General features: G+C 38.7%; 1 protein-coding gene and 1 long non-coding RNA gene across 3 annotated transcripts; both read left to right on the top strand.

The window, feature by feature from the left end:
- The first annotated feature begins 9304 nt into the window (after positions 1 to 9304).
- LOC143850538 (uncharacterized) lies at positions 9305 to 15323 on the top strand. The gene is made up of 4 exons (XR_013236006.1): positions 9305 to 9454; positions 10664 to 10710; positions 11362 to 11431; positions 15050 to 15323. It is a non-coding gene; the product is annotated as an uncharacterized LOC143850538 (long non-coding RNA).
- Positions 15324 to 21483: 6160 nt separating this feature from the next.
- LOC143851395 (uncharacterized) lies at positions 21484 to 27072 on the top strand. Of its 2 annotated transcripts, XM_077360811.1 has the most exons (4): positions 21484 to 21860; positions 24280 to 24455; positions 25569 to 25854; positions 26233 to 27072. In XM_077360811.1, exons 3-4 carry the CDS (start codon positions 25790 to 25792, stop codon positions 26837 to 26839), a joined length of 672 nt encoding a protein of 223 aa, XP_077216926.1. In that variant the 5' UTR covers positions 21484 to 21860; positions 24280 to 24455; positions 25569 to 25789; the 3' UTR covers positions 26840 to 27072. The 2 variants fall into 2 exon arrangements, with proteins under 2 accessions (XP_077216926.1, XP_077216925.1); XM_077360810.1 differs by lacking the exon at positions 24280 to 24455 and having other exon boundaries at positions 21486 to 21860.
- The last annotated feature ends 45017 nt before the right edge of the window (positions 27073 to 72089 follow it).

The raw sequence follows: 72089 nt of genomic DNA on the forward strand, positions 1-72089 counted from the left end.
GTGAATCACAAGAATACTGATAATGCTAGAATCAAATCTCTATTTCAACAAAAATTTCAAGTACATTGATGACGCTCTCTTTTCTTTTCTTTTTTTTGACGCACCTCAATGGGTCCTACATTGGACTTGACAAAGACAACACATTGACTTTGAATGAACAAGACTGACAAACATGACTCTTTCTTCTTCTTTTTTTTATCGATACAGTGAGACTTACCAACTTTGAGAGAGAAAAGTTGGTGTACACTAAATGAAAGACAAACCTAACAAAACAGGACACTTCTTCGTCAGTAATGCACTGGCACTGAAAGTTTATGGGTAGCACCCCTTCCTCTATGACATATGACTGGAGAGTCCAATCCTGGTAAAGGTTCTGTTGACCTGGCTGGGTGAAATGAAAGGAAACTGGTTCAACAAATAGGTGAAGTCAGTTAGGTCATGACTCCTGTCACGGGAATGACAAACACTAACTTTAGTGTGAGGCAATCTCATTGAATGTTATACACAAGTTGAAACAAGAGATAATACAAACACGTCTCTCCCTTGGGTAAGAACCAACAGCGAAACAATTGTAAGAAGGGTTATGGTAAGATAAACACATGACTCATCAATAACCCTAAACGATAGCAATCACACTGAGAATGCGTTGGGTAAAATTCGACAGCATGACATCTATATAAGGAGATCCCCACAAGTCATCATAAGGGTATATGGATAAACTTGGTAGTATAGGACTCCCAGCAAGGATACTTGCACTCAAATGATGGTGGCAAGATAGGCTCACAATCGATAGAAGAAATATGGTCATCGAAGAGATGTGATCAAATGAAGGACTGACCATGAATGACGACATTTAGAGATGGGTTGAATTTGCAACCAAAAGATCAAAGGATAGATCGTGACCATAAGAATGATGATTAGAAGCCATCGATCTGATCATATTCCAAAAAATGAATGGATAAGGATAATTGATTAGATTAGGAAGGAAAACTTAATCTAATAAGTAAACCCTAATCTAATAATGTAAATCCACAATGAAAAACATGAATCAATTTTATGAACAATAGATCACGGGATAGATTATTGATAAAGAGCCAATAATCTAATGATTATCCACATAATGGATAAATAGAAAGAATTGATTAGATTAAGAAGGAAAACCTAACTAAGAAATAGGCCCTAATCTAACTATATGGAATATGGATCAATGATACAAGGTATGAATCAGATCTATGATCAAAAGATCAGAAAAAAGACCATGGTCATAACGATGACAAGTAGAAGTCACCGACCAAATCTAAATCTCAAAGAATATGACTGATTGGATTAGATAGGAAACATTACAAAGGAATAAGCCCTAATCTAATAATCAATAAATAGGTGTATATACATATATACACCCTAACCAGGGGCACCAGCCCTAATTCTAATCTAGTGGAGTCGAGAGAGTCTCGACTCATGACAGACATGTGAGTGTACTAGGACCGCGATGTAGCCACATAAGGTGAGCTACAATAATCTATGGATATGACATGGCTCCTAAATCTAGGCTCCAACATGTGTAAGCAACACATGTTCGTCTTTATATGAATGCAATATATATATATATATATATATATATATATATATATAATATATAAGCACATGCAAATCCTAATTGGGTTTTACTAAGTCAGCAGATATATTCATATACATAATATATGTAAAATGAAAGTAGAGCTCCGGACTCAATATATCGGGCACTATGCATATGATCCATACTTTAAGTATATAACACAAGTACACCGAGTGTTATATACAGTATGCTTCATTGCTCAGCGGCTGCTGTAAACACAAGTACACCGAGTGTTTACGACTGCAGCACTGGCGCATAGCTTGGAAATAAATACAACAGCACCAACAGGGTAATGACATCCCATTTGGCACCCATTGTATCTATCCCGTGGAGCCAATAATAGTGTGTGAATCCCTTGTTTTAAACACCTATTTGGTGCCCCTGGATTCTACGCGATTAAATTCCCATTTATAATGATTTTAACCCAAATTTCTTCAAAATTAATAAAAAATGGCATTTTAACAGAGTTAGGCAATATCTCGAAAGAAATCCCCAGCAGAGTCGCCAGCCTGTGGACCCCGATCCGAGAGAGGCGAGGCGGGGGACGGGCCCCACACCAGTCTCAGGATCATCCACGTGAATGGAGAGCTCTACCAAGGAACTCTCGAAAAAAGAATGCCTCTCACAGCATGAGTGGCGATAAAAGGTGAGATACCTCTCGATTCGGGGACTAGCCCAGATTCGAGGCGTACCTTAAACAAAGAAGAGTCGCCATCCAAGGAAGTGGGCTAAGGATCCCATACTATGCTCTGTTGCAACGGATAACCAGAGATATAAAAGAAGGTTCGTGCCTGGTTACGAATTCGGAAGGTCTAAAGAGCACCTCATCCGCCCAAGTGCAAGCACCTGGTCTCTTATGCCATTTATTATTGATTTTGAAGAGTTTTTGGCGAAAGTCATATGAAATAGGAACGAATATCTCCGAGAAGACGTCTATCTGATCATGCATGTCTCGGAGATGAAAAAATAAGCACACATAAAAGAAATGAAAGAAGTGTCGCCTAATAATAACTAGGTTATGAGTGTCATACCTAATTGGTATCTGAGTTCTGGTGTGCAAAACACATGCATACTACAGCTAAAGGTATAAGATCTGTACATGAAAGTAAGAAAACACAGCTAAACACACAACACAATTCAATTCTAAACACAACTGGATAAAATGAATCCTAAAACTCTAATGCATTGACTCGGACCAAGATGGCCGTCCATCCCAGCTGCTCTACGTATCCCGGCCTCGGGAAGAATCGGAGTCAACGTAGTTCGACGACCTATTCTAAACTACGATGCCTAACCATCTAGAACCGCTATCTTAGACTCGATCCACTAGACTCGACTGATTTTTAAAGCTTTTTGTACAATTGCTTAAATTCATGTGAATTGTAATTTTTAGGACTCTCTATATGCCCTAACTAATGCAAGTTGATTAGCCTTAAGCTAATGCAGGTGGGCCCTATATCCTATGTGTAACTAGGCTGTGCATCCTAAGGAAAATCAAGGGCTGACTATATGCTTTCTAGTCTAGCCATCAGTTCGACTAAATGTCTAACTGACCAACTCGAGGCCTCCTAACTCTAGGGATACCCACACGACACGCCACACCATATCAATACAAACAAGACAGACTCCTAACTCTAAAACAACCAAACGGCTAGGACAGACTCCTAACTCTAGGGGAAGATCTTTTTGAAAAAATGTTTTGAATAATTTTGTATTTTTGGGAAGGTTTGAAATGTTTATTTTTTAAAAGGTTTGGCTGGACTTGGGATGTGGATCCCAAGCTGCACTACGTACCCTATTGAAAGGGATCAAGCCAATGTAGTTCGAAAACAGACTTTCCTACTACTCTCCTAATGACTCGAGAGTTTTAAGATTTTTGGTTTTTGAAATGTTTTTTTTATTTTTGACATAAGAGGATAGAATCCTATCATCATAAGGGTAGGATAGACTCCTAATATCCCGCAAAGGTTGGACAGCATCCTATGCTTTGCGGGGGAAAAGAACAGAATAACAACTCTGCAAGGGTTGGACAGCATCCTATACCTTGCAGGAGCAGATAGAAAAACACATGATTTGATAAGAGGTTGGATAGAATCCTAACCCCTATGATGATAGGACTTACTCCTGAAACTGAAGGACTGACTCTCTAGCTAAGGACAGACTCCTATGCTAAAGACTGACTCTGAAATTAGGAATTCTAAGAAGGATGTGCTAATGAGACAAGGCATGTCTCTTAAAAGAGATGGAGGACAACTATGACCAATGAGACAAAGCCTGTCTCCAAAGGGTTTGAATTTTACCACATGAGACATAGCCTGTCTCCCTGAGGATAAGCTTTTCTACGAGACAAAGCATGTCTCTCTAAAAGAATGTGACTTTGCTTACCTGAGACATAGCTTGTCTCCCTAAATTGGGACTCTAGATGACAATGTTTAAGGGTATCCCAAAAGACTGGGCAAGTCTTAAAAACAAATGAGGGGAGGGCTACTCGGACTAAGAGAGTCCCCTAAGGATGGGCTTGGGCTAGCGCCTTCATCGCCCTTACTATTATTATGGTTACCAAGTACCCTAAAGCTTACATATATCACAAGGAAATATAGACAAGCATATGGAATATGAAATTTTGGTTTAATTCATACCAACCCAACCTAGATTTCTAATGCAATTTCCTATTTATGATTCCACAATAGTACTTAAATATTTATCACATATATAACTGATTCAAAAAGAATATCTTGATTTGAATTAAAAGAAATTATTCAAAGGATATGATCTGGAAACTACTGTTCTTATCATGATGCTTAGGTGTATCCAATATAAAGACCCAAATCTGCTATGAAAACATTCTTAAAAATAAAATAAAATAAAAAATTGAATAACCATCCATTATAATTGTGTGTCAAAACTAATGAACAACCATCCATTATAATTACACAATAATATCAAAACTAATGGCCTTTATTATTCCCTATTGTCAAACAAAACAGGTGGTTGAGATTGAATTTATGTGTTTGACTCAAATCACTCACATTACCACTGAACTTTAACAACACATGATTTAGAATAAAAATGAATTTTCCACTAATAGACTACCATCACCTGTAACCATATCCATTCATCCTATCATCTTTATCATGGCCTGATCCAACAAAGCCCACTCTCAAAGAGGCGACACCAAACTATCATTGCATTTTAAACTATCCTAAGTAAAGGAGTAAGCATGATGAACAAAATAAACCTATTCATGCGATATAGGCCAATAGCAATAATATCCCCACGTTCAGATATAAACACTCATCATGGTAATTCTTGAAAAGATAATAACTCTACAGAACATAGCAATTTTGCAAATTGATACAATTCTACGGAACTTGAAATGATGCATCATGGCAATTCTACTGATCAAAACAATTCTAAGAACCATGTAAATTGTGGATCATGGTTGAGATAATGTCAGTATACTAATTTCAAGAATAGTCATTTCTTTGGCAATTTAAAGATTTATTCTAAATTTAAATTCCAACAAAAGATAAGCTACTATTATGAAAGATCCAAATCAGCAGCTTGACACAAAAGTATATCACAGCTTAAACATAAGCTGCATTTGTATAAGAAATTTCTACCACAAAATTCGATCCAAGCCTAAATTAGAGAATTCCTGGCTAAAAAGATGAAAGATCTAAATCGAGTACTTTGATCAAAATTATAAATAGCAAAACTAATTAAGCTGTGCATACCAGAAATCCGGTTCAAAGACTTTGATTAAGAGGCAAAACAAGTCACAATTTGTGATACAGCCAAATCGAGATCTTTACACGATTTTAGCCCCTTTTATAGTGCGATTTGAACTTAAATTAAGTCCCTGAACTCCCAGTCAACGACTAACAATGAAATGAAGCTTGATTTTTTTATCAAAACTCACAGATCTGGCGATTTCTTCAAAAATTGATGGACAATTGAAATACGCATCAAAACATTCAATCAAGCTCTTGTAATAATGCAATTTCCATTCAGGTTATAATCTATAAAGGTGATGAGAAAATTACTTGAAATGAAACAACGATTGCAACCTCACTTTCTTCTTTATTAAATCGGACACAGAAAATGTGATTTCTCGATGGCTATTTGAGATCGATCAATTAAATGCCGGTGCCTGCGAAATACTTGGGATCAAATTGTAGAACTCCAGCAAGATGGCCCGAGAAAATGGAAGATCCGGCGGGAATCTTCTTCGATCTTCTTCCTTCTCTCATGAATTCTCTCTCTCTCTATCTCTGTTCACAACTTCTTAGATCAAATTAGATCGGATCTAATAAGTGAGGCTGAAGGGATAAATGAAAGATTGTGATGAAAATGATGCTGGATCTATGATTTCAACCGGATTTGATGAAGATCCGCCGGATTCCATGGAGATTTGCTGGAGAAAAAGGGGTTTGGTCAAAAGCAATGGGTTAGGGTTTGAGTTCACAAGGCTAAGAACATGGTAGAGATGAAGGGATTTGAGATGATAAAAGATGATTGAGGCAAAGAACAAGATGTCTAAATGAAAGACGATCCGGCCGGAGCTCCGGTAAGCTCGGCGGAGAAGATGATGCTAGATCAGAAAGGGGAAAAAAGGTTAAGGCTTGAAGGAGATTTTTCTTCTTTCCTCTCTCTTGCTCTCTCTCAACTCCCTCTAAAAGATTTCATGAAAAAAAAAGAAAAAGAAGAAGCCCTTTCCCCTTTCTAAATCCTTGCTCGGTTGAGCATTTTATAGGTGAAGAGTGTGCTGATTTTAGCACACCCCGATTTTGGTAATGGCACCCCCCTCATTGCACCCCCCTTCTCTCTCTACTCTCGTTTTCACTCACACCCCCTATGTTTTCTAAAAGATCCCCTACCAACAGACCTCGATGGTATATAGATGAGGGTGTGTTAATTTTGACACCCCCTTGCCTTAGTAAATGCACACCCCCCCCCCCCCACTTGATTTGTAATTATACCCACCTTAGTGACTTGCACATGGGATTGATATCGCCACTTCCGTGCTCAAAATTTCACCACCTTCTTAAAAGACTTAACCGATCTCCCTTTTATAGAATGAAGGCGAGCTAATGTTAGCACCCCTTTGACTTGGTAGCTGCACTCCTCTCGAACCTTCTCTTTTCTATATATAGAAAATGATACATATAGGCCCCCTTATGTTTCCAGAGACAGCCCACTTTCGATAAAGCACCCCCCTCTTTTAGAACTCTAACAAGTAATTTATATAGAAATGACATATTTACAAAACCCCCTCATTGGACAGGCACCTTGATGTATATTTTGCCATTCTTTTTCTATTGCTAGGGGTGGTCCATTGAACAACAAGGATAAAATGAAATTGCCTTTTCTTTTCTTTTGTTAAGGACAGCCACCTTAATCCCTGATTCACTTCCCTCTCTGTGAAATTATGATTACTCTTTATCCAACAAGGGCTGCCTTGGGGTAACAATGAATACAACATTTTGCTCTAATCTATGCTACATATAGGGTTCATATCGACACTCCTGTATGGGATATTTCACACCCTCTTTTCATCGATTTTTGGAATAAAAATAAGGATTGAGGTGCAACTTGGGTTAAATTGCTTGGCGTTCAGTTTTTCGGGATTTTATTCGCTCTTGGGAATTAGGGTCCGGTCAAAATGGGGTGTCTACAATACTATGTAGACATGTAAATTCAGTTTTCGTAAAGAAAGATTTTCATTAGTTTCTATTTGCCCAAAAAAAACAAAAATTTTTGGAAGAAAGATATTAGTTCTCTGGCCCTAAAATAAATTTTATATATGTAAAATTTGTTTCAGGTACTCTTAAAAAAGATTTTCATTAGTTTCTCAAGCCTTAAAAAGAATTTCAATTAGTTTCTCGTCTGCCCAAAAACAATTGGAGTAAATATTTCCATTAGTTTCTCTACCACCCAAAAACAATGGGAAGAAATGTTTCCATTAGTTTCTCTAGGTTGTAAAACAAGTTTTATACATGTAAAATCTATTTCATGTGGCCTAACAAAGATTTCCATTAGTTTATCTTCTCTATTTTAACTATTTCATTAGATTCAATATAGTTATCTATTTTTAACACTAACCTTCAAAACTAGAAAGTCAAACTATACAAAAGAATACGCAAACAAAAGAGATAAGAGTAAATAAAAAAAAAGTATTACATACCTGTGAGAACGTTAGGGCTGAAATCATAAAGATTTACTTCTCTGATTGGATTGAAAAGAAGGGGGAGACCAAGATTCTTGTTTCTAAGATAATGAGAAAATAGTTCATGATCACGAGGCCTAAACCCTGACAAGGAAGAATATCGTAAACTAGTACAATTGATACGATTTCACTTATTTTTTTATGGGTAAGCTGGGGTTAGGCAGACCCCTACCAGATATATTTATAAAAATGCAAAAGATACATCATGAAGGAAAGGGGCAACCCCAACACATGCGAAGGGGAACACAAACAAAACCAACAAAAAAGAAATAACCCTAAAGGAACAACACTGAAACATCGGGAAGAAAGCAAAAGAGGCTACAACAAAAAACCAGAGAAGAAACAAAAAAAAATAGCCCACACTAGCCGATAAAATGACAAAAGGCTCTCCCTCAGATGGGAATCAACCCCATCCAATCCTTAGAGGAGACTTGGATAAAGTGGGTAAGATGCAAGAAGGAGATGGGCGTAGGAGGAGAGCATGTAACTTTCCTTTTTTTTCTTTTAACTTCTTGCCATTTGCCATCCTTGTCATCTTCATCCAAATTTACCGAGTTAGACTTGGAATTCATTGAAGAAGAATGTTCCCCAATCGAAGTCACCAAATTGAGTGTAGGATGTTCTCTATCTGATCTATTAGCTTCTGCAGATTTACTGATAATTCTGAACTTATTACCTTCCTTGTTGGATAGAGCTGAAAATTTATTGCTAATGGGGGGGCTCCATGAATGAGGAATCTCAGATGGGGAGGGACAATTTGGAGGTAGATTGGCAGAAAGGGGTCTCTCATCGGTTGTTTGAGGCAAGTTTTCAAGGTTAGAAGCATAAGGGAACTTTGGCCTCCAAACTTGCTTTGAAAGGGAAGGTTTCTACCGAGAGGAGTAGCTACAATCGCTGGATTTGTGACTAAAATCAAGGCATGTGGAACAAGCTACAAGTTTCCAATCATAGAGAATTTGCTGCAAGATAACTCCCGAGGATGTTCTAAGATTAATAGACTTAGGGAGTTGTTGTCCCGCTTTTATTTGGATGCATAATCTAGCAAAATTTAGTCTCGAAGACTCAGTGGTATGAGTGTATGATTTCACTTTGCATGGCCACGAGTGTGGGAAGAAACTAGAGGGAAAGACGTAGCGATGAAAGTAAAGGGAGACAAGGGTGAGAGGAAACTAGTAAGAAGGTGTTGAATGGATTGTAATCTATTACTATATAGCCAGAGGGAAAATCAGAATTTTTTCTTTTTTGCTCAGAATTACTACACGTAGGCATTACCCTTTTACCGTCAACCCTGTAGCTGCTATTCTAGCATCTATATCTATGAGAAAGTATACGTCAATTTAATGACCTTATCTCTATTAGATGTCCCCTCAAGGCTCTCTGTTTTATGCATCTCACCCTCTCTCTGTCTTCCACGTGCCCTTTCTCGAGATTAGTCGACCCCTCCCCTTCCAAACCCCCCCATGTGTCGGTCTCTACTTTTTCCCTTCCACGTGTCCCTTTTCCTCTCCCTTTTCTCGACAAGCCATCTCTCTGTCTCTCTTTTGGTTGTTCTAACCAGAAAAACCATCGTTGGAATCCGAGATCTTCCTCTTCTGAAGTCTAATCACAAGGTGAGAGGACAGCTTTTTCCCCCATTAATGTAAGAGGAGAGTAGATGAAGTTTATCCAGCTAGGGTTATTTTGATCTGTGTTTTTCTCTTCTTTTTTTCCTCATTTGTTTCTTTTCCTTTTTTAATCTTTTAAAATGATGGATTTTCATTTTTATATCTAGATAGGGTTATTTTGATCTTTGTTTTTTTCTTCTTTTTTTCCTCTTTTGTTTGTTTTCCATTTTTATTCTCTTAAAGTGATGGGTTTTCATTTTTATATCTTGATAGGGTTATTTTGATCTTTCGTTTTCTTCTTCTTTTCCTTTAAAGTGATGGGTTTTCATATTTATTGGGTATTCTTCAAAAAGTGGATTTATGCTGATGGATTCTCATGGGGTTTTCTTCGAAAAGGGATCCTGGGTTTTTTAGGGGATTTCTTGATTATTATTATCATTATTTTTGGATTTTGGTTACATGTTTTATTCTTCAAAGAGTGGATCTTGATTTTTCATTTATTTATCGCTTTCTCCTCCGAGAGATTTTGTCTCTGCATGTTCTTTCTTTTCATTTTTTTAAATGGTGATGGATTTTCATGGATATTCTTCAATTGGGTTTTCCTTTGTTCCTTTGTCCTTTTTAGACTCTCCAATTTTTCATTGTTTCCTTACCATCTTCCTTAGGCATGCATGTATTATTATGAGATATAGATACCTATACACATATGGATTTATGTGCTTTGTTCAATTTCAGTTAGGAAAATGGATAAATTGTTTTCTTCCATGTAATTTGTTTCTTTATATTATCTGTATTTATTTATTTTTGTTTCTGATGTCTTCATTTTGCACATTTTTTCATAATGGTTCTATATTATCTGTAATTTGTTTTGCACATTTATTCCAATCAGATGAATCTTTGTGGTGATAAACATGTTTTTAGCAGGTATAAAACTGTCTATGTTTTTTACAAATCTAAGTGTATTTCTAAAAGTTTGTTCTTTTTTTTAGAGTGGGGTGTTCTGTTTTTGGGAATTCCATGGTGTTTAAATCGAACTTTGCTTATGTTAGATTTTTATCTAAAAGTTTTGTTCTTTTTTTTAAGAGTGGGGTGTTCTGTTTTTGGGAATTCCATGGTGTTTAAATCGAACTTTGCTTATGTTAGACTTTTAGGTCATATGGGTTTTCATTTGTATGTTTTGTATTAATTAATTTTATCTTCCTGATTGGTTTTTAGGTCACTGTTGGGGCTTTCGCTTGGAAAACATTCTGGGGCTTCGTAAGGTACTGACATAATCTCCTCAATTAATTTTATATATACATAACTCCATTGCATTCCCAATGATATTAGCTTGAAAACAATTCCAAGGGCATTTCTATTGCATCTTTATATTAGATTATGTATTATGCTATTAATTATTTTGATCTTCATGATTGGGTCTTAGGTTGGTTCTTCATTACTGAGGTTTTCTTAATAAGCCACATAAAGCCATCGGTGATAGGGTACAATTCATCTCTCCTTTATGTTTTGCACTTCATGATTGAAGATGATTGCATTGGTACAACTTTGGAGTCTCAGGCTTCAAACAATATGCGATCGGAACGCTGTGTTTTGGAAAGCTTCCGCCAAGGACACTAAATGCCAGCTATTATTTATTCCCTGTTTATACGACTTTAAATTTTTACAAAGATACAAATTTTAGGCCACTTTGGAAACATTTAAAATTATTGGCATATAATCTTAACTGCAAATGCTTCCATGAAAAATATTACTATTTGCATGTAATAAACATAGAAATTTTATAGATGCTACAAGTAATGGCTTCCAAGGAGGCCTAAATGTCACCTACAAAAAGAAATGAGCTCTTAATGTCCCATTTGCTATTTGAAGCAACTTCCTCTTTCAAGATGATCACCGGGCTCTTGGCATTACAAGGGCCTTTTCAGCTTGGTGTGGATTCATATTCCTGAAACCTTCTTGGATGGACAAAGGCTTCAACTAAGGGTATAATTCATATTTCTTACAAAAACTACTTTGATATTTATTAAATTGAGTAACCTGCAGTATGGATCTTCCTTCATACATCTTATTTATGACGACTGTGAAAATTAAAAATTACCCATATCCAAAGATCCATTATTATAATTCTCCAAATCCGGATCAAACCGGAACCTAATGACTATTTAGTCCCTGAACGTTTCGGAATTCGGGAATTGATTTTAATTGCAAAACTGATTATGGTATTCGAATACGCTGATGTTATTTTTGCATAAACAGGAAAAGATTTTTGCATGTAACTAACTAAAACTTCATCAGACAGAATCAGAAAATGGATTTATCAATGGTAGTCCAAGGACAAATGTTTTGAAAGCTGGCATTTAAGCTAGCATTGAAAATGCAGCAGGTTGTGTGTACACCACCTGTTTTCTGTGGACCACCTGCGCAATGGGTTTGATTTAGACCACCTCTGCAGTTTGGCTCACATGGAGGCCCTCAGGTAGAGGCCTTCCTTATCTAACGTACATACTGTGACAATCTCAAATCATTTTTTTACAACCACTATTTTCTTAGGTTCATGGTTGTAAGCCCAAGGGTTCCCCATGCGTTTATTCAATCACCTTGTTTTGATGATTAACAAACACAAATTGATTAGTCGTTTATGGAGTAATCATTTGCCTTGAGTGTTGTGCTTTAGACAGGTCCTACACAAGTCAAATCATACTAGCACACACCTTGTTGGCCTATGCTTGAAGATGAACCAAACACAATGGCAAAAGAGCTCGGAACATACTTGGACCAATCACACCTTGGAGGTACCAAGGAGAAGCTCATCATCAACCATCTCAAAGCATTCAACAAACAAAGGAAGAACAATGAAGGCCAAAGCTTGTGGATCAACAACTTGCAAAAGAGCTTGAACCAAATGGTGGCATCATCCTTGGAAGGTGTCAAGCAAAGAAGCTCAACCTTGAAGATCCCAAAGCAAGCCATGCACTCAAAGAGAAGATCAAGCAATGGCTACCTCAAGAGTTCATTCAAGAGAATGGTAAAAAGGGTAGATTGTATCACCTATCTCTCTTGTGTTTTCTCTTATCAAGGCACAACTTAAAACCCCTAAAAATATATTTTTCAAAGAGACTAACACACCCTTTAAGGACTTAAATGGATAAGTGAATGGCCATGGTGGTGTACCAACATGTTGGGACCCATATGGCATTCAACACAAGAATGAACAAAACAGAGTTCCGAAGCAACAACCTGGACCAGCAACTAAATCCTATCAAAACTTATTTAAAACATTTTCAAATATTTTTGAAAATATTTTTAACAGATAGCTCTCATTTTTCTCATATCCATAGAGTATAGGAACGTCAAAATCCGACGAGAAATGAGGGAGATATGAATTTTACAAGTTCGACATTGTTTGCTGGAACTGGAAACCAGTCTCGGAACTCCGAGAACATTCTCGGAGCTCCGAGAAATGCTCCAGGTTCTAAAAATAAAAGCTCTGTTTGAATTCTCGGAACTCCGAGAATTTGCTCGGAACTCCGAGAAATGTTTTTCTTCAAAAAAATATAGTCGTTGGGGTGCAACGGCTAGTTGATTTTTTGACCCAGTTTTGACTGCTTTACCCCCCAAATGGTCACATGGAGTTGGGACTTTATATATACCCATTCAAGGGTCCAAAACACATGAGCAACATTTTCCAACTCTAATAAACCCTAGAAATCCATTTGTGAATCATTTTTTGGGTTAATCTCCCACCGATCCTTCATTGTGCCTTGACTTTGGGAAAATCCACTTGAGATTGGTTAGGTTTAAACTTGTTTATCTTTGAGAGCATCCTTGGTGCTACAACTTGTAATCAAGCCTAGTAAGAGGCTAATACTTCTTCTTCTTCTTCTTCTTTATTCGATCGGTGGCAAGGGCATCCGTTGTTTTTAATTCCCTTGGGTGAAGCGCTTAGAACTCGGCGGAGAAGAAGAGTCATTGTAAAGGTGGAAGGGCATCCTCATTTAATTCCCTTGGAGTGTAAAAGCCTTGGAGCCGGGCGTCGTGGAGGTCTTAATAGTGGAAATCCTCAAGTGCGACCTTGAGTAGAGTGGAGTAGGCCGTTGGCCGAACCACTATAAATCCTTGTGTCGCTTGCGTTGGTATTTCTCGATTTCTCACTCCCTCTCTCACTCTCTTATTTGTGCTTGTCTTATTATTTAGAATTGAGTGAGTTAGCATTGCCATCCAACGTGAATATCTTTACATTACTAATTAGCCCACTAAATCTCCTAATTAAGTTGGTTATTTAAACAAGGATTTTTAAGCTTATATACATTTGTGAAAATTGGTTAAGCTTAACTAATTCAACTTAATTAACCAAGGGATAAAACTAGGGTGAAATTTAGAAAAAATTTCTAAGAGGCAAAAGTTTTATAAACATCCTATTCACCCCCCTCTAGGTTGCCGAACCAAGTCTCTACTTGGATTTCAATGGTAGATATCTGTTCACAAGCCCATGCCTATCGCTTGAATCTGATAGAGCTTTGCAACTCTTTCCTTATTCAATTTATACTTCTTCAATTTTTTCCATTATAACATAACATCTCCAACTTCTCATTTCTTTAAATAAATGTATAGTCACCTAAACAGATCTTATCCATGACCAAGACCAAGGTTAGGTAAGTAGCCAGGAATGATTTTGTGATTGTCCTTATCTCTATCATTTATAATTCTTATCAGCAAACATTTATAATTCTTATCACCAAAACATATAATCACCTAAACATATCTTATCCATGACCAAGACCAAGGTTAGGCAAGTAGCCATGAATGATTTTGTGATTGTCCTTATCTCTGTCATATATAATTCATATCAGTGATTCAATTTTGCTTAATTGTTTATGTTTTATAAGTTATAACCTCATGTGCTTTTCTGTTGCTTTACCAACTACATGATCCACTTTCTACATCCATGGTTTATACATGAGCACATGAGCTCTTATGGTCCACTTTCTACATCCTGTTTTTCTATTTATTGATGCATCATGTTTTTGGATTTTATACTATTATATGAAATTTCTTTTACCCTTATTGGTTGTTAAATTTACAAACATTTATTATCCTTAGTGATAAGCAATTTGTGTATTTCTGGTGCTTTTGTTTCAAATCAATTTAATTTTTAATCTGGTGAGGATGATGTGTTTGGACGTTTCAGACCTTATCCCAAAAATGATGTCTTGAATCTTGATAATATTAGGATTTCATCACTTTGTGGCTGCTTTTTGAAGGTTATTGTATCTTCCATGATCATCTTTCTCCAACAAGTCCTGATTTTTCCTTTAGGTGTACACATTATAGCCCTCTTCACTGTATCACCCACTTTCACATTAATGATAAAGATGAAGTACATCCTTTTATACTGCATAGCCAATAAACTTATATCCAATAAACTTAAAATAGATTTTCAATTATATGAGCTCTTTGCAAAACCTTATCATGCAGAAGTTCTATGCCAAATTTGTCAAGTGTTTGTTGTGTGATCTTAGTCATTTTCAATATTCACTCTTCTACATATGTGCATATGGAAAGTTATTTTCATATACTGATTAACATCACTGATGTGAACAGACCAATCTTTCATCAGCTCGACTGAATTAGGAATGCGAGGTCAGAGCATTAATTGAAAGTGTTGTGCCCGCTTTTGTATGCAAAGCTCCTGCTGGTGATCATGACCTGAAGACATTATCGCTTCTGATCTCAAAGTTGTGTTGTTGTGTTTTACGTCGTTGGGTTTGTTTGTATTTCTTCTTAAAAATTTTGAATAGCTGTTTATGTTCACATGTAGATAGTCTTACAACTTTTGCACTGCTGTTTATTTCTTGAATTGGTTATGTTTGCATGTTACATGTAGCAATAGGGCTTCACTTTCAAATCCGGGGGCTTTGTTCCCGAAACTCCCCTCCGCTTCCTTCCCCATGATGTGGAAAGCTTTTAGATTTTCTTCAGAACCTCGTGTAGTGCGGTATAGGGGTGCAACTTGGGTCGGGTTGAACCCGAATTTGGGTTGGGTTGGGTTGGGTTTTTCTCAAAATCGGGTTGGGTTGGGTTGGGAAAAATCAACCCGAATTGGAAATCAGGTTGGGTCGGGTTGGGGTGTCGGGCAACCCGACCCGACCCGAAACCCGATTTCCAATTCCGATATGTGCTTAAAACCCGATTTCAACTGAACCCATTTCCCATTGAAGCTAGAAATGTGCTTAAATTTCAACATAAATTTATCCTTCAATTCAGTTACAGAGTTTTTATATGGTGGATGCCTGTGTGGGAATGTGAGCAAAAAAAAAACAGTGGGGCCCACAAAAAACATGTGCATAAATTGGAAATCGGGTTGGGTCGGGTTGGGTCAGGTTGACCCAATTGCAAATCGGGTTGGGTCGGGTTGGGTTAGAAATCGGGTTGGGTCGGGTCGGGTTGGCAAAATGGGTTCCTCGGGTTGGGTCGGATTGGACCCAACCCGACCCGAGTTGCACCCCTAGTGCGGTAGTATGATGCATGTGTTTTTGTTTTTTTTTTAGTGATAATGTTGGATTACCTTCTACATATGATTCAGAGACATGAACAAACGTGTGTAATGAACTTTTTCATCTCATCTGTCATTGACTAAACAATTATTGACATCTATAACTGTTTACAGATTTGGAAGATGAATGTTAGTTTCATTGGCATAGATCTAGGCCTCATAGGCTGCATTTTCAACTTGCATTTTTTTGTGAATATATCTTTTAAAAAATTGAGTTTTAAATCGTATTTTTTATAGTCCCGTGCATCACACGGGGTATTTTACTAGTGAATGTTAATATCTATCTACTTTAATAAAGCAGCTGGGTTCAGTTCTTTTTCTCTTTTCTCCAAACGAGCCGCTCTCAAAATCTCAAAATTCTGTCTATGTCTTCAGTTCTCTCTCTCTCTTTCTCTCCTCCCAACTTCACGTCTACACGTGCGTTTTCAACTCCCCACGTGTCCAATCAGTATTTTTTCTGTGTCCAATCAGATTTTGTCCGGACTCTCTAAAAGTTAAAAAAAAACCATAGCTAAAAAGAATTAAATAGAGGGAGCTAGATATGTGGAAAACCTTAAAATCTTATCTTCTCTTACCTAGAATAGATTCCAGATCTAGCCATTGAATGATTTGATTTGGTTATCAGATTAAACGAGAGAAAGGGACGGAGAGAGGAGATAGATTATAGCTAACATATCTTAGATATATAACTTAGAGAGAAATATACGTAACTTTCTTTTCATCTAGAAGTTATGACGATCTCATTTCTAAAAAGAAACCCGGTAGATACCACCAAAATCGTTCCTTAATTATGTCCACAAATATTTGTCAGCCATTATTCTCTTCGAAAGTTACATGCAAATCACCCAAAAATCAAACGTACTATGAGCAAACATTACTCATGCAAAATTTATGTGCTTTTATGACTGCATTTGTATGAGATACAAATATAACTTAGGCGTACATATTAGAGAATAAAATCATATTAAGATCAAATCTTCTCAGATTTGATTTGATTAGGCTATATTGAGTTCTGGGATTAAGATTAGGCAAGTGAATTAGATTAGGTTTATCTCTTTCCCTTCTTATCATGATCTCTTTCTATGTTTATCCCTATTGGTGTTTTATATAAACGCACATTAGGGCTCTTTGTAAAACATCTAAGAAATCTGAGAATAGTAGGAATCTTAAATTCTTCCTGGTATCAGAGCCACCGATCTTGTTGGCCTAAGCAAAGCCCTTCAAGTTCCATTCTCCGGTGGACGGGCCATCCTCTCGGTCATGCCTTGCTCCCACCTTTCCAACATTTTTGTCTCGTAGTTTATAGTAAATCTACCCTGCCTCCTACACTACCCATTTTAAACCAATTCCGAATTGTTCTTCTGTCTAGCCGCACTCCACTTTATTTTGCCATTCATTAGATAACATATCCATCATCAATTACAAGCCCATTTTTCATCTTGCAGGTTACAAGCCCATTTCTTTTAGAGAGACATGCTTTGTCTAGTAGAAAAGCTTATCCTCAGGGAGACAGGCTATGTCTCATGTGGTAAAATTCAAACCCTTTGGAGACAGGCTTTGTCTCATTGGTCATAGTTGTCCTCCATCTCTTTTAAGAGACATGCCTTGTCTCATTAGCACATCCTTCTTAGAATTCCTAATTTCAGAGTCAGTCTTTAGCATAGGAGTCTGTCCTTAGCTAGAGAGTCAGTCCTTCAGCTTCAGGAGTAAGTCCTATCATCATAGGGGTTAGGATTCTATCCAACCTCTTATCAAATCATGTGTTTTTCTATCCGCTCCTGCAAGGTATAGGATGTTATCCAACCCTTGCAGAGTTGTTATTCTGTTCTTTTCCCCCGCAAAGCATAGGATGCTGTCCAACCTTTGCGGGATATCAGGAGTCTATCCTACCCTTATGATGATAGGATTCTATCCTCTTGTGTCAAAAATAAAAAAAACATTTCAAAAACCAAAAATCTTAAAACTCTCGAGTCATTAGGAGAGTAGTAGGAAAGTCTGTTTTCGAACTACGTTGGCTTGATCCCTTTCAATAGGGTACGTAGTGCAGCTTGGGATCCACATCCCAAGTCCAGCCAAACCTTTAAAAAAAATAAACATTTCAAACCTTCCCAAAAATACAAAATTATTCAAAACCTTTTTTCAAAAAGATCTTCCCCTAGAGTTAGGAGTCTGTCCTAGCCGTTTGGTTGTTTTAGAGTTAGGAGTCTGTCTTGTTTGTATTGATATGGTGTGGCCTGTCGTGTGGGTGTCCCTAGAGTTAGGAGGCCTCGAGTTGGTCAGTTAGACATTTAGTCGAACTGATGGCTAGACTATGAAGCATATAGTCAACCCTTGATTTTCCTTAGGATGCACAGCCTAGTTACACATAGGATATAGGGCCCACCTGCATTAGCTTAAGGCTAATAAACTTGCATTAGTTAGGGCATATAGAGAGTCCTAAAAATTACAATTCACATGAATTTAAGCAATTGTACAAAAAGCTTTAAAAATCAGTCGAGTCTAGTGGATCGAGTCTAGGATAGCGGTTCTAGATGGTTAGGCATCGTAGTTTAGAATAGGTCGTCGAACTACGTTGACTCCGATTCTTCCCGAGGCCGGGATACGTAGAGCAGCTGGGATGGACGGCCATCTTGGTCCGAGTCAATGCATTAGAGTTTTAGGATTCATCTTATCCAGTTATGTTTAGAATTGAATTGTGTTGTGTGTTTTGCTGTGTTTTCTTACTTTCATGTACAGATCTTATACCTTTAGCTGTAGTATGCATATGTTTGCACACCAGAACTCAGATACCAATTAGGTATGACACTCATAACCTAGCTATTATTAGGCGACACTTCTTTCATTTCTTTTATGTGTGCTTATTTTTTCATCTCCGAGACATGCATGATCAGATAGATGTCTTCTCGGAGATATTCGTTCCTATTTCATATGACTTTCGCCCAAAACTCTTCAAAATCAATAATAAATGGCATAAGAGACCATGTGCTTGCACTTGGGCGGATGAGGTGCTCTTTAGACCTTCCGAATTCGTAACCAGGCACGAACCTTCTTTTATATCTCTGGTTATCCGTTGCAACAGAGCATAGTATGGGATCCTTGGCCCACTTCCTTGGATGGCGACTCTTCTTTGTTTAAGGTACGCCTCGAATCTGGGCTAGTCCCCGAATCGAGAGGTATCTCACCTTTTATCGCCACTCATGCTGTGAGAGGCATTATTCTTTCGAGAGTTCCTTGGTAGAGCTCTCCATTCACGTGGATGATCCTGAGACTAGTGTGGGGCCCGTCCCCCGCCTCGCCTCTCTCGGATCGGGGTCCACAAGTATATTTTAGGTACTGTAGACACCCACATTTTGCAAAGCTCTAAAAGAAGAAGAATCAAGTCAAATTACGAAATTCTCGTAAAACATAGCTCTAAGTGTTGAACGGACCTGAAGGTTTTGGAAAATTCCCATTCCCTAAGGCCTTTTCAAAGCCTAGAAAAATCCCAAGCTCTCAGTAGTTACCATTGTTTAGTCGCCCCGACCTTCTCTTCCATTTTTGTAAAATTTGAGAAACTTGTAAAGATACCCTAGGTTTTGATATTGGCACTCATCTCCCCGAGTTCCGACGCCTACCGGCACACCATATCTGGAGATACTAACCCATATTTTTTTTTTGGAATAGAAAGAGGTATCAAATCTTATTGGGACAAAATTAGACCTAGCAAACGGGTGGGCCAGGCCGGGTTTCACCTGACCCGTACAGGTCCGGGTAAAAAATGACCCAAAAATTTACGGGTCACTAATTGGTTGACCCGGACCCCATCCGTATGGGCCAGGTGCACCCACAGGTCACCTGTTTTTTTAATGATTTTTTATTTTTTTTCTGTTTTTTAAGATTTTTGTTATTTTTATAGAGATTTGCTAGCCACCTTCGCCTTGCATGTGATCATGTGATGATAGCCATTTATGTTGACTTTTTGGCAGGTGCAAACTGCAAAGGATGGGCAGAAGTACTTTCCTGCATAGGTGGCTAGCAATAACAGTCATGAGGGTAAGGTGCTAGGAGAAAAATTACTGTAAAAGAGCTTCAAATTAGAAAAACTACGGAAAAAATACCAAAAGAAGGTACCTCTATAGAAAAATTACGGAAAAAACTATGAAAAAAATGTATCAAAATATGAAAACTACTGGAAAAGGCCAAAACCGTTGTTTCACTTCTTTACGGGCACCTGCGGGTCCACCCGAACCGGCCCAGTTATTACGGGCTGGGCCGGTGGACCCGTGGGTCATTTTCAAACAGGTCACAAATGAGTGACCTAGACCTGGAAAATACAGGCGGGCCGGGTCGACCCGCGGGTCTGGATCACTTCTTGATAGACCTGGCAAACGGGCGGGCCGGGTCAAAATGACCCGGAAAATTTTACAGGTCACTAAGCTTGGACTCGCACCTGGCCTGTACAGGTCTGGGTCAAACGGGCCGGGTCAAAATGACCCGAAAATTTTTACGGGGCACTAAGCTTAGAGTCACACCCAGCCTGTACAGGCCGAGTCGACCCCGAGTCACCCGGTTTTTTAATGAATTTTTATTTTTTCTATTTTTTATAGATTTTTGTTGTTTTTATAGGGGTTTGCTAGCCACATTCTCCAAAGGGTACTTCACGCCCATCCTTTGCAATTGCATGTGATCATGTGATGATAGCCAAATATTTATGTTGATTTTTTTCAGATTTGTCTTATTCATTGACGTGGTGCAAACTGCAAGGATGGGAGAAGTACCTTTCTGTAAAGATGGCTAGCAATAATAAGTTTTGGAGAATAATGTTGGGGAAGTGCTAAGTTGGAGAGAAATTACAGGAAAAATGGTTCAAATAAGTAAAACTACGGAAAAAAATACCGAAAGAAGGTGCTTCTATATACCGAAAAAACTACCAAAAAATATGAAAACTACTGAAAAATGCCAAAATAACACTTCTCTACGGGCACCCGCACAGACCCGTCCAGTTTTGATGGGCTGGGTTGACCTACGGGTCAACCGAGAAACAGGTCACAAAATGTTGACCCGAACCCGAAAATTACAGGCGGGCCGGGTCGACCTGTGGGTCTGGGTCAATTCTTGCCGGGTCTACTTCTTGACAGGTCTAGTCAAAATCAAAGAAAAGACAAGCTTAAATGGTGCAATTATCAAAGTATGGCGGTGCAGATATCACATCACAAGATTAAAAAATGATGAACGGGGGTGAATTATCAGGATAGGGGAGTGGCTATACCGGGAGTGGCACACATCCCATGGCCAGGATTGGGGGCTAAACGCCTTAACTCTTGCCTTTATTGAAAAGATAATGATCATAAACACACCAGAAGGGGCTGTCCATGGGAAACGAGGCGCAAGCATATCATTTCCTTCTTTTATTCCTCCTCATTTTTACTTCGGGCAACCTTCTATTTCCCCCCACCCCCGGCCCCACGTTGTCACCAAGCCCACCTACTGATTCTCTCGTTTTCAGTAGAGGAAGGAAAAACATAAAAGAAACAGGGAACAGATAGTAGAAAGAAGGAAAAAAAAAACAAAGTGAGAGCTGGGGGAGAGAGCTGCAAACAGAGGGAGAGCGAGCTGCTTCTTCTTCCTCTTCTTCTTCTTCGTTTGTGAAGAAAAACAGAGTGGGATCTGTTGCTCACGAAAAACAGAGTGGAGGAGAGAGGTGGAGCTTCTGCTCATAAAAAAACAGAGTGGAGGGAGAGGGGGGCTGCTATCCGAAGGGGGATCTGCTGTCCAAAGCTAGAAAAAAAAAGGAAAACAGAGTAGTGAGGTAGAGCAGAGAGAAAGAGAGCGAGAACACAGACAGGGAGCTGGAGAGCTGTAAAAATAGAGCCGAGACCTGTAAGCACCTATTTACTTCTTGTGGTTGCCATCTTTAAAATTAATGTGTAATAGAAAAGATTTTGCAGTTACACAGTTATACACCTGTTTTAGAGACAGCTCACAGTAAGCTTTGTAGTTAATTTTTTATGATTGGTCACAGGGTGCTAGAACATTTTTTTCATTTTTTGATGGGTAAGCTGGGGTTTAACGGGGACCCCTACCGATTTTTTAGATATAGGAAAAGATGATACAATAAGATCACAAACCAACCCTAACTCGGAACAATCGAGAAGGGGAACCAAGGCTCTTCATATATGAACGTCAAGCACTAAGCCAAAGAGAACGAAATGATCAATACTTCTGAATTACATAATCAACTAATTTTGAAGGGGTGAGATGGGCTCTTTGTGAGCGCTTTGGCCAGATTTTCTTGGGAACTTCCTGCCAATTTGATTCTCCAAGATCTGAGGTTTTCACAGGGTGAAAGAACATGGTCATTGATCTGTGGTGTTCCTTGTGACTTGCATGTGTCTTTAAATCCATTGGTATTGTTACAGGCTACATATCAACAGTCATAATGGGCGAGCATGCTTTACAAATTAAATAAGACATTATTTCATCAGGAAGCGTTGAGTTGCTTGGATTTGTATTCATTTTTCCCATTTATTGACTCGAGTCGAAGCGTGGGACTTAGGATCCTTGGCTGCTTGGATTGTAATAAAATCATCATATGACAGGAGTCAGGTCTGCATTAGTCCGTTTTCCATTTCGGTCATAGGATTTCAATGAGGAATTTAATCCCCGCCAGGTTTTAGAGTAATATAACCCCAAAAGTTTAGAAAACATTCAGAAATCAAAGAGTAGAGGTCACACTCAGCTTGCCATCATGATTGGAGTTCTTTTGTGGTTGTCTCATGAATACTTAGAGCCCCTCTTCTCCTTTTCTCCTCTCCCCTCGAGTTTTGTGTCGATATCCAGATTTCATTTCTGATTTCTCCCTCTCCTTGTCTGCGAAACTTTCGTCAGAGTTTTGAATTGTTGCCAGTGTTTGGTCTTCCCATCGATTGTCAGGAACTTCCTCCCGGGTCAAGGCGATGACAGACTGTTTCTTGAGCCACCCCTTACCCTTCTTCCTTCGCTTCGCTTTCGAGTTTCCATGGGGTTCGGGGTTTCCTCTCATTTCGAAATTTCTCATTTCGGAATTTCCTTTTGTTTGGAGTTTTCCTTCGAAGTTTCCTGCGTTCAGAATTTCTTTCCTTTGTCTTTGATATTTCATTTGGTTTTCAGGACCTTTGTCGATTTTGGAATTTCTCCAAGGTTTAGGCGACGACAGACGGAAACCTGCTGAGCCAAAACTCCCTTTTCAAAAGGGACAAACATTAAAAATAAAAATAAAAAAATTGAAAAACACAAAACCCTAAAAATCCTTAAATCCATAGGGAAACCTAGGCATTAGAGAGTCTTAAGTCTTAGCGAATCTTGGGTCATAGGGAGTCTTAGAAGTTAGGAGTCACACAAGCCTCAGTCAGGGTCAGTTGTACCCAACGTCAACTGAACCCTATAGTAGCTTTCACTAGATAGCCCATCTTCCTCCTTAAGGCATGCTTAGTCGCATTGCATTAGTCTAGGACTTACTTGCATTAGCATAGGACATGTAGGAATAGCATCTTAGATGGAGTCCTCAAAATCACATCCAACTTAAATATAATTCAATCATCCTTCTATAAGCTTTAATCACCAGTCGAGTCCAATGGATCGAGTCTAAATTAATAGTCTTAGGCACATTAGGCGTATGTAGCTTAGATTAGCGCCATCGAACTACGTCGATCTTGATCACTTGGGTATGTAGGCAACTTGGATGGCCTTCCGAGTTCAGGTGGATCGAGTCTAAATTAGTAGTCCTAGGCACATTAGGCGTATGTAGCTTAGATTAGCGCCATCGAACTACGTCGATCTTGATCGCTTGGGTATGTAGGCAGCGTGGATGGCCTTCCGAGTTCAGATCGACCCTACACACACCAGTAGGGTTTTAGGTTTATTTCTAGAATTCACTTTTCTGATTATTTTATACCTTAATTCAAATAAAGTAGTTCATTCCAATAAATTATTTAGGTTTCATCAAAATTAGATTATTAGATTGCCTGTCACGTAGATCTCATCAAAATTGAATTAAATAAATCAAAGTGTTCAAATGATGCATCTAGGAACCACATTGAGATTAGATTATTAAGGTTGTATGTCCCGTAGTTTAGATCGTAGAGTTTAAACAAGCTTCTCTAAAGAAATTTTGGTGAGTTAAACTTTGAAATTGAAGACCGGTTTACCGGGTGAGAATGATGCCTAACACCTTCCATTCTCGTAACCAAGTAACAGATCTAGACTTTCTGGGATCGCAGATTATGCGGTGTCACTCATGGGTCCTAGTTCCCTTACCCAGGTGGCGACTCTGCTCATCCCTTTTGCGTGAAATTAGGATTGCCTTTGTAGCCTTAAGTTCACTGAAAAGGTGATTTTCGTCTATTATCAACAAACAAGAAAGGAGCGACTCTCAAAGCCGGGCGCGCGCCGCTCGCGTGGGCTGTGGGGGGCGCCCTCCCGGACCGGGTCCCACAGGTACAAAAACTAATGGTAATCTTTCTTTCATCTTTTAAAATACATGCATAAAATTTGTTACAGTGAAACTAAATTTTACGTATGGGCGTGGAATGGAAATGTTTATTTAACGCTATGTTTCTTTGAAGATAAATTGGACGTAAACAAAATTTTATGTGTCTAATTATTTTAGTGTGATTTTAAGGAGCAGCTATAGTATTAAAAATTGAGAAGAGAAACTACTAAAATCTTAATTTCTTTGAGGCTACGTTTCTTTCGCACAGTAAAACTAATTTTACATGTCTAAAATTAGTTTTTTTTTAAGCGAATATTTTACTTAGGAAAACTGATGAAAATCTTTCTTTCAAGCTACAATTTCTTTCCAGATAAAATTGATGCAAATAAAATTTGTTTTAGGAAAATTTTAGGTAGAGAAACTAATGAAAATCTTTCTTTAACTGATGTATGTAAAACAAATTTTAGGGTCATTTTACTTGGAGCCTAGGTATTGTATCAAAAATAGAGAAGAGTAATGGAAATCTTTTAAGGCTGTGTTATTTTCTGATAAAATGGACGTACACGTATTTAGTGTCGAAATTAAGAAACGTAGCTTGAAATATGTATTAAAAATGAAAAAGAAAAAATAATGAAAATGTTTCTTTAAGACTACTTTTCTTTCAACATAAAATGTAACTAAAACAAATTGTAGACACCTAAAATTTGTTTAAGGGCCATTTTAGGTGAAAGAAACGGAGTGTAAAGTATTGTAGTAACAAAGGGGAAGTGGAATGGAAATCTTAACTTAAAATAGGCCTAAAACAAATTTTAGATACATAAAATTTGTTTACCTAAAGGAAACTAATAAAATCTTTCTTTAAGGCTTGGTTTCTTTCTAAATAAAATGGATCATAAAACAATTTTTTTACTTTTCTTCTATTGTTGGAAAGAAAAGTATAGATGTTAGTTACAGGGATTGGTAGGTGGAGGTGGAAAGGGAATAGAAAGTTGTTAGAATATGGTTTGAAGTTAAAAGATTAAAAGAAAACTATGCACTGAAATGTAGGGGGTGAATTTATCAATGCTCTTTTATTTTTAATTTTGTTATTGATTAATGCCATTTTTATTGATTAACAGAGATGTATGAGCCTTGTGTGGAGAATGAATGATACTTCTTCACGCCCAGAAAACGGAAGTATGAGGGCGGGGATCATCCAGATCGTACAGTCGGACATGGTTTCTGGAAAGCTACAAAAGAAAATACGGATGTTACAAATGAAGGAATGGTATTTGGGAAGAAGAAATCACTAGCTTAATTTAGAGGAAAACCACCAAAGGGGATTAAGACCAGTTTGCATATGCAAGAGTATACAATCCCTGAAATGACGAAGAAGAGAGAATCATCCCGGCAGCAGCATGAATGGTATGTAAAAGAAACAATATTTTCTATTATAGAGTAAGAATATTGTTAGGTTAGAATCTTCATTAATCTCATACATGATAATAGTTTGCAAAACTTCATTTTAAACAGCATTGTTTTTTGTTGGTTTGTTGTTTAATATTAATTTCAATTAGAACTAGTGCACCAAAAAAAATCATTTTTTATGTTGAGGAAAACTTTTAAAACAACGTATTAAACACGTTTTTAATCCATCTTTCTAACTTTGCCCCGCTAGTTCATGCTGTAGATTGATATTTATAATTTGTTATTTTTATGCCTTATATTATCTTTTTTCTTTAATTTGTTATTTTTATGATATTATCTTTTTTCTACTAACTATAACTCTCTTTTATTTTTCAGCTGGATGATTATGTTCTATGTAAGGTTTATAAGAGTTTCAAAGGTGCAAAGTGCAAACAAACCTGCAAAATGTCAACCGATAGAAGTTGAGCAAGTAGCTGTCAAAGACAATCTTGAGCAAGTGCAACCTAACCCGATGGTCGTTGAAAATGTGAACGACCTAGGATTCACCAAAGGCTACAATGGGATCGCAAAGACACTCGTACCAAGTGAACCGCCAACATTTGAACCAAGTGTGCCATCAAGTGATGATTCTACTGGTAATCTTGTACATGATATTGAAGAGGGGTGTTCTACGTATAACGCTAATGAATCCAGTGACCCCTTCATGGAGAGTATGGCGCATGAACCTATTTCTTATCAATCACTAACTGGGATGTTCAACGAGCTCGAGGAAAACGTTCTTATGGCCATAAGCAATGGAGAAGAAGACTATTCTGTTTACAACCAAGAAATCTTCAGTCTTCCATCAGACGGCGACCTCTTTGACATCTTTGCAGAGCAACACGCTGTTGATCGTGATGTACATGGCAGTGAAGATCAAAGCCCTGTTCATTCGATGCCACAACTTCACTCGGTGACACCTAAACATCAACGTATCAATTGAGTTTCCGTTTGAAGATCTGATGGATACAGTGGTACATAAATCCAAGGTGGCTCGTAGATCACACGAAGTTTGTTTAAATTTTTTATTTAGTTTTTTCCATCTAAGTTTTATGGACCGAACTTGTTTTTTTATTTGTTCTTTATTATGTTGCTATTGTTACTCTTGTAACTATTCTTTCATTATTAATAAAATGTAAGGTGCCGCCCCGGGTTCCTAGATAAATTCCGGTGAAAGAAAAAAAAATCTAGAGTTTTGAAACTACCTCTTTCATTTAATTTAGTTGCTAGAGTCTTTGCTTTTTATGGTTGATGTTATCTTTGATGGTTTGTATTTGATATAGCGATCCTACCAGTTCTAATCAAGACGACCCCTCTCTCTCTCTCTCTCTCTCTCTCTCTCTCTCTCTCTCTCTCTCTCTGACACACACGCACGCTCAGGCGCACACTCAAAAGGTTTTAGGGACCAACCTGTGACCATAAAGATTCTTGTGTAGAGGAATGCTGGACTAGCCCTTGCAAACATGAGATGAAAGGGCTCCCCCATTGGCCGCACCTCACTGTAGTGCATTCAACATTTATATAGACTTTTTCCAGATTAGAGTGACGTGTGGCCAGTCTAGCATTTGTATCATCTTTGCAAGGGCTCCCGTCAGTCTAGCATTCCTTTCTGTTGTGTAATAATAGGTGTGAAAATATCAGCAAACATTAACAAGATTCTTGTGGTGGAACGGTCGTTTATACCATCATTTGCATAATTTGATTTTTTTTTTTTGCTCTGTTTGTGCTGAGTTATGACCTTATTTATGAGACATCTGGGTTGTTTTTATGCACTCCAGATATGTTTCCACCCATTTATCCCCTATTTATCACCCATTTATGCTTACCTTATACAGTTTTTTTTTTTTTTTTGTACTGATTCTGTTGCTGATAGCATCCAGCAGGAGTTAACATTAGAACAAGAACAGAGTACAGAGAGAGGAGAAGATAAGCAGAATAAGGAATTCTTAGAGGATCAAGCTGAACAGAAGGATAACATCAGAAGATCTAGATTGAAGCAAAAGCCTGACTGGATGAAGGACTATGTAAGTAGTCATGACTTAGAGAATCAACGAAAAGTCAGTAAGTGAAGAAACAGGTAAAACAGATGTCTTTTAGCATTCAGAGAAAGGGAATATTAGTTTGTTAGGAAGAATTGCCAGCTGTATAAACTGTTGAAGTGAATCTATAAATACATGTAACAACCCCTGACAAGAGATGATGAATAAAGAAGTATTTTTCCCTCCTCTTTTCTAAATTCTTCTTCTGAAATCTTGATTTCCCTTCGTCTTCTTCTTCCTTTCTAATATCTGTTCTGAGTGTACCCTCAAGGGTCGTATCATTGGCGCTTTCATTGAGTCTATTCTTCTTCTTTGTTTCGATTTTACAGTAATGGCGGAAAATACACGCACCCAATCAAAAATCGATGAATAATTCAAGCTTCATCAACAACAACTCAATGAATTACGGCAAATCCAATGCCAACAACATGAGGAACTAGTTGCTATGATCAAACAACTTCAGGTTCGTTCCCAACCTCTTCTTTTCAGGGTACCAATGTTGATGATCATTCCTCTGGTAATTCGGAAGATGGTATTGTGCCGATTCAATCCAACTATAGTAAATTCATTCGAATGGATGTACCGAAGTTCGACGGTACAGATCCGACCGGCTGGTCTTTCAAGATCGAGCTATTCTTCCATTATTACAGCACACCCGATGAACAACTCTTAACCATTTCCTCCTTTCATTTAGAAGGCCCTGCTCTTGCTTGGTTTTAGTGGGCTAAGGCTAAGAATCTAATACATTCATGGAAAGGGTTCTTAGATGCAATCCAATTGCGCTTTGGACCTTCTCTGTATGAAGATCACAAGGGTGCTTTGGCTAAAATCCAACAAACAACTTCAGTTGAAGAGTACCAATCGCGGTTTGAGGAATTGTCCAATAAGGTAACTGGTCTTTCTGAATCTTTTCTGATAAGTTTCTTTATTTCTGAACTCAAACCGGATCTGAAACAAATATTGTTGGTTTTACAACCCTCTTCATTATTACAAACGATCTCGTTGGCTAGAATTTATGAACAAAAATACGATGATTTATGCAAATCTTGGCGATCCAATTGGTCAAAACCTCTAGCGGGAACTGGTTTATTACCAACTCCTTCCCCTGTTCCAGTTCCAGCACTCCCTCCTCCTCCTTTAAAACAAATTCCACTTTGTACTAGACTACTTACAAAAGAGGAAATGAAACTCAGAAGGGAGAAAGGTATTTGTTATTTTTGTGATGAAAAATATGTTCGAGGGCATGATTGCCGAAAATGATTGTATCATCTTTCAGCTGTAGATAATGACACTGAGTTTTCATTGGAAGAATTTCCTTCGGATAACCTCATCATTTCAAATGACATGTCTTTTCCTGAGAACAATGCTGAAATCAGTAGTCATGCCATGGTAGGACACCAAAATCCTAGTACAATTCGCCTTACGGGGATTAGTTCCACTACATCACTCAATGTCCTGATAGACAGTGGTTCCACCCATAACTTTGTCAAGGAAACAATTGCTACATTGTTGCACTGACCTGTCCTTCCTATTCCACAATTTAAGGTTTTAATTGGTAATGGAGAGTACCTCCTCTGTAATAAAAAATGTGTGAATGTCAAATTGGTTTTACAAACACATGAATTTGTCCTCGATCTCTTTATTTTGCCGATCAAAGAGCGGACATCGTTTTAGGTGTGCAATGGTTAGCTGAGTTAGGTCCCATAGTAACTGATTATAAACTTTCTACTATGGAGTTTACTTGGAAAGACATGCCTGTAAAATTGGTAGGCGGACCTCACTTAAACCCATCACCTCTCAAGGCAACCCAATTGAAATGCTTATCCAAGTCCAATTCAATTGCCTCATATTTTCAATTACTATGTGTTGACAATCCAATTCCTGCATCGACATCTGAAGCAACTTCCAGTAATTCCTTTCCGGAAGGATTACCACCGCTGATTGCTGATCAGTTAAAGAATTATATACATGTCTTTCAAAAGCCTTCAAGATTGCCACATAGTAGAGAAAGGGGCCATCAAATTCATCTGGTACCTGGTTCCCAACCTGTGAATGTTAAACCGTACTATTATCCGCACTTCCAAAAGACAAAAATAGAAAGATTAGTTAAGGAAATGTTGCAGGATGGAATTATTATCCCTAGCCGAAGTCCTTATTCTTCACATGTTCTCTTGGTTAAAAAAAAAAGGACAACACATGGCGATTCTGTGTTGATTACAGAGCTTTAAACTCTATCACCATTAAGGATCAATTTCTGATTCCTACTACAGATGAATTAATGGATGAATTGCATGGGGCTATTGTATTTTCAAAACTTGATCTACGGTCAGGTTACCACCAAATCCGAATGAAACAATAAGATTGCGAAAAAACAGGGTTTAGAACTCATGAAGGTCATTATGAATTCCTGGTTATGCCCTTCGGGCTAACTAATGCTCCATCCACGTTTCAAAACACCATGAATATGCTATTCAAACCATTTCTACGGCGGTTTGACATTGTCTTCTTCGATGATATACTCGTTTACAGCCATACCATAGCTGAACATGCTGACCATTTAAATTCAGTGCTCAGTTGCTTGTCGACTAACCACCTCTTTGTGAAGTTGACCAAATGCCATTTTTGTAAAGACCAAAATGAGTATTTGGGTCATTTGGTTTCTGGCAATGGTGTTCAACCAGAGCCTGATAAGATTCGTGCAATGCAAAATTGGCCCATACCCACTAATTTGAAGCAATTAAGGGGTTTCCTCGGTCTTACGGGATACTACAGTAGATTTGTTCGACATTATGCAACCATTGCATCTCCTCTTACCAATCTTCTTAAAAGGGATTCATTTCATTGGTCTGATGAAGCTCAGTCTGCATTTGCCCAATTAAAACTTCAAATGACACAACTACCTGGACTTGCATTGCCTGATTTTTCTCAAGACTTTGTACTCAAGACCGATGCCTCTAGCATAGCAATTGGTGTGGTTTTACTGCAAAATAAGCATCCAATTGCCTATTTTAGCAAGAAAATGTCACACACAATGTCCCTTGTATCAGCTTATGTGAGAGTTCTTTGCAATTACCGAAGCCGTGAAAAAATGGCGCCAATATCTACTTGGACGACATTTCACAATCTACACTGGTCTGATGAAGCTCAGTCTGCATTAAGCCAATTAAAACTTCAGATGACACAACTACCTGTACTTGCATTGACTGATGTTTCTCAAGACTTTGTACTTGAGACTGATGCCTCCAGCTTAGTAATTGGTGCGGTTTTAGTGCAAAATAAGCATCCAATTGCTTATTTTAGCAAGAAAATGTCATACACAATGTCCCTTGCATCAGCTTATGTGAAAGAGTTGTTTGCAATTACTGAAGCAGTGAAAAAATGGAGCCAATATCTACTTGGAAGACATTTCACAATCTACACTGATCATCGTAGTTTGAAGAACCTCATGGCTCAGATTATCCAGACCCCTGAACAACAGAAATACGTTTACAAGTTGTTGGGTTATAACTATTCAATAGTTTATAAGGCTGGTAAGGAGAATCAAGAAGCAAACGCCCTCTCCAGAGTTGAGGACACGTCCCCTGTTTTGCTACAACTAGTTTCAGCCCAATCTTCACCAGTCCAGTAACAAATGGCACTTTCGTCACCGGTGTTCGATATCTTCCCAGCTTCAATTGGAAAATGTTACAAATTCTGAGTCACTTGCCTTACATGATCAAATCAGTAAGGGAATTGCTGCACCCGAATTTATTATAAAAAATGGATTGCTTTTCCATAAATATCATTTCTTCATTGGTTCTTCTTCCCCAATCAGATTTTCCATCATTCATGAATTTCATAGTACCCTCCAAGTAGGGCATCCAGGAATACTCCAACCATTAAAAGAATCTCTACCAAGTTCTTCTGGTGTAAGTTGCGCGCTGATGTTACACAGTTTGTAAAGGATTGCCTGGTTTGTCAACAAACCAAATATTCAACGTTGCCACCGTGTGGTTTGTTACAACCCTTTCCGACGCCACAAATGATTTGGGAAGACATAGCTATGGATTTTATCACTGGTTTGCCCATTTCAAATGGGTTTACTTCTATAATGGTGTGGGAGCCCGTTTTTTCCAGCAACGCGCGCCGCTCTTGGGCGCGTTCCAGGAGATCACCACGTTGGGTTTTCTGTGAGTGTAATCTGCATTTCTTGCGAATTCAGGATCGGGGTCCGAACTTCGCAAGAAAGAGAAACTTAGAGTCGCCACGTAGGTTAAGGCCTAGGACCTGTGTCTGTTCTTCCGATACAAAGGGGGTACAAACCTGAGTTTAATTGGAGGAACAGTAACCAAAGGGGTTCTTTTGCTCTGGGCCTAGAACCCTTAATTATGCTCTGTTTGTTAAGGCATGGTCCTTACAGATATCTGGGTAAGGGTTATGGTTACATTCGGGGAAGGTGTTAGGCACCCCTCGTGCTTGGATCAATCCGGTCTCTTGACTTGATTTGGCATTTTTCGAAGAATTCAATGAGAAAACTTATCTTTTTCTGCCTTTATTTGGGTTAGGCTTAATTCCGATATGTAAATAAAATGAATTTCTAAAAAAAGGAAAACAAGCGATCGTTATCCTGATTTTGATCGTATGCTGTAAAGCGACTCTTTGAGACCTCTCAGCTGACCACAATTAGGTTAACAATAAATTAACGGAAAAATACAATACAGAAAGGGAATAGTTATCCTGATTCTAATCGTATGCTGTAAAGAGAGTCCCTTCGAGATCTCTCAGCTGACCACAATCAGGTTAACTAGAAATCAAATGGAAACGACAGTATAGAAAGTAAAAGAAATGTAGAAGGGTTTATATTATAAGACTTGGGGGCAAATAGTGTTGAAGATCCTATAACGTCACCGCCTCATACCCTTCTTTGAAATGTAAAGACAATACTGAAAGCAAAAGAAAGGTAGAGGGGCTTATGTTATAAGATCTGGGGGCAAATAGTGCCAGATATCCTATAACGTCACCGCCTCATACCCTTCTTTGAAATGTAAAGACAGTATTGAAAGTAAAAGAAACCGAACGGAAAAGACAGTACAGAAAGTAAGAGAAGCGTAGAGGGGTTTATATTATAAGATCTAAGGGTAAATAGTGCAAGAGATCCTACAGCGTCACCGCCTCATACCTTTCTTTGTAATGAAAATTTCGAAAGCTGTAAAATAAATGTAATTTTATCAGAATTTGTAAGGAAATCGGGGGCGTAACTGCGCTATTTTGATAAAAGGGTTTACTGTTTGCCGAGATTTCAGTAGAACAACGGTGCTATTAATGAAAAATAGCTTGTAGTTCTGCGAAATTTTGCAGAACAAAGACACTATTTGAAGGATGTCGCTCTGAACCTTCAAAATTTCGGTAGAAAGCCGACACCCGGTGTAAGCCACCAAAGTATTTCTCTACTTTCTCTCTTCTAAAGAAATAAAGAAACTAAAAAATTTCTGGAAAACCAAAAGGGATTTGAACTCAAAAACCCAGAGAAGTTTTTTAAAAAACCAGAGGAGAGAGGAGAAGTAAAAAACTCTGATTTTACTCTTACCCCCTATTTATAGGGGGACCAATTTCGCACCCTCCGAAATTGGGTGAGTCATCCAGATGATGACATCATTTGGTTGACCTCATTTTCGATAAATGCGATCTCCCGTCTTACATGCTTTATCAAAAAATGTGATTTTTTTTCTTTTATCAGGAATTTTAGTGATTCATAACTTCTCCGATTGGATTCCGAATTACACATGGTCAGACCTGTTGGATTTCTCGTTCCGGGGAGTTTCCAATGAGTCTAATATCGATTGCTTTCGGAAAATGAAGTGTTTTTGGGTAAAAACAGATGTTTTTGGGTAAAAACAGATGTTTTTGACTCAAAGTTAACTTTTCGATTGAAATGCAGTGTGACAATGGGTTGTTTGGTCTTGACGTAAAAGACGGGTGCTATGTAAACAACAGCCTTTTTCAGTTGTGCCGTGAAAGACGGACGTTGTATAAATGCAGGCTTTTGTTGCATCTCTAGGATAAAATTATTTTCAAAAAGTGTTTTCTTTCTTCAATAACCTAAATTGAGATTGAGAGAAATAGAACTAGTGCTCTGGCACTTGTCATAAGGTTCTTCCTCGCGACACCTATCATTAGTACCACCTTAACAAAATTGGGTGTCTATAGATGCCCCTCTTTGGTTGAGGTTGCAAAGCACCTGAATGCCAAAGGAGACAACAAAATTCTGTCACTGGGGACTAATGATAGGTTTGCAAGAGTCACATCGGATCCTAAGGTGTACAACCTTCATCGAGGAATCTTGCTGTCAGGTCATCGAGTGCAAACCTCTCGCTGACACTTTTTGGGATTTTGAAAATGCGATTGTTAGAACGACTTTTGGGAGAACATCGTTTCTAACAGCTGGGAGGGTCATCGGAAGTCAGGTTCTGAAAACTGACTAGGGGAGGGACCTCAAGGGATGTTGTTTTGACATCCAGTGCGGACACTGATAATAGAAATGTCGAAATGGCACCTGGTGATTAGTACAATGGATCATACGCAAGATTTGATTTGATAGAGCAGGTGTTTGACCGTAATCTGCTCTTGGACGGGTTGATTTAACTAGATGTAGTACCTTGTTACAACAGATTTTGCTTTTGGGAGACACATTTAGCATCTCAAATGAACTTATCTTAAGGGTTGGCCAAACGACTAGTGTTCGTGTGGAAACAAACACTTACAAGAGTGAGATGCTCTTCTAGCATCAAACATGACTTTCTTGTGAATTACTTTGATTTTAGACGATTTTTGCAGTGTGGAAACGGGCTTACTCTGACCTGGGGGATTACCGTGTAGAAACGGACTCATCACAAAAGAGTAATCGTGCAGTAATGAGTTTGCTCTGATTTGATACCGTGTGGTTGCGTGTTTACTTTGATTTGGAGGGTTACCGCTTAAAAATGAAATTACCTTGAAGAGCTACCGTGTGGTAACGCGTTTGCCCTGATTTGGTACCGTGTAGTAACGGGTTTACTTTGATTTGGAAGGTTACCACGTAGAAACAGACTTACCCTGAAAAGCCATCGTATGGTAACATGTTTACCCTGATTTGATACCTTGTAGTAACGGGTTTACTTTGATTTGGAGGGTTACCGCGTAGAAACGGACTTACCCTGAAGAGCTACTATGTGGTAACGAGTTTGCCCTGATTTGATACCGTGTAGTAATGGGTTTACTTTGATTTGGAGGGTTACCGAGTAGAAACGGACTTACCTTGAAGAGCTACCGTGTGGTAATGGGTTTGCCCTGATTTGATACCATGTGATAACTGGTTTACTTTGATTTGGAGGGTTACTATGTACAAACAGAATTACCCTGATGCTCTCGGGGAGACTTTGGTTTGTTTAGATGATAATTTACGAATGACTTCGATGGGGGTTTGATTACACCATATTGCAGAATTTGGGAACATATGTCCTTTGTTAAGGACTGGGTACGAACGACTCTGAGGATATGAGTGTTTGTTAAGATTAAATGATGGGGTTTGTGATGACAGATCTCAATCATTTAACTGAAACGTGATCCTTGACATGGGATCTTGGTTGTTTTTGTTTGGCTAAAATCAACCGGATTTGACACTCTTAACAGAGGTTTGTTAATGCTGGGGGGTCGACGTTTCGTTGGCAGTGAAGAATTGACTCTGAAGGGGATGAAAAAACACCAGCCGATCGCGTCGAAAATTGTTTGGGTTCGACCGAGCCTTGATAAATCCGTTGATACTAGGATTGTATGAGCAGGGATCCTTGTCAGGTTGATTGAAAGGCCTTTGTACACCTTGACTCCGCTAGAGATTGTTGCTAGGGGTTGATTTGCTAGAAACAAAACCAAGAGTATACGTTCTCTTTTGAGAGTTTAAACGTAGGTGACTCGTTGGTGGGGAGGATACGAATAACGGGTTTTCGTAACAGCAGTATCCGCTGGGGATTTTCTATGTAAGAATGAGAGATTTTTCGTCATTTGACCACCTTTGCGGAGGTCGCATGTCGTTTTGACTCTAATGGGGAAAACCGTTGTGGGACCCGATCCTGCTAGAGGGGCGGCGGTTCGCCTCCCTCTCTTGGTCTCTCGTACCCACGCGAATGGCGTGTGCTTTTTATTATTGATTTAATTCATCTTTTCCGTGAACTTGGGATTACTATAGCAATCCGAATTTCACGAAAAAGAGAATGACACGGTCGCCAGATGAGAGATCTAGGACCCATAAGTGACCAAAAATCTAGATTCGTTACCTGATTACGAGAATGGAAGGTATGGGGAATTACCACTACATGCACCATTCTTGCCGGATAATAGGTCTTCAATTTCAAAAGTTAACTCTCTTGAATTTCTTTTAAATTGCTCATTTAACTCTATATTAATGTGTGAATTATGTGACATGCATCATAAAATCTAATTTCAAAGTAATCCCTAATGTGTATCTTGATTTTCTTAATTTGTTTGGATTCAACCTAAGTGAATGTTCTCCTGAAATTCAAATTTGTGGCAAATCCTATATATTTTAATTAATTCAATTAAAAAAAACTAACATACAAAATCCCGCCATTTGTGGTGGGCCGACTCATGCTCGGTATGCCATCCAAGCATCCAAAGCTACCTACGTATCTAAGCCTCACTGGTATTATAGTCGATCGTAGTTCGGTGCCTAAACTAAGCTATATGCCTAAGACATCTAGGACACCAATCTAAATTAGACTGACTGTTTCAACAGTTTAAGGGAATTCATTTAATTCAAGTTGAGTAGCTTTTTTTATCCTACGACTTCATCTAAGATGTTATATGGTCATATCTAAGTCCAAGATGTTCCCTAAACTCATTGGTGAACCTACATCCTAAGTTAGCTAGGCTTGTCATATAGGAAAATGGGTTAACTAGTGTAAGTAGATCTATGACACAATTGCTATCCATAGCAAACGGCCGTGATGAGGCTAAACTCATAACTCTAGAACACCCTAAAACCTAGAACACAACGTGACGTAAATGTTCCTAAGGGGCCCTAAAGGTTCCTACGATGGAAGACTGCAATCCAACGTTTCCAAAAGCATAGATCAAATGAACTTAATTTGTTAAGTTGCTGACTTTTTACTTTTTAAAGGGGTTCTTAATATCTAAAATTTAAGGGAAACCTAAGGCTCTAAGGGATGACATATTTTTATGCATAGGTTGCCTTCATGGAAGGGAATCGTGCTTTCCACTCTTATACAATTTATCATATAAATTATAACACCTTGTTGCCTGGCATGTTACAAGGATTTCCGTGGACAGAAGACCTCGGAGCCAACAACATGCTATAGTTTAGACACCTAGACTATACAAGATGGATGCAATTAATAAACGATTATGAATTCAACCTTTGCACTTAGAATAACCTAACACTCTAAATTCCAATGGAAACTACTAACATCTATGGCTTCTATTTAAATGGTTTAAGAACTACATTCTTACTGAAAAGTTTAGATGTTTTGAAAATTTTCATGGGTTTTTAGAATTAAAATCAATTTTTAAAGGATTTTATCAATTTGAGGCCAGGTTGTTGATTTACAAAGTAACCCATAGCAATCAGATTCTAATCAAGTTCAATTTTTTACAGAAACTTTATCATAACTGTAGAAGGTTATTGTAAAACTTTCATGAATTAATAAGGTAATTTACAATCATAATCCGATTTTATTAGATTTAGTCCAGATTGTATGAATTACAAAATAACCCACAGCAAACAAATTCTAAATTAATCCAACATTCTACAGTATCAAGATAATCATGATATAAAACTACTGTAAAAATTGCATGAATTTAGAAGAGGGTTGGTGTTGATATTTGGCCCAGACAGGGGAATGCACTGCTTCTTTTCATGAAGGTCTTGGATAGGATGTTTCAAAGCGAGACATCTATCTGTTTGGTGTCCTCTACCTTGATGGTACTCACAATATTCTCTGTTGTTCTAGCTTTTTGGCAGAGGGTTAGGAGGTGGACGGGGTGCACGTAGAAATAACTTCTTCGCTTGGAGAAGTAATTTCATGATGGTAGTAGGATTGGCTAGTAAGGGAGTGAATTCCCTACGTGGCTTATTTACAATGGAAGGTCTCGGAGGTGCATTGTTTTGTTGCCAAACGACTTGAGTTTCAGAGGTTTCTGGAACTGACTTTGTTTCATTAACTTCCTTAGATACGGGAGGCTTTTTTGATTGAGTATTTTTAGAATCGGTGGGGGCTTTGTTGAGCCATCCATGGGCTAAAGAATCCTCAATTTTGTTACCAGTATCGATGAAGTGTTTGAGGCTCTGAAGCTTTGAATGGCCATGAGACGTTGGAAGTACAAGGTCAAGTTCTATTGCATCATGTTGATCTGCTCTTCCTCAGTGGGCCGTTTGAGCATCTGAGCTATCTTCTGGCGCCAATGCTTTACAATTTCGGATAAGGCTTCCATGGGTTCTTGTCTGGTGGTCTCGACGAGAGGTTCCAGTAACGTCTTCAGAAGAGAACTGCTTGATGAATTCATTCATGATACATTCCCAACCCATAGTTGGCAACTCAGGTAAACTCAGAAGCCATTTCTGTGCTACGCCTTTCAGAGACATTTGGAAGACGAGTGCTAACTGATCTGGGGACAGACCCTGTGATCGCAGCATGCTTTTGAATACTGCAAGATGATTACGAGGACTACCGGTCCCATCGTACTTACTAATGTCAGGCCATTTGAACCTGGCCGGGAGCTGCACATCTGGAAACAACGAGATATCTCGGAAAGAGAGTCTTGATGACCCTTGAACCTTGATAACTTTGAGGTCTTAACTAACCTTGGCGAACTTGTCTTCCCACTGCTTCAGAACTTAGGCAAAGAGATGGTTCTCATCTGCATACTGCTCTCCCAAGAACGGGTCTAGAGGTTGAGCCGTAGATTGGTTAGTGGACTAGACTGGCATGGTTTCCTGGATAGGAGGGATAGGTTGTTGAGGTGTAGTAGGTGCTACAGTAACCTGAGGAGGTGATCTCAATGTGTCATTCTTTTCTAAGAGTTGACAAAAACTTTGAGTGAGTTTAGCTACTACCTGTTGCAGCTCTTGGATAACCTGGGACTGATCCATAGGTTCTGCCATGATGGCGAGAGGAGTTGTAGGAATAGATAGTTCCGGAATTTCTACCGAAGGAGTAGGAATTGAAGAGCTAGGTAGATCCAAGGTTCTTTCTAGACAAAAGCTGGTACGGGACCAGGCTCTTGATTCCTTAGGTGCAATGGTTTCAAGTGTATGAACCTTCTACCTGTAGATGGGAATATACACTAGAATTTTTCCATGCAAGGTGAAAAGAGTTATGCAGACAATCAGAAGATTACAAACAAGCGTTTTCTTATTTTATCCATATGTCTGATCAACTTTTACAATTTGTACAACAAGGCCTATGCTAGCTTGACTTCTAACAACATTTTTACAAAGTTTTGCAAAAAAGGAAAGAAAACTTGATATCTTCTGTACAGAAGTAGTCCATGGGCTGATAGTTACGAGGCGAGAGGATGGTAGCAGAGAGTTGGCAGAGCTTCTATGTTTCTGAAGAGTCCACAGATTCAGTCTTTGAAGGGATGTGCAAGAGAATTGTCAAGTAGTAGTCCGGATGTACCCTATCATATCGTGGAGGTAGACTATCCTGTAGTTCTCCCATGCTGAGAATAGAGTCCTGGTTGTACTTGCGCTGAATTCTTCAGGTGGGCGGAAATGAGAGAGTGCTTCTCATTGCCGTTGCTTTCCTCCGAACTGACGCATAATTCGGCGAGGAATGTAGAAGGAAGTATTCTCTAAGCCAAGGATATGAACGTATTCGGCTCTGGCAGTGTTCATGACGACGGCATTAGGTCCTGGGATTCTCCATGATATATCATCATCAGTGAGGGTTCCTAACCAACTATCATCATCGGTGAAGTTTGTAATGCAAGGGATCGTACGGTGATGAGGGACTGCTATACGAAGTTTTAGACATAGCCAAATGTAAAGAAGGGTGGGACACCCTGTGAAAGGAAGATGAGGATGTCGAAAAACATCATCAAGTCCTTTGAAGGTTTTAGCAAGTATGGCAGGTATGGGGTTGGCATCTAACGTCAACTGGTCCAAAACACTGAGCAGGGCAAGAGAGACCGTATTAGATCTCTGACATAGGAGAAACTTAGCAAATACACAGAATATATATGCCTCGTGACGACGCTGTTGAAATGTCAGGTCTTGTAAATCTCCCTCTGGGGCATAGGCATCGATGAGCCTATCTATGTAAAGACCGTTAGATGACATGAAGTCGTCTGGGTCTTGTCCTGGCATACAAAGTAGCCGAAGACACGTGAATTTGTTGAGTCCGTACCTAATTTCAGGGCGAATGATCAGCCTGTTCTGTAACTATTACAACAAAGTACAACTTTTTTGAAAGTGGGACACACTTCCTCCAAAGCGAAAGCCATGATAATAGGGATCCCAACACTTAGTCGTTGCTTTGAGAAGGTTCCAATCTATTTGGATGGAATCATATAAGGGAAAGGTCTGCTCATGACGGGTGAGGCGGTTGAACCATTGGAAGCTCTTCGACTCACTATAGCTTCGAATCCATTCAAACATCATTTTTGCAGACATGATCGGTTCTACATAAGATAACAAGGAAATTTTTAGAAAAACAAAGATAAGTACAATACCTATGCACATATTTTTATTTATTCACATTTCCTTTTTCTTTTACATGGAGGCCCTCTGTACAAAACAAAAGCTGTAAAAGAAAAGAGAACAGTGTTCTCTGACTTCCATGTAGACTGGATCAGTGACCATAGGCAGTGGTGCCTTGAAGGACATCCCTTCCGAGTATGGAGTAATAGTTGACTGCTACTTCATTTTCATGTGGAGTAGCTAGATCACGAGTGGGTATGGTTTCCCTCCTTTTCCACTTAGACGCAATGGTCTTGGCAAGATCGTTGGAGAACTTTTGTGGAGGAAAGAAGCGGACGATTGGTTCAATAACTTCTTGCTTGGCTCCGTATTGGCGCATGATGCGTTTTGGGATGTAGAAAGAAGTATATTTCAAACTAGGGAAATCGACGTAAGAAGATCCGGGTGTTGACATGACATTGGGGCAATATCCATGAAGTCTCCAATAAATGTTCTTCGCTTTTAGGCTAGACATCCATGTATACCGCTGGACACCGTCTCCAAATGTTGACAATAGTGCCAATTATGATAATTGTAGATTGAAATATCTAATCGGGAACCTGGAGTTAGAATGTAAAGTTTCAAACAAAGCCAAATTTAGAGAAGGATAGGGAAGCCTGTAAACTGACAAGCGGGATTATCTTGAACTTTGTCTAATCCATTCAAAGTTTCGGCTAAGATGATAGATACTGGATTGGGTTTGTTAGGAACCTGATCCAATATCCTAAGAATGCCAAATGAAGCTTTGTCGGAACTTTGCCATGTGAGGTATTTGGCGTATACGCAAAATAAGAGAGCCTTCTGTCAAGCCGCTTGATAAGTAAGATCTTCCATATCTCGAGCAGGAGAAAAGGTCTCGATTATTTGGTTGACAAGAACACCGTCTGAAGTCATGAAGTCCATAGGGTCTTGTCCTTGGATGCAGAAAAGTCACTTAACTCATCTTACATAACCTGGCCTGATGATAGGCCTGACAGAGGGTCCTTCCTCTGGCACCCTGAATAAGGTATAAAATTCCTCATAGGTGGGACAAATTTCTTCCAAACCGAATCGAAAGACATGATTGTCTTTATCCCAACATTGAGTAGCTGCTCTGAGGATATTCCAATCGATCTGAATGGAGGAAAGCAAAGGAAAGAACTGTTCGAAAGGACTGGTGAACCATCGACTAAAGTCGAGACTTTCGACAGAATAGAAATTGTGGATCCAATCATCTAGGTCTTCCATGTCCATGATTTATCTACACGGAAGGCAGAGAACAAACACGGTAAAATAATTGTAAAATGCTCGGTAAAACATTTCTTTTTGTATTTTGTTGTTTTTGGTTTGTTGTAATTTTTACAAATTTGGGACGGATCCTGGACAAGAGGGGTTGAGAGCAAGGTCTGCCCCTGCAGTGTGAATTGGGAGGACACACCTAGCGAAATTGAATTTGATCAGGGTTTAGATAAATATATAATCCTTATCTCGAGGTGACAAATGGACAGAGGTCCGACACTTTAGTTATAACAAAGGTTGGGTTGGGCATATCTTCTCGTGAGAGGATATACTCCTTTGAACAGAACCCTAACGTTTTGACCATGAGAAAGTAGTCGGGATAGATTTGTCTTCACAAGTGAAGACAACATGTCTTGAGCATGACACCTAAGTTGTGACCATGCTAATGGTCAGAAAAGGGGGTTATCTTCCCAGAGGAAGATAGAAACAATTTGGGCAAAGTTCCGCCATTGGTTTGACCATGGCAAATGGTCTGAATGAGTCTAACCTTCCAAGAAGACTGACTTGGTTTGAGGAGAGCTCGAGTAGCATGACCATAACAACGGTCATGTAAACGACTATCTTCGTACAAGAAGATTTGGACAGAGCTCCGCCGCTTTTGACCATAACAGAGGTATGGGAAGGTCTATCTCTGTGTGGAGAGATAAATTCAAAAAGAGGTTGCGACCGGGATGGTCGGAACAAATTTAGACCTAATAAGTAGTAGAGCCTGATGAGGCTGTGACCAGGACGGTCAGAAAGAACGTATCTTTATATAGAAAGACAGATTTATTTGAGCAGAGCTCCGCTGTTTTGACCATAATGATGGTCAGGACGGGTCTGAACTCTTTTTTGAAAAGCAAGAGCCGAAAAGGCTGTGCCGGGTTGGTCAGGAAACTTCTACCTCTATGTGAAGAGACAGATTTATTTAAACAGAGCTCCACTGTTTTGATCATAATGATGGTCAGAATGGGTCTAAACTTTCTAAACAGTAGAGCCTAACGAGGTAGTGACCAAGATGGTCAGGTAAAGATGAATGAGGGGTCAAAGTTTCAGTGGGAAACAATGACATTTATTTTGAAGATGGGACCAAAATGTAGGCCTATTGGTTAAGTGTGTTAACCGCAAGACGGACATTCCTCCAGAGTACAATGGTTGTTTATCCAAGGAAAGTGATGGTATGGGTTTGCAACCACGACTCTCGACAAAATGAAAGGTTTGGAAATAACCTCTAATTTCGGGTAGAAATAAGTTGCGATTGTTTGTACATCGGGCTAGGGTAATGACATCCCTAGCAAGAATCGAGGCAACCCGAGGACACCTTTCTAGACTCGCTCGACATGCCCTAAGTGGGTCAAAGGTTTAGTGTATTCTTATTTTGGGAATATGCTCACATCTCTTGAAAGTAACTGGTTTTGACTTTGCCTAACTCTAAGCTCAGCATGCCCTATGTGGGCATGGTATACAACTATGTGCGTATGCTTATGCATTGTGATGAAGGCTTGAAGGTTCCTCTCGCCGAAGTGATCAAACAACCCTTGTCAGGTGGTCCCCAGCGCTGCGGGAATTCAATATATCATCGTTTTAAAGCCACCACAAGAGTGACGTGCAAAGAGGTGGTGATTTCATATCAAATGAGCGTGTGATAAACAACAATTCAAGTGATGAAATTCCAAACGCCACCCATCCGTCCCAGGTGCTAGTCACTGCCGAGGGTAATATGTATGCAAAATATAGTGTGTGCAGTGTTTGCATAAAATAAAATGGGTAAGCCTAGGTGCCTCCGGGGCAATTTCACGCAATTTGGCTGCAATTTTGAGCATTGGCTCTTGCAATCCCTACAGAACAAGTATATGGTACTGAAAAGTAAGTCTAACACTTGTTTTATTTCACTTGTTAGGAGCTTTCACAACTTGCGAAATGTTCGCAACTTGCGGGTGCCCCTAAAAGCTACATCAAGTTAAGGATGATAAACCTAATAAAGGCGGAAAAAGCCAAGTTATTTGGTTAAATTTTTTGAAGATTCCGAATTGAGTCAACGCAGAGTTATAACCTTTTTTATTTTTCTATAAAAAGTCTGCTAAAAGATAATATCATCGCCCCAGCAGAGTCGCCAGTCTGTGGGAGCCGGTTTTTTCCAGCACACGTGAGGCGGCAGGGGATCACCACATCGAGTTCTCTGGGAATGTTAGTTGACCTGTGTTTCTTTCGGACTCAGGACCATGATCCTAACTCCGCAAGAAAGAGAAACTCAGAGTCGCCACCTAGGTCAGGGCCTAGGACCCGTGCCTATTCTTATGATGAGAAGGGGAGTAGTACCCGAGTTTCATTAGAGGAACAGTAACCAAAGGGGTTATTTTGCTCTGGGCCTAGAACCGTGTAAATTTTACTCTGTTTGTTAAGGCATGGTTCTTAGATATATCTGGGTAAGGGTTATGGTTACAATCGGGGAAGTTATTAGGCACCCCTCTTGCCCGAATGAATCCGGTCTCTTGACTTAGTTTGGCATTTTCGAAGAATTTAATCAGAAAACTTATTTTTTTCTGCTTTTATTGGTTTAGGCTTAATTCTAGGTTGTAAATAAAATGAATTTACAAAAAAAACTGAAAATGAGGGATAGTTATCCCGATTGAGATTGTATGTTGTTGTATGAGTCTCGAAAGATCTCGCAATTGATCACAATCAGGTTCACGTAAATCGAATGGCAAATTCACTGTAGAAGAAAGGTAGAGGGATTTAAATCATAAGTTCTGAGGGCAATGTGAGCCGAAGATCTTATAATGTTACCACCTCATACCTTACTTTGTAAAGGAAATTGCAGAAAGTAAAAGAAAGGTAGAGGGATATATATCATAAGTTCTGAGGGCAATGTGAGCCGGAGATCTTATAATGTCACCACCTCCTACCTTACTTTGTAAAGAAAATTACAGAAAGCTGGAAAATAAATGTAAATTTACGAGAATCTGTGGAGAATTTGGCAGCATAACTGCGCTATACTGAAAGGGGGACTCTGAAGTTGCCGAGATTTCGGCGGCGTAGCGGCGCTATTCGAACAAAGGGGGGCTCCGAAGTTGTCGAGAAACTGGTGGCGTAACGGCGCTACTCTGACAAAAAGGACTCTGAAGTTGCTGAGAAATCTGCGGTGTAACGGCGCTATTCGAAAAAATGGGCTCCGAAGTTGTCGAGAAATTGGCGGCGTAACGACGCTATTCTGACAAAGGAGCTCTGAAGTTGTAGAGAAATCAACGGCTTAACGACGCTATTTTGGAAAGGGGCTCCGAAGTTCTCGAAATTTCGGCAAAACAACGACGATATTATCGAAAAATAGCTCGTGGTTCTGCCAAATTCGACAAAACAATGGCGCTATTTGAAAGAAGTCGCTCCAAACCTTCTGAATTTCGGCAGAATGCCGACACCCAAATGTGAGCTACCTAGAGTTTCTCTCTTCTAAACCAAGGAAACTAGGGTTTTTTGAAAATGCAGGGGAGTTTTGGACTGAAAAAGCCAAAAGGGGGGTGAAAAACCAAGGTTTTTCTCAACAAGAGAGGAAAAAGGGGTTAAAAAAACCATACTCTTACTCTTATCCCCCCTATTTATAGTGTGGGGGTTTTTTTTTAGAATTTCGACCCAATTTTGTAGGGGTTGAAATCCAATTTCGCAGGGATTTCATCCCCTGCGAAATTGGGTGTCACACAGTTGATGTCATCTAGGTGACATCATATTTGGGGTTGTGCAAGGTTTCGTCTTTTGTGTTGTCCCGAAAAATGTGATTTTTCGTCTTTTATCGATAAGTTTCGAATGTCCGTAACTTCTCCGATTGGATTCAAAATTATACGCGGTCAGATCCATTGGATTCCCCGTTCTGGGAAGTTTCCAATGAACCTAATATCGCTTGCTTTAGGGAAATGAAGTGTCCTTTGGGTAAAAGCGGAAGTTTTTGACTCAAAGTTAACTTGCCGATTGAAATGCCGTGTGAAAACGGGCTTACCGGTTTAACCCGTAAAAGCCAGGTGCTATGTAATAACAGGCTTTTTTGTTGCCGAAAAGGCGGGTGCTGTGTAAAAACAAGCTTTCTGGTTGTATCTTCGGGATAAAATTATTTTTGAAAAGTGTTTCCTTCCGAAAATATCCTAAAGAGAGATTGAGAGAAACCGAACTGATGCTCTGGGACTCGTCATAAGGTTCTTCCACGCGACACCTATCATTAGTACCATCTTGACAAAATTGGGTGTCTACATCGTGACAATCTATCATTAGTACCACCGTGAAAAAATTGGGTGTCTACATTGCGACAATCTATCATTAGTACCACCTTGACAAAATTTGGTGTCTATAGTTGTATGCGAAAAATCCAAGCATTGGAAGGATGCAGTGAGTGAAGAAATGGAATCTCTTCAGAAGAACCAGACTTGGGATTTGGTGGAGTTACCAAAGGGCAACAGGGCGATTGGGTGCAAATGGCTTTATAGGAAAAATGCGGGAATCTCAGAAAATGGTGAAGAAAAATATAAAGCACGTTTGTTGGCAAAGGGATATGCTTAGGAGAAAGGAATGGACTATAATGAGATATTTTCACCGGTAGTGAAGCATACTTCGATAAGAGTATTACTTGCCATGACAGCATTATTTGACCTTGAGCTTGAGCAACTTGATGTGAAAACAACATTTTTGCACGGGAATCTAGAAGAGGAAATTTACATGCACTAGCCAGAAGGTTTCAAGGTGGAAGGAAAAGTTGAAGCAGTCATTGTATGGCTTGAAGCAATCTCCTAGGCAGTGGTACAATAGGTTTGATACTTTCATGATTGGACAGGGTTTCTACAGAACTGAGTATGAATCATGTTTATTTCAAAAATCTTGGTAATGGCTCTATCATTATTTTGATCTTATATGTTGATGACATGCTCTTTTTAAACTTTCTTCTAAGTTATCTCCTAAGACAGTTGAAGAAAGGAGTTACATGTCTCGATTTCTGTATGCGAATGTTGTTGGAAGCATGATGTATGCTATTGTCTGTACTAGACCGGATATTACATAGGCAATGGGTGTTGTTAGTAGGTACATGGCAGACCCAGCAAAAGAACACTGGTGTAGACACCCAATTTTGTCAAGGTGGTACCAATGATAGGTTGTCGCGAGGATGAGTCCCGTGACGAGCCCAAGGCTCTTGTCCTCTCTCTTTTGATCTCTCTCTGGTTCATAAAATAGGAAATACTTCTCAAAAATGAATTTTTCCCAAGGTTAAAACCCAGAAAAGAACGTTTCCACACGGCACCTACCTTTTACGGCACAACCGAAAAGCCAGTTTTCACACAACACTCACCTAAATTTAACTTTGAATAAAAAACGTTCAAAATACCATTTCAAAGTATGTAGCTAGGCTTAATGGATTCTCCTCACTGCGAGGAGTCCAACGGACCTGACCACGCGTAATTTGGGTCCAAACCAAGGAGTTATGGTCTGTAGAAGTTCTCAAAAATTCCTTAAAAACCCTGGAAACCAGATTTCAAACACACCGAAATTGCTCATGCCACTCCAACGCATGAAGTTAGGTTCGTAGGATTCACCTTTTTGCAATGAGTCCAACGGATATGGTCGTACGTGATTCAGAGCCCAAACGAAGGAGTTACGGCCCGTCGAAACTCCTGGAAACCCCCAAAAATACCCAAAATACCACCAACCGACCTACTTGTGACCCAAATATCGACGGGTGCGATTCTCCAAATCACAAATTGTGATTTCAAAATTGTACCTTGTGATTTGGCGTCTGAACCTTACAAATAGGGGGTAAGTGTAAAAATCAGATTTTAACCAAATCAAAATCAGATTTTCAGTAACAATGCTTTGTTTCTCTGTTTTTCTGTTGTTTTTGAGAAAACTGTCCAAAAAGCCCTAGTTTCTTTCCCTGAGATAGAGAAAGTAGAGAAACAGTTAGGGAGCTCACACTGGGTGTCGGCATTCTGCCAAATTTTCGAGGACTCGGAGCAACATCCTCCAACTAGCATCGTTGTTCTGCCGATTTTCGGAGAACTCGAAGCTTCATAAACCAATTAACGTCTTTCTTCTGCCGAATTTTTAGGGAACGCGGAACTTCGTCGTCCAATCAGCACCATTGTTTTGCTGAATTTTTGGAGACCTCGTAGCTCCACCATCAATCAGCATCGTTACGTCGCTGACTTTCCGGAAGACGTTCTACTCCATTGGTAAAATTATATTTATTTCCCAGCTTTCCGTATTTTTGTTATAAAACTCTGTATAGGGTAGTTATAGTGTCCAAGGCTCCTTTTGCGTAGGGTCCTTTAACGTAAATCCCATACTTCTCCTTATAAATAGGGTTATGTTCCCTCTCCTTGAAATTCCAATGATAGGCCCAAGTGGCAACCTAAAAAGAGATTAGGTTTATAAAAATAAAATTTACCTTTTGAAATTTTAACCCAATTATTTAAACTCTCTAATGAAGGATTAAGAGATCAAAAAATAAAACAATTTAAGCAAGCAAGTTAAATCTAAAGTGCAATGCAAGAAAGGAGCAAGAGACAAGAAAGAGTGCACCCGAGATTTAAAGTGGTTCGGTCCTCAAACACACAAGGCCTACTCCACTCCACCAACCAAACCCGTTGATGGCTTCACTATGTTGATCTTCTTAACCTTGGCGAAGACCGGTGCCAATTACAATCACTTTAACCTTGGTGGTAATCCTCACCACGGAGAGAGGGCTACGCTTCTCCGAACACTTGCCCAAATACAATGAAAGAAAATAAAAAATTACAACTTCCCTCTTCAAGGGTAGATAGCTCTCAAGCTCACACAAATTTCACTCTTGAAATGATGTACAAATTCAAGCCTAGGTCTAATCCCTTTAGATATCCCAAATTGAGGCACAAGGGTGATTACCACTCTCTAATATGTTTAGAACATGTTTAGGAATGAGAGAGATATGTTTTAAGGCATAGAGAACACATATATATAGAGAAAACCCAAATATGACCGTTACAGGGGCATAGTCATAATTTTGTGCAACTTCCCAACGGATCTATTTCAGGGCATTTTTGGCATTTTTCAGATTTCAGACCCGGTTTTGTAAAATTCATATCTCACTTGTTTCTCGTCAGATTTCGACGTTCTTATACTTGATTTGAATGGAAACGATGAGATCTTTCTGTTAAATATATTTTTAAAAATATTTAAAAATGTTTAGGATCAGTTATTATAGGATTTATTCCCTGATCTCAAAATTCAAGTGCTAAGTGTGCCGATTTGAATCTTTTGCAATTCTAAGCTATCTATGGCACTAGGGCTTTGGTCCACGGGTCTTTTTCTTATATTCTAATATTGTTTGGGACCTTATTAGTGACTTGAATATGCCTCAACATGGGGTACCTAATAGGGATTAGATGTACAATATAATACAAGACTTAAGCCTTCAAATCTTCTACTTTTGAAGCACATCTTCAAGTCTTGAACTCTTGCATGGATCACCTCCATTTCTTTGGCTCTTCAAGATCTCTCCTTGAATGCTCCAAGCCTTCATTATCCTTTTGCTTCAAATGGTGTTCAAGGATGTACAAGCCTCAATTCATGCCGTTTTCCTTGATCTAAGTGTTTGAAATGTTTGAATCTTTAATACATGCACTTAAACATCAAAACACGTTAGAAATACAACACATTTCAACTTGTGTTTGGAATCATCAAAACATAGAAGATTGCCAAGGTGAGAACCATTGGGCTTACAATCTCCCCCTTTTTGATGATGACAACACACAAGGTGATTGCCACATTTAAGCATACTAAACATAAAACTTCTCCCCCTTTCTCATCACAAAAAGTAGGGATGAAAGTTTTAAACATAAGGGAAAAATTATGCAATGTGTTGCGCCCCCTTTATCAAGGAATAAATCAAATCAAAACTCCCCCTTAATAAAAGCAAAATTCAAAACAATGAGGGATTTGAAAACTCATATGGGGTTTTAAAAGATAACTCATTTTCTAGCTCCCCCTAAATCAAATGTCCCCCTTTAAACAGAATACAATCATCAATAAATGGGGATCATCCAAATCAAATTCCCAAGATAAAGATATAACAATCTAAGTAAAAGTCTTGGGCACAAAGAACCAAAATTCATAGAGATATTCAAATTAAGCATATGCCCCCAATCTAATGCAAAAGCATAGAAAACTAGGTTGGGGCCTTTGGAACCCACATCCATTTAGTTCCAAATGGTTTAGATTTACCTAAAATGTTCTTTTCAACCCAAATCATCTTAGTCTTAGGTAAAGATTTAAGTACACATTCATTTTTAAAATGTCCTAATCTACCACAAAAATGACATTTTGTGCAACAAGTAGATGGACATGTAACAATACAAGCAGATTTAAGATTTTCAACATTTTTCTTCTCTTCTTGCAAATTTTGGTTTTCAAAAACCAATTTTTCATTTTCTTTTGCAAATGACTTACATCTTTGAATCAAGTCTTTGTTTACATTAATCAAATCATTGTTTATTTGATTCAAAGCTTCATTCTTGAGCGAGAAATTATCAATTTCCAAGTGCAAGGAATCAATCTCATTTTGTAGTTTGGAAATTGAGGAGTTGAAATCCTTTTTAATATCAAAAGTGTTTAAACAAGGATTCACAACACTACCATGTAAATGAGAAACCTTAGAATCTTCTAATGAAAGATGACAAGTATGATTTTTAGAGATTTCTTCAAGTTTAATCCAAATCTCATGTACATCTTTACATGTTGAAATTTTCTCAAAAACATGGGGAGACAACAAGCAACAAATTGCAATCAAAGCTCTACTATTTAATGCATGCAATTTGGACCCTATTTTCCCCCTTTTAGAAATACAATTTTCTACAAGATTTAAGATCTCTAAATCTAAAGATCCTAAAAAGAACCTCATACGGGTTTTCCATTTCCCATAGTTGGTTCCATCAAATGATGAAGGGATAGAGATGTCATGACCAATTTTAAAATCCATGGGTCTTGCCAAAAATGATCTTTAACTCTTACCGGTTAAGGCTTTTGAAACAAGAGCCCTAGCTCTGATACCAAGTGAAATTCCAATGATAGGCCCAAGTGGTAACCTAAAAGGAGATTAGGTTTATAAAAATAAAATTTACCTTTTAAAATTTTAACCCAATTATTTAAACTCTCTAATGAAGGATTAAGAGATCAAAAAATAAAATAATTTAAGCATGCAAGTTAAATCTAAAGTGCAATGCAAGAAAGGAGCAAGAGACAAGAAAGAGTGCACCTGAGATTTAAAGTGGTTCGGTCCTCAAACACACAAGGCCTACTCCACTCCACCAACCAAACCCGTTGATGGCTTCACTATGTTGATCTTCTTAACCTTGGCGAAGACCGGTGCCAATTACAATCGCTTTAACCTTGGTGGCAATCCTCACCACGGAGAGAGGGCTACGCTTCTCCAAACACTTGCCCAAATACAATGAAAGAAAATAGAAAATTACAATTTCTCTCTTCAAGGGTAGATAGCTCTCAAGCTCACACAAATTCCACTCTTGAAATGATGTACAAATTCAAGCCTAGGTCTAATCCCTTTAGATATCCCAAATTGAGGCACAAGGGTGATTACCACTCTCTAATATGTTTAGAACATGTTTAGAAATGAGAGAGATATGTTCTAAGGCATAGAGAACACATATATAGAGAGAAAACCCAAATATGACCGTTACAGGGGCATATTCATAATTTTGTGCAACTTCCCAACGGATCTATTTTAGGACATTTTTGGCATTTTTCAGATTTTAGACCCGGTTTTGTAAAATTCATATCTCACTTGTTTCTCGTCGGATTTCGACGTTCTTATACTTGATTTGAATGGAAACGATCAGATCTTTCTGTTAAAAATATTTTTAAAAATATTTAAAAATATTTAGGATCAGTTATTATAGGATTTATTCCCTGATCTCAAAATTCAAGTGCTAAGTATGCCGATTTGCATCTTTTGCAATGCTAAGCTATCTATGGCACTAGGGCTTTGGTCCACGGGTCTTTTCCTTATATTCTAATATTGTTTGGGACCGTATTAGTGACTTGATTATGCCTCAACATGGGGTACCTAATAGGGATTAGATGTACAATCTAACACAAGACTTAAGCCTTCAAATCTTCTACTTTTGAAGCACATCTTCAAGTCTTGAACTCTTGCATGGATCACCTCCATTTCTTTGGCTCTTCAAGATCTCTCCTTGAATGCTCCAAGCCTTCATTATCCTTTTGCTTCAAATGGTGTTCAAGGATGTACAAGCCTCGATTCATGCCGTTTTCCTTGATCTAAGTGTTTGAAATGTTTGAATCTTTAATACATGCACTTAAACATCAAAACACGTTAGAAATACAACACATTTCAACTTGTGTTTGGAATCATCAAAACATAGAAGATTGCCAAGGTGAGAATCATTGGGCTTACACTCCTTATCCAGCCTCTCTGTCTCTGGTCCTACCATAGACAAAAGAGAAAGAGACGAGAGCCCTCGCACTTTAACGGTTTTAGACAAATGGAGGGAATTAAAGCCCAATTTCCTTTCCTTCTTGTCTTTTCTTTCAATATGCCTCTTTGAACTATCCCAGTTAATACATGCGCTACGTGATTCGTCGATAATCCCTCATGATCCGTACCACATAGTCAGTACCTTAACTCGGAATAATACTCAACCTATTTTTCTCTGTAAGTCCATTTCCTTTCCAAATAGACATTGAGCTTAGTCATAATAATGGACAAAAAGACGATGCTTTCTTGATAAAATTCTTTAAAGCTGCCAAGTCAAGCCAAGAGACTGAGTTCACTCGAGCATTAGGGGTACCTAACACCTTCCCCAAATGTAACCATAAACCTTACTCGGATTTCTGTAAAGACCATGCCTTAATAAAAAGAGTAGGATTACGGGTTCTAGGCCCAGACCTAGAGTACAACTTTGATTATTGCTCCTCCAATGAAATTCAGATCCTTATCCCTACTTCATCGGAAAAGAAGACACAGGTCCTACACCCTAACCTAGGTGGCAACTCTGGACTCTATTTTCTATGAAATTCGGATCTTAGTCCCAAGTTCACAGAAAATGCAAACAAACAAACACCCCACAACCCAATGTGGTGATCCCGCGCTCCAAGGGAAGCGGGAAAAATCGGCTCCTACATTTGGCAGGCTGTTAAATGGATACTTCGGACATTATATTGCACAGGCAGTGGTATTTGAAGGGTACATCATCCCTTGGGATTTTGTTTGACAAAAGCAGTGTTGGAAAAGGAAATATCATGGGCTATGTGGATTCTGATTATGCTAGAGATTTGGACAAGAGAAGGTTCACTACAGGATATGCTTTTACGCTTATTGGGGGACCTGTCAGTTGGAGGTCCACTTTACAGTCGACGATAGCTTTGTCTACTACAAAGACTTAGTATATGGAAGCAACAGAAGCAATGAAAGAAGCCATATGGCTGAGAGGACTCATAAGTGAACTTGGGGTCGAGCAAGGAAACACTTGTGTGTATTCCGACAGCCAGAGTACTTTGGACTTGGCAACGAATCAAGTTTATCACGCGAGGACAAAATACATAGACGTTAGGTACCATTTCATTTGAGAGGTTATTGAAGTAGATGAAATTTCCTTGAAAAAGATCGACACAAGGAACAATGCTGCAGATATGTTGACTATGCCTATAACGACAGAGAAGTTCAAGCATTGCTTGGGAAGTGATTAACATTCGACAAGTTGGGTCAAACTATCACCCTTTGGGGTGTGGTGAAGAAGACTTTGTGATGAAAGATATTTACAAGTGGTGGAGGAATCAAATTCAACCCAAGGTGGAAAATGTTGAGTATTGCCTTGAATTTCTCCAAGGCTCAATTGCCTTGGCCATTTAAAAACTACCAGTAACCTATTTACGTCAGGACTCTTGGCTTTGTTAGCGGAAAAGCCTTGTAGTCGGTTTTGAAAACCTATCCAAAATCAAAAAGCGAGAGGTGGCCTCGTGTACGACTTTAAAAAAATAGAGACGTAAAAACGTTATTGGGTTGATTTACAACTTGGTCTTCAACAGAGAAGTGAAAACGACTTCACGGGTTTTTCTGGATTTCTCTAGAGAAGGGATATAGAGAAAGGAAACTGTAAGCCCAATGGTTCCCACCTTGGCATTCCCATCTTCTTTTGATGATTCCAATACATGAGTGATTTTATATCACTTATGTGTTTGATTGTCTAAGTTGTAGATCATAATTGTATTCAGACAAGATTGCTTGGATTAAGGCCAAGAAGCTCTCATTGGACCGCATTAGGAAGGCCAAAGATATCGAAGATCCAAGACGCATGAAGACTTGAAGCATCGCAGTTGAAGATCGAAGTCGTTTTAAAATGTAAAGATCCAATCCTAGTTTAGGTGTTTAGAGGCATAAATAAAGTTAATCTCACACACCCTAAATGTTTAAGAGATTGTCCTTGTGGTGTTCCAACAGTTAGGAACCCACATATACAATCCCAAATTGGTGTAAAGGTGGAAGCCCAAATGAATAAGAAACAGAATTGAAAAACCAGTTGCATATAGGCTTCTCGGAACTCCAAGAGAATTCTTGGAGCTCAGAGCTCGGAACTCCGAGAAATTCCTCAGAGCTCCGAGCTCGGAACTCAGAGAAATTCCTCGGAGCTCCGAGATTTGGTCCAGTAGCATTTTTCCAACTTCTCTTTGTATTCCTGGAACTCCGAGAGAAATTCCCGGAACTCCGAGAGAAATTCCCGGAACTTCGAGAGAAATTCTCGGAACTCCGAGACCACTATTTCGGGAAGAAATTATAGCCGTTGGTGTTTTTGCCAGAATTACCATTATGCCACCAAACGATCATATTTTGGTTTTTCTATATATATGGGTATTCTTAACTTCCCAACTATCAATCCTAACACTCTAAAAACCTATTGGAATATCCTCAGAGTGTATTAAGCTTGTTTATGCCTCTCATCCTCTAGAATTAGGATTTGGATCATAGGCTCAAATTTGTACATCTTCTTCAAAGTTTGTAAACCCTTGTGAGGAATTTTTGTTTCTTTCTTTCTTTATCAAGACGATTGTATTTGGGCGAGTGTTCGGAGAAGCGGAGCCCACTCTCCGTTGTGAGGATTGCCACCAAGGTTAAAAGCAATTGGAATTGTAATCGGCACCGATCTTCGCCGATGTTAAGAAGATCAAATAGTGAAGCCATCAATGGGTTTGGTTGGTGGAGTGGAGTAGGCCTCACGTTGGAGGACCGAACCACTTTAAATCTCGGGTGCACTCTCTCTTATCTCTTGCTTTACATTTGCATTGCACTTAGGATTTAACTTGTGTGCGTAATTTGTATTTTTGATCTCTTAATCTTCAAAATTGGGTTAGAAGTTTTCAAAAGGTTAAAACTTGTTAGGAACCTAATTTTACCTCCTCATTAGTTGCCATTAAAATAGTACTCGGGCCTACCCTTGGAATTTCACTTGGTATCAGAGCCTTGGCTCTTAAAAGATTTTCTTTTCTTAAAATCTTTGGTAAATTTGTTTTAAAAAATTTAACAAGGAAAAGATCATAAGATCTTTAGCAACTTTCTAATTGTGAAATGGCAAGCATAAATGGAACCGGACTTCCGGAAGGCCATTCCACAACTAGACCTCCTTTCTTTGATGGGTCCAACTATGGACATTGGAAGACAAGGATACGCATCTATCTTCTATCTATAGATGTGGAACTTTGGCATATTGTTGAAAATGGATACACTTTGCCTTCCAAACCATTTGAAGAATGGAATGTTGTAGAGAAAAGGCATGCAAATTTAAATTACAAAGCTATAAACTCTTTGTTTTGCACCTTATCTACGGAGGAGTTTAATAGAGTAGCTCTTTTTTATTCCGCCAAGGTTATTTGGGATACTCTTGCCGTTACCCATGAGGGAACATCACAAGTCAAGGATTCCAAAATAAACTTGTTAAAGAGCAAATATGAAATGTTTAGAATGGGTCAAAATGAAAGTATTTCCGAAATGTATACCCAATTTTCTATAATATCAACTGAATTAGCTAATCTTGGTAAATCTTATCCTACTGATGAGCTTGTGGGTAAGTTGCTTAGGTCACTTCCTTCACATTGGGATCCAAAGGTCACCGCCATACAAGAATCAAAGGATCTCAAGACGCTAACTATGGAGGAGCTTGTAGGATCTCTTATCACTCATGAGATGCTCCTCACTAGCCGACAAGAGGAGAAGAAACCAAAAGAGAAAGAAAAAGAGAGTAGATCCTTAGCACTTAAGGTGAAAGCGGACTCATCATCCTCAAATGAGGCGGATAGTAATGAATAAGAAGCTTTGAGAAAATTCAAAAGCTTATGGAGAAAGAAGCACAAAAAAGACAAAAAGAAGAAGAAAGTGAAGTAGAAGGAGGAATAAGATGCTATAATTGTAAGAAGACGGGACACAAAAGACCGGAGTGCCCTCTTCTCAACTCATCTTCCTCGAATTACAAGGGAAAGAAGAAGGATTGGAAGAGAAACAAGGGTCTTGTAGCCGCTTGGGATGCTTCTAGCACTTCGGAAAAAAGCTCAAGTGAAGGGGAAGCTAATAAGGATGATCTTTGCTTCATGGCACTCACCCATGAAGATGAGGTAAATTCAAACCCCTCTTGTAATTCATCAAGTAGTGATAGTGGAAACATATCTTATGATGAATTGTGCATTACCTTGCATTCTCAAATTTCAAAAAATAAAGTTCTTAAAAAATCTATTTCAAAATTAGAAAATGAACTTGATGTTTTGAAAAATGAATCTTCTTCTTCCAAATCTCAAGCTAAAGTAAAAATTAAAAATTTTAAACTTGAGATTGAAACCCTTAAGGGTAGTTTGGATGAGAAATCTTGCCAAATTGTTAAACTTCAAAATGTGGCAAGCTCTTCCAAATCTTATGAAGATGACTTTAATAATTTTTTAAATCAAATAACACATCTTCATAATGAAAATGAAAGGTTAAGATTATGTCTCTATGGATTCCTAAATAGTGATAAAATTATTGACATAATCTTGAAGAAGACTAGTCATAGGCCTAATCATGGATCTTATGATAGGACTAGTCTATCTAACCCTCATGTTAGATGCCATTATTGTGGAATCAATGGTCACTACCAATTCCAATGTGCATCTAAGATTAGGGATTGTGGTGGAACCAAGAAAGCTTGGGTTCCTAAAGCCCCCATATGATTCTCTTCATATGTGTTTAGATTAGGGGGAACTTAAAATTGAATATCTTTTTATGGTTATTTAATATCCCCTCTTGTGTTGAATAAAAACTCTAAATAGGGGGATTTCTATGTTTGTCTTTTTCCTTGAAAAAGGGGAGCTTAAAATTGAAAATTGTATCCCTTTGATTTTCTTTTACCCCATCTTTTTTATTGATACCAAAGGGGAGAAAAATCTAGTGTAAGGAAATATATGTATGCTTTTATTGGAAAAGCTCTTGTGCTTGTCATCATAAAAAAGGAGGAGATTGTAAGCCTAATGGTTCCCACCTTGGCATTCTCATATTCTTTTGATGATTCCAATACACAAGTGATTTTATATCACTTATGTGTTTGATTGTCTAAGTTGTAGATCATAATTGTATTAAGACATGATTGCTAGGATTAAGGCTAAGAAGCTCTCATTGGACCGCATTAGGAAGGCCAAAGACATCGGAGATCCAAGACGCTTGAAGACTTGAAGCATCGCAATTGAAGATCGAAATCATTTTAGAATGTAAAGATCCAATCCTAGTTTAGGTGTTTAGAGGCATAAATAAAGTTAATCTCACACACCCTAAATGTTTAAGAGATTGTCCTTGTGGTGTTCCAACACTTTGGAACCCTCATATACAATCCCAAATTGGTGTAAAGGTGGAAGCCCAAATGAATAAGAAACAGAATTGAAAAACCAGCTGCATATAGGCTTCTCGGAACTCCAAGAGAATTCTCGGAGCTCCGATCTCGAAACTCCGAGAAATTTCTCGGAGCTCCGAGATTTGGTCCAGTAGCATTTTTCCAACTTCTCTTTGTATTCCCGGAACTCCGAGAGAAATTCTCGGAACTCCGAGACCACTATTTCGGGAAGAAATTATAGACGTTGGGGTTTTTGCCAGAATTACCACTATGCCACCAAACGGTCATATTTTGGTTTTTCTCTATATATGGGTATTCTAAACTTCCCAACTATCAATCCTAACACTCTAAAAACCTATTGAAATATCCTAAGAGTGTATTAAGCTTGTTTATGCCTCTCATCCTCTAGAATTAGGATTTGGATCATAGGCTCAGATTTGTACATCTTCTTCAAAGTTTGTAAACCCTTGTGAGGAATTCTTGTTTCTTTCTTTCTTTATCAAGACGATTGTATTTGGACGATTGTTCGGAGAAGCGGAGCCCACTCTCCGTGGTGAGGATTGCCACCAAGGTTAAAGGCAATTGGAATTGTAATCAGCACCGATCTTCGCCGAAGTTAAGAAGATCAAATAGTGACGTCATCAACGGGTTTGGTTGGTGGAGTGGAGTAGGCCTCACGTTGGAGGACCGAACCACTTTAAATCTCGGGTACACTCTCTCTTATCTCTTGCTTTACATTTGCATTGCACTTAGGATTTAACTTGTGTGCTTAATTTTCATTTTTGATATCTTAATCTTCAAAATTGGGTTAGAAGTTTTCAAAAGATTAAAACTTGTTAGGAACCTAATTTTACCTCCTCATTAGTTGCCATTAGAATAGTACTCGGGCCTACCCTTGGAATTTCAGAAACACAAGTGATTCGGCTCTCTGGTGGTGAAAATATTTAGCACTTTTGGTAAACAAGAGAAAACGAGGAGCGGTTCTACTTGGGCACTCTCTTGGGAAAAAAGGTGAAGAGGAGATTTTGGAATCTCTCGTGGTAAGAAAAAGGTGAAGAAGCAAGGTTGTTCTAGGGAGCGAAGGCGCTTGGATCCTAGATGGCGTAGAATTAAATTTTTGTGTAATCCGGAGAGTGCTTCTTGTAATCCTTTTATTTTTCACATAATGAAATCTTTTGAAGTATTCTCCCTTGGACGTAGCCACACACATCATGTGGTGAACCACGTAAATTGAAATCCCAAGTACGGATGGCAACCCAAGAGGGAGGGTGAATTGGGTTCAAAAACTTTGCCAAGAATATTGTGGAATTAAAACTAAATGGCAAATTAAAACCTTAATCACACAAATGAAAACAAACCACAAATGCACAAAGAGATAGAGAGAGATAGAAAGAGTGCACCTGAGATTTATAGTGGTTCGGTCACGACCAAGGACCTACTCCACTCCACCAAGACTTCTTGGTGATTTCAATACGGATTCCCTTAACGGAGGGGAATCAACCCAATTACAAAAATGGGAGCTCTGCCTCGCAAAACTCGCCAACCCGGACTCCGCGTCTCCAACACTCGTTCTTGAGAAGGCTCGACGCGTCTCCTTACACTTGCCCTATTGCGTCTCCACTACACTTGCCAAATACAATGATTGAAACAAGAAAAACAAATCCCTTCAAGAGGGTTACAACATATGTAGAACGGATGTACAAATCAAGCCTATATCCAATTCTTGCTCAATGAATGTGAGATGCACTAAATAGGGTTTAATCACTCTTTAAGATGTTCCAAATAAGTTTTAGAGTGTCTTTATGGATTGGAATGAAGGGAAACACATATATATAGTTTAGACAAAAAACTAGCCATTTTACGGGCATTTTGGTAATACTTTCAAAGCCCCAAAAACTAGTCGTTTTAACTCCAACGGATAGAAATCTAGCCGTTGGCAGTCGATTGGGCTCGACCAGTCGACTGGCCCATAGGGTCTGGTGGCTATATATAAAAAACCTTATATAGTTGATCCAGTCGACTGGGGTGACCAGTCGGCTGGCCCAAACCTGGACCGAATCTGTTTTCCAAACAGATTCTTATCGGCAGTCGGCTGGAGACCTCTAGTCAGCTGGTCCGAAATGAAAAACAGATCAAATGGGCAGTCGACTGGGGAGCTCCAGTCGGTTGGCCCTGCCAATATTGCACTTTCTAAGGCTAAATGTATTCAATTTTGGGGTGTGCTCGGTAGGTCTTGTCCCACTTTGTTTATCATGTTTATGGATTATTTTAACCTATGATTAGTGCCTCAAAGGACCATAACAAGAATGGACAAATACATTCTAATTTTGACTTCAACTAGATCTTCACTTTATCTTCAAGTCCACCATGCTTCTTGGATCTTCCTAGCTTTGGGGCACTCCAAAATCTCTCCAATTTAGCTTCAATGCCAAGCCTCCCTGATTGCACACTAATGAGATCTACAACTTACACAACCAAAAGCACATTAGTGATATAAAATCACTTGTGTATGGAATCATCAAAACAAGAAGGTAATGCCAAGGTGCGAACCATTGGGCTTACATAAATCTTGCGTGCTTTTTTATTTGTTCTTGCAAATCTACTTTTGGAACGTTGCATAGAATTTATACACAATACCGAAAACACACTTTCGTATATGGACTGTTAACTTGTCACTGCGGAGGGGTATTTTGAGCCCCAATTCCGCAACAGAATTTTCATTATTCTATTTTAAGTGTTTTTTTTTTACTTTGTACATTTATCCTGAAAGTCTTTAAATATATACTTTAGAGCTCCTTGGTGGTAACTTTGTAACTTTGTACTGAAATTAAGGCCCGTTTGGATACCTCATATTTTGTATTTGGATTTGGAATTGAGTTTTGAATACAAAATGAATAGATCCACCAGCTCATGTTGAGGGAGACAGAGAGGGAAGGGGGTACTTCCTACTGGAAGGGGAGAGGTTGAGGAGCAAAGAGGGTGTAGGAAACTGCCAGATCTATAGATCTCCGATTACTTATTCCCACAACATTAAAGAACATTCAACGAAGAATTATTGATTCTTTGTCTTCTTTTCTTTCTTTTTAAATTTTATTTTGTATTATGCTCCTTGGCCGTCCATAATAGAATTGATTTGAAAAATTCGAAGAGAGATTAAAGGACGTTGGAAGAAGAATTATTGATTCTTTATATTTTTTTTGGCCTGTCCTTGGCCGGCCATAAACTGTATAGAATTGATTTGGAAGATTGAAAGAGAGATCAATGAATATCCAAAGAAGAATTGTTGATTATTTATATATATGTTTTTGTCTTGATGCTCCTTGGCCGGCCATATATCATATAGAATTGATTTGGAAGATTGCAATATAGAGATCAAAGAATATCCAAAGAAGAATTGTTGATTCTTTATATTTTTTTTTGTCTTGATGCTCTTTGGCCTGCCATAAACTGTAGAGAATTGATTTGGAAAATTGTAACAGAGATCAAACAGCATCTGAAGAAGCACTATTTTCTACAATCAAACTTTCTTTTCTTGCTGTAGAGCCAAAATCGAGTCTTAAGAAAAAAAAGTCTCTCCAACTGTTGCCGGTTCTTCACTTTTATATAGAAAGAACGTATGAGTAAGATGGAACTATTACTATCTCCCATTGTTGATGAACTTGTTGGAAACTTGGAGGGAGCAATAAAAGAGATTAAATTAGTGTGGGGTGTTGATGAGGAGATAAAAAACCTCTCAAGCACATAATCCACCATTCAAGCTGTGCTTCAATATGTTGAAGAACAGCAAGTAACTAGTAATGCAATGGAAGATTGGCTTTGAAAGCTTAAGGATGTTGCATACAATGCGGATGATGTAGTGGACGAGTTTGCAACGGAAGTGCAAACTCTTTTTGCTTTTTTATCATGTAGAAATTTTTTTCGCTTTATATTGGTTTTTTTACTGACAGAGAGATGAGTCTATTTTGAAATGAATTCCATTTTAAATTGGCCTTTTAAGGCTCTAGAAAGCCATTTTAGAGAAAGATGACTTCTTTTTTGTCTTTCCAAAGATTGAGAGAGAGAGAGAGAGAGAGAGAGAGAGCACTTTCTGACTCTTTAAGCACTTTTTGTCATGAAATTTTTTTTTGATCTAAATTGGCTGTTTACGGCTCTAGAAAGTCAATTTAGAGAGAGAGAGAGGGAGAGAAAAAGAAAGAGAGATGACACTATTTCGAAATGAAAAATTTCCATCCTAAATTGGCTTTTTACGATTCTAAAAATCCAATTTAGAGAGAGAGAGAGAGAGATGACAACATTTTAGAGAGAGGAAGAGAGACATGATGGTGCAAAAAGTTGTCATATCAGAAACTTTTCCACCCAAAAATGCCTTTTTACAGCTCTAAAAACCCAATTTAGAGAGAGAACTTCAAACAAAATTCCGCTCTATTAGCTTTGTATGGCTCTATGAAGTCAATTTAGAGACAGGGAGAGACAGAGAGAGGGGGAAGGGGGGAGAAAGAGAGATGACAACATTTTGATGTGCATGACAGAAAGTGCAAAAAGTTATCATGTGGTTCAAAAAAGTTCAAAGACATATCATGTTAGGTTTTATCTCCCACTTTCTCTCACGCTCTCTAAATTGGCTTTTTAGAGCTGTAAAATGCCAATTTAGAACAGAAAATTTTCTTTTTGAAGTCCTCTCTCTAAATTGGTAAGGATAGCTCACTAAATTTGAATTCAAATTGACTAAGTTATGGTTATTCAAATATAGGGCAGAAATCTGTTCGAATTTTCCGCTGTAAAAAGATAGGTTTCACCATTTCCATCGTAACATTCAAAATTCCGTGAGTTTTTTCATTGATGTTCGAAAATAGAATTCGAGAGCTTCGATTTGAATATAAATTAAATAATTCTGGTTTCAAAATGGCCTGTTAAATTAGATTCAAAGACATGCTAGAAGCGAATTTCCTGTCGTAAAATAAAAGGTTTTACCATTTTCATAATAACTCTCAGAATATTGTGTAGAAAGGCAAGTTGGTCTTTTTTTGTACGATGACCTGACAAGTCAATAAGTCAAAAATAGAACCTTACTGGTAATTTCAAAAATTTAGCTTAGATGGTATTTTTTTCATAAATTCTATAATTGAAGAAATGAAAATTGGTATCTAAGACATGAGAGTTTATATGATGCCCGACCATCAAAGAACATGGGCGGAGGGAGAGACCCCCCCCCACCCCTCCCCCTCAAGGGCATCATATAATTTCTCGACAGACACTACCACCTTTATTATATTGTTTAAAAGGGAGCTAGATTTTAGGAACATTATTATCTCGTTTGTTTTAGGGCAGTGATAAATCGACTCCATTGTGTCTATCTCTCTCCTCTTTCTCTCTCTCTAACCCAGAGGAGAGAGAAAGACACATGGGGAGTCAATTTATCATATTTGGGAGTCGATTTATCACTCCCCTTGTTTTAATGTTTTCTTTCATTTTTTTGGAAAATGCTAAGAAGAAAGTAACTTGCTCCTAATAGACACAATTAGATCCCACTTCCTAACCAGGAACCATAAGTATAGCCAAATTCCATTGAGAACAGCTTGATCAGAGGATCTTAGGCCCTTGAACCATTAAGGCTAGCTTAGGCAAGATCAAGTGGGTCAACCTCTGATTTGTCTTTTACCATTGATCATAAAAGCCACTTTCTGCATAACAGTTTTCTATATTTGTATGTGCAAAACAATTGCATTGGTAGGGCGCGAAGTCATTAGATTATAATGTGGTGCACCCTTCTCCGTGAGCCGTCCATTTGACAGGCATCAAGGGGCCTAACTAGAATTGATCTGAGCCGTCAATTTGATAGGCCTCACTTTGGATCTCTTTGTGATCCCATTGCTACTTGCATGTCTGGAATATTGGAGTTGGTCAACTGGTACAAAAACTATGACTACATTCCTACAACTATGAATCAACGGTTTAATTCCTCTTACACAACCCTACTCGAACCCAATTAGGTTAGAGGGCTAAGAGAATCTGATCAAGGTGGGCTCAAAATGTGGTTGTCAAAAAATAGCCTCACAGTCATCGTCATAATTATTCTTCCAAGAGAAGTTAAACCGTTGATTTTTTTTAAGGCCCTAATTGTGTGGATTGGATGTTTGTTGGGTGGACCATCTAATAATGGCCAACCAAATCAACGGCCTTGATTACAAAAACATGTAAGGGTGTCAATTTTGGCTCGGGCTCGGAAGCTCGCTCGAGCTCGGCTTGAATCCTTAACGAGCCGAGCCGAGCCGGCTGGTCAGGCTCATTAAGCTTAATGAGCCGAGCCTGAGCTAGGCCAGGCTCGGCTCGTTAAGAATTTAATATATGTAAATATATATATATATATATTATATATTAATATATACACTAAAAGGGTTGTCCAGAGAGTGAAAGGGGGAAGCAAAATATGTCACTTCTTTTTTGGAACCCCATTTGTTACTTGGCCCACCACCCGTAGTGTAAAAAGAGTCGTCAAATTACAGTAGATAGGGCTGTCCAGGGAAGATGAGGGGTGTGAACTTAATATAACCCGAGCTCAGTAAGGCTCGCGAGCCTGGCCGAGCCGAGCTGAGCTTGATCTGGTTCCAGCCTGAGCCGAGCTTCCGAGCTTAACAAGCCGAGCCAAGCCTGGCCAAGCTCGGCTCGTTTACTCCCCTAAAAACATGTTATGGTTACACTTTAGATTTCAATCCTCAGGAGCCTATCTCTTGTGGCAAAAGAAAAGACCCGTATTTCAATATCCATGAACTATAGCCCCTTTGTCCCTTTTCTTTTACTATGCTCCTTGACCGGCCATAAACTTTATAGAATTGATTTGGAAAATTGTCAGAGATCAAAGAATATTGAAAGAAGAATTATTAATTCTTTAATTATTTTTTTGTCTTTTGCTCTTAGCCTGCCATAAACCATACTAGTAAAAAAAACCACGTGCATCAGGGTGATAAAAAAATATCTAAGTCCCAAGAACGAAGACAATACAAAAATGGAAACGTACAAACTATAAGACTGGAAAGAAAAAAAATATAAACATAACAAAGCAAATAAAAAGAAGCCCCATTGGTATCTTGGTATCAAAGAACAAAACATTACAACATTTGCAATGTCTACTGTAATTTTCACTACCTTGTGTGCAGTTTTTTTAGAGAATGTAAAGGAAAAAATGTGTATTCAATGTATAGAAGTAAAACCCTTAAAAAGGAATCATAATGAGAAGTAGGGGATGGAAAATTAATAGGTCAAGTGTTCTGATGAAGGCACGATGAAAGTAAAAGCATGGATGTAGATTTGTACATATCACAGGAAATCAAAAGAAAACATATAAAAACCACGAACATGCGTACGTAGGGAGATGAAATTTTCATCACATCACCGATATTTCCACTAACCTTTATTTGTCTTTTCATGAAAATAAAACTATTTCTAGAAAAGAGGTCAATGGTAGGGGGTGGAATGGAAGTCACTTTTAAGAAAATGATGGCATTGAGCCGGCAGTTCATTGCATAAGGCCCTGTTCGATTATGATTATGACAGCCAATTGTGAATTCCAAAATAATAATTGGACTCATGATTACGTATACATTTGACTCCATCAATCTTTCTGGCACTCACAATATAGCATGGTTGGAAGATTGAAAAAAACTGTGGTTCACGAAATCAAACAAAAACCCTAAAAATAATACTGCAGAAAACCCACATCCAATCGAAATAAAATGATTAGAAATCAATCCTTGAAAACAGAATAAAGATTAGATCTTCCTTAAAGAACCGAAACCAAAACCTGAGAAAGGAAATAGCTAAAGCCCTAAAGAACCAAAACCAAATGTCTAGAAAACTGGAAAACCCTAATGAAATATAATGAAAAACATGAGGGAAATATAAAGGAAATAGCCGACACCAAAAAACCCAAAGAAAAATCTCCATGAAACTGTAAAACCCTCATGAAATCTCATGAAAACCCAAAAAAAAAAAAAAAACTGGGGAAGCCCAAAAGAGTATAGGAGATTTCGGTTAGAGTGAGATTTTTTACCAATGCTGCTAAGGTCGGCAAAATCGGTGCTTGAGATGCAATCGCTCCTTTTCTCCTCTGCTTGAGAGAGAGAGAGAGAGAGAGAGAAAGAGAGGAGACATAGACCGAGAGAGAGGACTACCATACACGTATTAGATGAATCCTTCTCAACGGTGTAGATTAGAAAGAGGAGACGTTTTATTTTTTTTCTGATGGGTTAAAGAGGAGACGTATTAGAAACAACTTCGTTAGAGAATATAGAAATGGGGATGCCGATTTTACCCTTGCATGAGAGAGAGATGTTTACCGAAAGAAGTGACCCAAAAGTCAGCTAAAAAATCTCTGATAGATAACTACGGAAGGACCATCTTACCCTTGCATATAGCATGGTTAGATAGAGCAGCTAAGGGTTTAAGGGTAAAATTGTAGAACTTTTCTGGTCGGAGACGAGAGAGAGAGAGAGAGAGAGAAAGAGAGAGAGAGAGAGAGAGTTTAAAAGAGCCTTAAAGAAAAGGTATCTAATGTCAAAAATATCTGATGCCAAAAAAAAAATCTCCGACCCTTATTAAATGGGGTATAGAAGGAAATATGAATTTTTTTTTAGGGTTCGGCCCGAAAGAAGTGACCAAAAAAGCCCACAAAATTACACGTACGAAATTAAAAAATTTAAAAAAAGCCTGACTTTATTCCCAGCTTATTATAGTAGATAGAATTGATTTGGAAAATTGGAAGAGAGCCAAGAATATCCAAAGAAGAAAACACACACATATATAGGGAAATGATATCAGCACTGCAATGTTATAATAACATGCACGAAGTATGCTGTCGTTTAGTATTTAAAGGGCTTGAAAGAGTTTTTTTTTAGAACCGTAATATCCTTCTAATTGCCCTTTAAAAATACTTCTACCCGACTTCTTTGTCTTTTTGTTGGAAATAATGTTTGATGAGTTTTTATTTGACGTTTGCAGCGTGTTTTTATTTGTTTGATCAAAACAATTCATTTATTTGGCTCAACTTATGTGGGCCTCGCCTAAAACTCTTCTCCATTAGATGATCCGAACACTCGAATCGGTATTAATTTAATATGGCCAGCATAAAATAGGATCCTCGAAGGTTAGGATCATCTTTTTATGAGTATGATTCTTTGGTAAGGGCCTATTTAATTCATGCCCAACAAATGAATGGTTTGGTTCAACCAATGGGCCCCAAAAAATTTTGAGGACACTGATCACGTTTCTTTGCTCTGTCATTCATTTTCTTTCCATGAAAAAATTATTGGAAAACATTTTCTTTATTCCTCATGTTCTATTTTCATAGGTTGGGGCCAATTTGTCCTATGGAGAAGTTATGAAATGAGTAGTTTTGGGTAATCATATGATCATTGTGGGAATGTATGTGCTATTGCAGTTTTTGCCCGGCCTTTTGAGTTATTCATGGAAATGATGGCGGAAATAATATTTCCACTGTCACGCCCCAGACCCTACGCTGGACGTAGGATGTGGCAGCGCCGTACACCTACAAGATAAATCCCACAAGCATACAAGGCTACAAAGCAATAACAGAAACAAACATGGCATTTCATAACTAGAATATCAAATTCTCAAATAATGTGGATCCAACATAGCCAAATCAAATCTCAACTCTCCCATAAATCAAAATAAATAAGCATAGGCGTAGTCTTGCACGTTTGTTTACTAATACTCACTGTCTGAAACGAAAGCAAATAAGCTAAATAAAATCTCCAAGCTCCTACGGTTCCAAAACTAAGCTTCTTCTTCCTCGTTTACCTCACGAGGATCAAACTCTAAAACTGTTAATATAACCACGGTCAACTAAAAAGCTCAATACATAATAACGCACTACAAAAGTGGGGTCGAAGCATGTTTCAAAGAGGGAATCAAAAGGTAAACGAAGATGGCGAAAGCTACACATGAGGTGCTTGGTACTAATATAATACTTGAGAAACAAAGTCCACAAAGTCGTATTTCAAAGAGTCACATCAAAGAGAGTCCCAATAGAGGAAAACTACTGTTGGGTATATAATATAACCCTATTATGTTCTAATATAAGCCCACTAAGATAATGGACCGGTGTAGTGGGCCTACATGGGCTAGAGTCCATTAACCAGTCAATAACCCTAGCGTATCTCTATATATAGGGGCGCAACAAACTAGGTATTCTAAACTAGATACCTAGGGTGTAATGCTTCAAGCAACCTTTGCTTGATCTAACAATCTTGAAGCATTAAAAACCCTAATTTTAATAGATTCATCAGAAGCGTCAGTCTTTCTTCGAATCTCACTCATCAGAAATTTCTCTTTGTAGTTCACTCGTTCCATATTTCATCCGATTGAAGATGTTGGTGGAATCTAGAGAGACCTTTGTGGGTTCGTTTCTCCCCAATAAAAAGATATCGACGGCTTTGGCAAACCACCAGATTTTTCTCTGCAAACCATCAACAATTTGGTCGAATTGATTTGGGTTATCACGGCAGTGGAGGTTTTTGCAAACCATCAACAACTTGATTTGGGTTTTTCGAAGCCTCCAACCGTGATCTCGAAATGCTTGTTCAAGCCCATTGTTTTGGGCGTGGGTTTCCTCCACCTCGAACCCATCTGGTTCGTTTTGCCCCAAATTCGCCATATTAAAAGTCACGGCCACATCTATTGCCATCATCGGTGACCAATTCTCAATTGAGAACTCAAAGGTTTTATGACGGCAGTGGCAGAGATAGAGGAAGACAAAAATAGACCAAGAAAAAACCCTATTTGGGCATACTTTGGTAGCTCCTGTTTGTGGTGGAGGCCGGAACTTCATCGAAAGTGGGTTTTACTGACCAATTTTTGGGTTTCTGAAAGTTTAGTTCTCCGCAACTTGAGGTTTTGCAGAATCTTAGGTTCTGAAAGTTGGGTTTCACATGATTGGGGGTTTCTACCGGTAGTAGACCTCTTGATTTTGTGGCGATTTCACGGCAGTGGGTTGCCATTCTTGCCGAAGCCCTCTTGGATCCAGCTTGTTTTTTCAAAATCGCTTGGGTTCTTCTTCCGTGGGTTCGGTTCTTGGAGCTCAACTTAGCTTTGGTACTTGGTTTTGATTCTTGCCTTTGGTTCTTGGCTTTGGTTTTGCATCTCCCATCCAGGTGCCCTCTTTCCAGTTTTTTAAGTTTATCTAAAATTTCGAATGGAGAAGACTGCAATCGCGTTTGAGATGGTCAAACTTCAATCCTTTGGTGGATCTGAATTTAATTCATGGAAGCGAAAGACTCAATTCGGTCTAAAATATATGAATCATTTTTACACTGTTTTGAGTACCTTTGCTGAGACGGATGAAGAAGTTGATGAATCTCAATAGCTTAAAGATGAGGATTTCTGCAAAGACTACCTGTTGAATTGTCTTTCAGATTGTCTTGCAGAAACCTAAAGTAAATATAACACTGCCAAAGAATATGGGACAACTTAGATGCTCAATTCAAGAAAGAGGAGGAATTGTCCAAGACCCATCTTGTGGACAAATTCATGGATTTCAAGTTTCAAGAGGACAAGAAAATCACTCCTCCAGCGACTGATCTTGAGAATTTACGATCTAAGTTGAACAATGAAAAAATTGATGCCTGTGATTCGTTTCTTGTGGGTGCAATAATATACAAGTTACCATCTGCCTGGCACTCTTTCAAAACCGAGATGTATCGAAAAAATGTGCAAGTGGGACTGGATGATCTCAAACGATTCATTCGAATCGAAGATGAGAATCGAGTCAGGAATAACTTGGAGATGGTTAGACAGCAACAGTCTGCTTCTAACGTTGTAACAAATCCCAAGAAATTTTCTCGGAAATCCAAGTCACCTAAAAGTGAACATTCCAAGTTGTAGGCCAAAAAGACTATCTTTCAGAAAAAGAAGGGCAAGTGCCACAACTGTGGGAAATGGGGTCATTTTGCTGTCGATTGTAGGCAACCTAAGAAGGTTAAATCTGACACACCACAAAAGGAAGCTCATATGATGGTGGGTAGTGCTGAGCCTAATGGTTTTGTTACTATAAGCCCAATGATTCAATCATTCACCTTACCTTCTTGTTTTGATGCTAGTAAATCCAAATTAATTAGAATTTATGGACTAATGTGTTGCCTTGAGATGTTGTGCTTTATACAGGAATTTGATATGACATATCGTCATTACACAACTCATCTCAACACATGGCTTGCAGATCCACATACACCATGATCAAAGAGCTTGCACTAAAAGTAAAGACATCGACCTTTGGAGGATGTTCAAGTCAAGAAGCTCAATATAAAGATCCCACAAGCTACCTAGCAAAGTGTCAAGAAGAAGCTTTGAGATGAACCAACATGGTGACACCTCATGTACCTCTCAACATGTCTTGAAGATTGGAGAGAGTCACAAGAGCCAAGTCAAGTCCAAGATATTCACTCACAAGTGAGGAGTCCAAAAAAGTGCAAAGGATCGAAGACATTCCAAGAAGACTCATAGTATATACTTTTATAATGTATTTTGGAGTCCTCTTGATTTTATGATTAAATGCACTTTCAATAGGTTTTCCAATAGTTTTCATACTTAACTTTTTATATCTTTGGAAACTAAACGCACACACACAAAAAATGGGTTTGAAAACCTAGGACTAAAGCCCAAAGACCATGGCCCAATGTCCCTGATTTTTTATAAAGTAAAATCAAATTTTATATAGGGCCGGTCAACCGGGGTGTCCCAGGCGACCGCGGAAGCAAGGCTGGAAATCCAGCACTTGCGTTCCAAAGGCGGGCCGTCGACCGGGGTGAGCCGGACGACCGCGAAAATGGTTCTGTCGAAACAGAACCATTCTAGCTTGGTCTGGGCGGGCGACCGCCAACAGCCGGTCGACCGCAGAAAGGTTTTGCGCTTAAGTTTTTTTAAGAAACATGTAGCCCTCGCCGGGCGACTGCCATGGGCCGGTCGACCGCGGCGGTAATAAATTTGAAAATAAAAATGTGTACCCGATAGGGGCAGGCGACCGCCGTGGCTCGGTCGACCGCGCCGGTCTGGCAAAAGAGCCGTTAGGGCTTTTGCAGGTTGACTTTTTCGGCCAAGTTTATTACAGTTTTACCCCAAACGGTCATATTTTCAAATGGGCTATATATACATTATCAAAACCTATCTAAACTACCTTTGGCAAGATAAAATCCCATCTTCTTGAGCTTAGACTTTTCTATCAAAGGTTAAAACCTCTTTGAATTTGCATGTGCATATTTTATCAAGAGGATCTCCATTAGCTTACATTTGTATCTTTTCTTTGGAGAGTTTGAGAGCTTTATTGTTAGTAATCAGCCTATCAAGAGGCAAAGAGAGTTCTTTTCTTTTTATTTCTTCATTGCACTTGAGGGTCTCTGATTCGGCCCGTTAACAAAGGTGAATCTTTGTAAGAGGGTGTGTCCCCTCGACAAGGCTTCGTGCAGAAAGGATTTGTCCCCTTTGGAGATTGGAGGAGTTGGGTGTACGGCTTGGAGATTCGCCTATTGAAGAATCTCAACTTTAGTGGAGTTTCCAAGGAGGTGAAACTTGGAAGAGTGGAGTAGGTCTTGTGATAGACCAAACCACTATAAATCGTGTGTTCCTTCTGGTTGCTTCTGTTCTCCTTCTTCTCTTGCACATGTAGTGATTGGTAATCTCTAGCCTAACTTATGTTTATGTATTAATCGAACAAGGGTTAGTGAATGCATGCTTAAAGTAAACATCTAATCCCTAGCTTTCATCATCTTGAATATTTGAACAAGGGTTAGATCAATAATTGCTTAATTAGTAAATTAATTTTAATAATCCACCTAATTTAGCCAAAGATTTTTAAATTGCCAATTCACCCCTCTTCTTGGGTTGCCACACTTGGATTTCATTTACTATGTTGGGCAACGGTAAGAAAAGTACCTGTTCAGACTGGTGGTTATATACAGGAGCCACCTGCCATATTTGCAACTTGAAGAAACTACTTACAGATGCTGTTGGAGTGAAAGAGACCATTACAGTAGCTAGTGAGGCAGAGGCGGAGGTGACTCACACTGGAACTGCGAACTTGGTCCTTTCTTCAGGTAAAATACTAACATTAAAAAATGTTAAAGTAGTTCCTGCTATTCAAAAGAATTTAATTTTTATTAGTCTTTTAGACAATGCTGGCATGTGTTCTTGTTTTTTGCGTAGTAGTGTAAATTTAATTGTTAACTCTTTTTATTTTGGCTGCGCATTCTTGATCGATGGTATGTACAGATTGAG

The sequence above is a fragment of the Tasmannia lanceolata genome, unplaced genomic scaffold, assembly GCF_043159265.1.
Source record: "Tasmannia lanceolata isolate RefF3 unplaced genomic scaffold, GAP_Taslan_0.1 ptg000018l, whole genome shotgun sequence".
Classification (NCBI taxonomy): domain Eukaryota; kingdom Viridiplantae; phylum Streptophyta; class Magnoliopsida; order Canellales; family Winteraceae; genus Tasmannia; species Tasmannia lanceolata.

Excerpts from the sequence above, each read along its gene's own strand:
- LOC143851395 (XM_077360811.1), top strand. The coding sequence starts at position 25,790 with ATGCAAGAGTATACAATCCCTGAAATGACGAAGAAGAGAGAATCATCC. Across the intron at positions 25,855-26,232 it reads TCCCGGCAGCAGCATGAATG|CTGGATGATTATGTTCTATG; the intron begins GTATGTAAAAGA and ends TTTATTTTTCAG.